We start from the raw sequence: 71,995 nt of genomic DNA on the forward strand, positions 1-71,995 counted from the left end.
TGATTAAAATATGGCACCGATGGTTCGCAGACCATCCAGTTTCAAGGCTGCCATGAAACTGCTGCACCTCAACTGACCACTGGGGACTGGCTCTAAAAGCAAGGTCATTTCCACTGACTCCCATGTTAAAATGTCCACTTTTGCAGCAGAAATAAACATTTATAGCCTGGTTAAATATAATGATTTTGGTCTTCATAGCTAGATTGGGCATCCATGACAACTAGACAGGGTGAATGTTTTTTTTGTCCCACATTCAGTAAAATTAAAAATAGCAGCAAATGTATGTATAATTAGGGTGTTGTCTTTTGATTGGCAGATGGCATAACCAATGGCTCAGCGGAGCCGCAGGCAGCTTGTGGCAACCGGGTTCCTGGTGGTGCCACTAACAGAGCATTTGTACGGAAGAGTATTAGGGCCAGGCAAAAGAAAAAAAAATTGAGAGTGGAAGATTTTTTTTACTGTGCACTTCGAGAAAAAAGTCGAAATTTCGTGAATAAAGTAAAAAATTTTTTTTTATCATCATTTCAACTTTATTCACGAAATTTTGACTTTTCTCAACATTTCGACTTTTTTCTCGACATTTCGACTTTTTTCTCAAAATTTCGACTTTTTTCTCAACATTTCGACTTTTTTTTTCGAAATGTCGACTTTTTTCTCAACATTTCGACTTTTTTCTCGACATTTCGACTTTTCTCTCAACATTTCGACTTTTTTCTCAACATTTCGACTTTATTCACGAAATTTTTACTTTTTTCTCAACATTTTGACTTTTTTCCTCGACATTTCGACTTTTTTCTCGAAATTCTACTTCAACATTAATCTCGACTTTCGACTTTTTTCTCGACATTTCGACTTTTTTCTCGAAGTGCATAATGAAAAAAAAATCTTCCTCCTCTAAAATATTTTTATTTTTCTCCTGCCTGGCCCTAATACTCTTCCGTACATTTGAAATGGGAGGTCTACCAATTAAATAAAGATGATGCAATTTGCTGAGAGTGAAAACTTTGAATGCAAGAGTTATGTTAGGCTACAAATATGTTCTACCTGTGACACGGTAAGAGCTGTGATTTTGATGACAAGCAGGATTAATGCTTTAAAAATGAAAAACTAATTCAGAATGTTGCAGTTTTTTTTTGTTTCTTTTTTAACCACATCTTGCCACAAATGCAGCAGGATTGAAGTGATGAGTGTTTGAGGTGTATTTAAGAAACCCCTTAAAATATTCACCTATTTTCCACGTACACTATTTTCACCAGGCAGTCATAAGGTGGTTGTTATGAACATGGTGTCTTATAAGATCTCACTGTGACTACGTTTACATGCAGTCAAAATTCGGGTTAAGGTCAATATTCCGGTTACTGAAACATTCAGAATAATGTGTTTCCATGTGTGAGCAAACAGGGTTATTCCTGTATACATGGTAATTAATCATTTGGGATATCTGGATCAAACCAGCGACGCACGGAAAACGTCATGACGCAATTCCCGTCATTTCCGCTTCTTCTGCCTGTATCCAAATCCAAAACAAGAACAATAACAGCAGCACGGCGGATAATGAACAGCCCAGTAGAAGTCGCATTCTTCCAGCGGAGCTTGATCTGGTCTGGCGTTCGTACAAATGCTGCTTCGCGCAACTTTTCGCTCACCTTTTTGTAAATCTCGCTAGCCCAGTAGTTTCTACCATCTACAAATGCCAAAATGTGCATATCTTTCATTACATTTATGGATTCTTAATAGGACTAACTGTTAATACCCCTAAAAATATCAGCACAATAACTCCTAGCGCACATGTCGGTGGGGTGGAGTTTGGACAGGATCGTGGGACACCACCAAATCTACACGTCATCAGTTGTGTGCCGTGATTAGTCTCCTCCTGGTCTTGCGTTTCGCCATGTTTATGAGTACTTTATGGACTTAAAAGACCAAGATTCCTTGCGAAAACATGCGCAGAAAACAAATTCCTGTTCCTTTTGATGGGGATATCCGTTGTATACATGACCAAATATTCGGGTTAGAAAAGGAGTAACCCTGGGGTCATATTCAGGTTTTTAAAAACAGGAATATGAGCAAATTCTGGTTATTCAAAGGGGTTATTTATTGGTGTTTACATGGCCGTGCAAAACCGGGTTATTGCTAATATTCCGGTTAGAAAAGGGTTATTGACAGTACTCGAGTTGTAAAAAAAAATCAGGGGGGATGGTGGATTTTATCATATGGGGACAGATAATTTGCGCTGATTACAAATAATATAATGTATTACAAATAATATCACTGACCAAAACACCTGCAGAAATACTGCAGGAATGACATAGCAGCAGTTAAATGCAGCCTTCTGTAAGCTTTAAATATCCACTGGGCTTACATCCAATACATCAAAACACAATAATAAAAAACAGTTTTCTGAACTTATCAATATGACTCTGTCCTTCACAGGATAAGTAAAATGGATCACTGCAAAATCTTAACAAGAATATTTGTCTTATTTCTAGTTAAAATGTCTCATTTTAGTAAAAAAATCTCATTACACTTAAAACAAGACTCATCACTGGAAAAAACAACAATTTTCACCTGTTTCAAGTAGATTTTCACTTAAAAAAGGTAGAAAAATCTGCCAGTGGAACAAGATTTTATTGCTTGTAATGAGAAGATAAATCTTGTCCCATTGGCAGATTTTTCCTATTTACTTCAAGTGAAAATGTACTTGAAACAGGTGAAAATGGTCAAATAAGTTATTTTTCTGCTGTTATTTTTCTGGTGATGACTCTAAATGTTGAAATAGCAGTAAAACCACATTCATTGACGAAATGGCATAAGGGATGGAAAGGGGGGATGGCAGTTTTACAGGGGGGGATGATTTGGACCGTTTTTATTTCAGGGGGGGGTGCCATCCCCCTTCATCCCCCCTCAACTCCAGTACTGCTTATTGACTGCATGTAAACGTAGTCAGACAGTGACACTTTGACTGACAGCAGTAACTAGTGTGTTCAGCCTTGAGTGTGTCTCCCGGGGGGGTCTGGGGGGCCCGGGGGGCCCCGGGTCCAGCCCGTAGCACCAGCCCCAGCAGTAACGAGCTCCGCCCGTGGTTTTCTCTCTGCGAGGAGAAGAAGAAGAAGAGCCGGAAATGACGTCACCTCCTTCTCCCGACGCATTTGGATAAACAAACAAAAGCAACACACTACATTCAGCACAGAGACCTCGGCCAGCACATTTACCCCCGGTTAAAGGCAGATATGAGCGGCAGCCAGGAGTAGCGGGGTCGGGGTTGCTGCAGCTGAGCCGGTATTAGACATGTTTACTCTAGATTTACACACATTAGCGCAGTTTTCCTGAAGGTGAGGTGTCTGAGCCGGGACGCGAGAGAACTTCAGTCTCTATTCAATTTAGCTGGATTAGAGCAGAGCACCATTGACCAGACTAGTGACATATTTGTGACCACTTCACCATGCTCCCGTCCCCTCGTGTGTCTAGTTTATCTCTCCTCCACCACTAACTCTTATTCCTGGTACCGGGATGTTCTGAGGCAGCTCGACGTGTTCCAGGCAGAGAGAGCTGGTAAAGAGTCCTCGGGTTCGGCTGGAGCGTGTCTGGGTCTCCCCCCGCCGTCGCCATGGCCTGGGCTCTCAAGCTGCCCCTCACGGACGAGGTGATCGAGTCCGGACTGGTCCAGGACTTCGACGCCAGCCTGTCCGGCATCGGCCAGGAGCTGGGGGCCGGGGCGTACAGCATGAGGTGAGGGGGCACACATCTGCACACATATCTGACTTTATACTCAGATCTGGGGCTAGGAGTGCATGTTCCAGAACCAGATATCAGCACCACTCAAGGTGACAAAACTTGCTCATAATTTCTTGAAAAGATCCATGTTTATAGCAGATATTCTGGTATGATAACCTTCCTGAGTGGCAGCTGGATCAGAGTTATCAGCTCATGAAGTTAGGCAAGGCAAGGCAAATGTATTTATATAGCACAATTCAACACAGGGTAATTCAAAGTGCTTTACATTGACATTAAAAGCGGCAAGACATAATTAGACAGTAAATAACAAATAGGTAAGAATAAGAAAAGAAGTAAAAGAATAAAAAGCACAATCTGTTAAAAATAAGGGCAGTAGAGTACAGCAGGTAAGTATTTAATTAAGGAGTACGCTTCAGTAAACAGTAATGTTTTTAGTCCTGATTTAAAGGATCTACAGTTGGAGCAGACCTCAGGTCTACAGGAAGTTTGTTCCACCGGTGAGGAGCAGAATAACTGAACGCTGCCTCACCTTGCTTGGTTCTGGTTCTTGGAACCACAACAAACCAGATCCAGATGAAGCTCAGGGGTCTGGGAGCTTCATAGGAACTAACAGATCCAGATGAAGCTCAGGGGTCTGGGAGCTTCATAGGAACTAACAGATCAAGCATGGATTTTGGTCAAAGACCATTCCGGTCTTTGTAGACCAGCAGTAAGATTTTAAACTCTGGAAGCCAGTGTAGTGATTTCATGACCGGTGTAATATGGTCCAGTTTCCTGGTGTTTGTAAGGACTCTGGCGGATCGTTCTGGATCAGCTGCAGCTGCCTGATTGATTTCTGGTTAATTCCTGTAAAGATGCCATTACAATAATTCAACCTACTGAAAATGAATGCATGAATAAGTTTTTCCATATCTTTCCATGTCTGGTACGATAACCCTTCCTGAGTGGCAGCTGGATCATAGTTATCAGCTCATGAAGTTACCCACCCCCTACAGAAAATTACATTTTAGATGTTTGTTTATAAACTAAGCTGGTTCTTTATCTCATTGTTATGTTCTTTATGTCCTGTATTTGTATGATAAAGACCAGTTTGTGACATTAACCCAGTGGCTGTTATAGTTTCATAGGAGCTTAATGATGCTCTTCTTGTTTAAGGCTCACAATGACCTGTAACAATGATATATTATGGGGTATATTAGACATTTCCTGAATCCTTATGGTCCTGTGAGTATTCCAGTTTTTCTATTTGATTCTCTGTTGTTCCTAGATAACACAGGGATAAAAGATAGTATATCATAGATGACACAGGGATAAAAAATAGTATATCATTTAGGCAAAAAATTGTGTAAAAATGTGTGTTGTTTATAGTTTAAAGAGTTACAGTGACCTCTATGTTGGTCAGAAAGATTCACATCTTAGCTTGAATGAACGCTTAAAAGGTTCCATTTAAAATGATAAGAAGACAATATTGTGAAACATTGACAGATTTCCTGTACATGAGTGTAAACCAGGATATGCACCAGCATGTAAAATGTAATTTTCTGAACTTCATGAGCTGATAACTATGATACAGCTGTCACTCAGGAAGGTTACCATACCAAAATATCATCTATAGACATGGATCTTTTCAAAAAGCATAAGTAAGTTTGGTCACCTTGAGTGGTGCTGACCAGTGAAATTTTGGGCTCTGGCCCATGGACTATATAGCAGACCTTTATTGTAAGGATTCTCCACATTGACACCTGCCTTAGGGCAGAGGTGTATAATCCAGGTGCCATAAAGTAAAAATCCTGTCCAGCATTTGTTCCAACCAAATACTAAACCAGCTCCTCTGCAGGTAGATGGTAGGTCCTTAGTGAAAATCCCTGTTCTAAATGTACAGGCTGATCCAGAAACAGCAGGGTTTTCACATTATGGCACCTGGATTAAACACCTCTGCAAAAAACAACCAATTCCCATGTTGCAAACAGCAGAAATAGCTGTAGCATTGTCTTCACATGCTTCTTCAGAGGGTTGAAACAACTGCTGGACAGGATTTTGACTTTACGGCACCTGGATTATACACCTCTGCCTTCAGACTGTATCACCTGCTTCAACTCTGACACCAGCTGAGTTTTGCACTTGATCCATAACTAAGACATTTTTAATAGCTGTTGAACTTCCTCTGTCATCTTTTCTCCTGCTCTCCTGGGGCAGGTTTAAATAATTCAGTCAAAGGGAGCTGTGAACAAATTCGTTTTAACCTTGATTTAAAGGAACTGAGGGTTTCAGCTTTCCTGTTCCTGTTTTCTGGAAGTTTGTTCTAGATCTGTGGAGCATAGAAGCTGAATGCTGCTTCTCCAAGTTTGGTTGTGGTTCTGGTTCAGAGCAGACCTGGACCAGAAGACCTGAGAGGTCTGGATGGTTGATATGGCAGTAACAAGTCCCTGGTGTATTTTGGTCCTAAACCATCCAGGGATTTATAAAGTAACAGAAGTATTTTGTAGTTGATTCTCTGAGACACAGGGAGCCAGTGTTAGGACTTCAGACCTGGAGTGAATTGGTCCACTTTGTTAGTTTTAATGAGAATCAGGCAGCAGCGTTCTGGATCAGCTGCAGCTGTCTGATTAACTTTTCAGCAGGCCTGTGAAGACACTGTTGCAGTAATCAATATGAGTGAAGATAAACGCATGGCTGAGTTTTTTAGACCCGCTGAGACGTTAGTCCTTTGATCCTGCAGATGTTCCTCCGATTAGAGATAGGACTGGTTTTGTAAGGTTGGGTTTTGTGACGAGTGTCAACAGTAGGAGAAATCCCTTCAAACTTTTAATTGGTTCATGGTAGGGCTGGGCGATATATCGAGATTTGAATATATATCGATATATTTTCAAACGCGATATGGTACGAGACAATATCGTTTATATCGATTAAAAAAAAATATATATATATATATTTGATCTATTTATTTTTTTTTTTTATGATTTTGATATAGCTTATTTTGTGACAAATTGATTTGAATGTTTTATTTGAGATTTGCACAAATGTTTTGTTATTTGCACAACTGTCAACCTCAGTGGAAAAGTCTGCCTGTTACTGTCTACATTGTATTAATTGCACAGTGTATTTTAATTTAATTGTTATGCAGGAAAGGGATATTTGTTTTATTTTATTCAAGAAGCATTTTTATTCTATATATGCAGGCAGTTTATTTTTATTTCATTTGTTTTATACATTTTGATATTGAGCAGACCTCTGTTAATAAAGGTACCTGTGTGACATTTGGCACGAGGCTTTGTATTAAAACTGACTGTTTTTTTTAAGGGTTTGCCTCAGAAAAAATGAAGCTAACAGAGAGGCTATGCTATAATGCTTTGGGGGAAACCACCAATTATGGCACAGAAAAAATATCGATATATATCGAGTATCGCCATTCAGCTAGAAAATATCGAGATATGACTTTTGGTCCATATCGCCCAGCCCTAGTTCATGGGTATGTACTGTTCTGTACTTTGAAACATTGGATGCATTGTTTTATTACTAAAGTGCATACAAAGTTAAAAACTACACAGTCTTGGAGGGAAAATTAAATGGAGAACAGACCCTGATCAAAACTCCACTGGAGCATTTGATTGACTCCATAGCAATTTGCTGCACTTCCCTTATTCATTAGCATACATTTCTGCAAACCTTTTTATTTTGATCAAAATTATTTGAAATCTGTCTAATTTCACACTAGAGGACTTTGATTAAAAGCTTCTCCCCTCTCACATCTTAACATCTCAATGTCTGAGTTTTAAGTTGCAGGTGAAAGAGATTTTCTGGGGAGCATCATTTACACAACTCTAACTTGGGCGTTAACACTATTTACATCAAGGAACGACACAATTTGAATGAGACGAGTATAAAACCATGTGATAATATCATGTGATTGATTAGTTATACTCCCAAGATGCAAATAAACCTTGAAATCGTTTGTAGAATTAAGGTCAGGGTAACGTTTTGCTGGTTCACCTACTTGGCTTTGCTGGAGATGTTCATCTTCGTGTTTGTGTCCCTCTCGGGCTCATAAAGTGCTCTGAGAAGTGCCTGTGCAGCACAAATTCCTGCGTTGAGAGGACCAATAACACATTGACTGGATACCTTGGTATTTAGTATTGTTGCCCTCATTATACTCAATGAGCTGCACAGCTGAACGACATCATAACTCTCCATTCAGTCTCAAGTTTTGCCCGGTGAAAGTTGCATAAAAGTTGCATATTAAGAGTGTTTTTTTCCCCCTGGTTTGTATTATTGGAGGGGAAAGAATGAATGTGGGTCAGAGTGAGGTGAGATGTTTTTGGCACCTAACTGACGACGTTTATGTCATGTCTTTGTTCTCCAGCGATGTGCTCGCCCTCCCCATCTTCAAACAGGAGGAGTCCAACCTGCCGTCAGAGACTGAAAACAAGATCCTTCCCTTTCAGTATGTTCTGTGTGCAGCTACCTCGCCCGCCGTTAAACTGCACGATGAAACGCTTACCTACCTCAACCAAGGTCAGTATCACAATCCACGCCACTGTGTGCGGTGCGCTGTGTTCGTACGTTTTGAAAAAACCTGGAAAAGTCATGGTATTTGAAAATGCAATTTTCAAGGTCTGGAAAAGTTTTGGAAACATAAGTTCACCCCAAAAGTTTTGGAAAAGTCATGGAATTTATTTTTCTCACTTAATGATACCATTTAGTAATAACAGCCTATAAGGTAGATTTAAAATTGATCAATAAATATTTCATATCGAAAAAGTCTTTCGCGTTCTCACGCGTGACGTGCCGAGCATTTTGCACATCATGCAAATCTTATCGAGTGACCACATTCTCCAACAGTTATTATTACAGTTATTACAGTTATATTAGAAGATTCATTACTATAAAACATATACTACATATAGTACAACATATTGCTGGTATATCAGTGTTAGTTTAAACAGATTTTTGTATAAAACCATAATTGTCATTAGATCTCCACTGTGGTGACTTTTTACATAGTTTTATTCCTATATTTCATTCATACATTGATGTTTTAGAGGTCATGTATAGTCATGGAAACTTGCTGCCAAGTCATGGAAATTTGTTGGTTAAAATGTGTATGAACCCTGTTTTCAGCTTTTGTAAACTTATCAAGATGGCACACAGTTTAAAGCCACTTAAACAAAATTCAGATGTGTTTTGTGATGTAGAAAAAGGCTAAAGGTTAATTCGTGACTTAAGCAGATAAAAAGTCTGGAGTTAATGCCTATTTAAAGTTTTCATAAATTCAGACCTTGAATTAACATGAGTCCTGAGAAATCCAATTACTTGTCACCAGCGCTTAGTGTGTGTGTGTTCACACCTGTTGTTAAAATGTGAACCCAAATGCATCTTGAATGATTGGAGCTGACCTTCCATGTCATTTTTGCTGTAAACACCAAATGTGTTGTTATTTTTAATTGTCAAGTCCACTTGCTAAAACCGAGGCAAAACAAAGGGGGGAAAAGAAGAGGAATGAGGATCAGATAGGTGGAAGTCTGGACAGAACTAGTGAACTGAACGCTGATGTTCAGAAGGAAGTTCAGTCTCTTCCTCTCCTGCACAAACACCGCTCCCATCCAGCTTCCCTGTCACACCTCACCGTGGTCATGGATCCTGGGGCTGGTCTTCAACCAAATAGGGAAATGCTGGTGCCCCCTTTGCTTCCCCCATTGTGCCTGTCTCTAACGTTAAGGTGAAGAGGACTGGAGAGGCAGCAGGCCCAGATGGGATCAGCCCCAGAGTCCTGAACGCCTGAGCAGAGCAGCTATGTGGGATTTTGCAGCACCTCGTATCTCTAACCTTTAATAACCTGACCCAGGACAAGGTTCTAGTTACATGGAAGACATCCTGTCTTATTCCAGTGCCATGGATATTTCATCCATCTGTCCTTAGACTAAATATCTGTCACCCTGTCATCACACATCATGAAAGTCCTGGAGAGGCTCTTACCATCCTAAATGAGTAAGGAAACAACCACCTTTCAGGACCCACTGCAGTTTTTAGGTTTTGTAACAGGGTTGGAGTTGAAGATGCCATCATACATCTGCTTCAACAAACCTCCGGACAAAGCAGGAATCGCAGGGATCATGTACTTTGAATTATCCAGTGCATTTTTTACTATGCAAGTTTCTTGCATAGTAAGAAACGTTTGTTGCATTCAGTGAATATCTTCTCAGTCTCTGCCCATCTCAGGAGCACGCTTAAAACAAAAAAACTTTCAGAAAAAGATACAGACAATCAGAGAAAGATACAGACACATAAGGACACATCCTTCGAAATTGAAAAAATAAAAACAGATGATAAATGGAGTCGTGAGCGGCTTCAACTCAAACCAGGAAGTTAAAACTGCCGCTGATGTTTTTAAATATGTGTTCAAATCATTTACAGTTCACTTTTCAAAAGCACATCGGATTAAAAACGTCCTCAAAAGTCGTCATTATCCCATTAAGGTGGACGTCTCTTCAATCATCTGGATTATTGATTACCTGATAAACAGACCCTAGTTTCACAACAATCTCACAAACACCTTCAGAGGTGAGGCACCTGTCTGATCAGGTGGTCAGGAGCGCCACAGGGCACTGTGCTCGCACCACTCCTCTTCACGCTGTACACCTGGGAATTCCAGTGCCAGCCCTGTCGTCTATAGAAATCCCCAGATGACTGCAGTAGTGGGGGGTATCAGTGGTGGACAGGAGGCCGAGTACAGAGAACTGCTGCACCACTTTGAGTTATAGTGTGAGAACAATAGGCTCACCTTAAATTTTATTATAATTTTAGATGAGACTATTTTAAGAGGAGCAGGAATAAGTCACACACTACTTTCATAATTTTTAGGTTTCTCATGTTTTAGTTTTCAAAATGTAATAGCACAGATTTGGTTAAGGAATCGTCTTGGTCACTCAATATCTTTCTCTGATTCGCCAGTCTTATCATGTGACTGTGACCAGAATATATAAGACAGACTTAATGAAAAAACAAGTGTAAAAAAACAATGTGGAGATTTTCCTATGCAAAGTCTGCAGCAAAGGCTATTTCCAGCTGAATTTACCCTGCTTTTACTCGTGTATCTGCCAATGGACATAAGATATGTGTTTACAGTGGCGCGTTGTTGACACAGAGTTGAAATACTCATGCAAATATAACCTCTCCCAAATGTCTGCAGTCAGTCCCAGTTATCATAACCTTGATGTTTTTGGAGTGAGAGGAAGCCATAATAGTATAGTCAGAGAAAACCCAAGCAGGCGCAGGGATAACGGGCGAAAGGCCACAAAGGAAGTCTTCAGATGAAACTGAAACAGGGAATCTTGTTGCTGATATTCAGTTAGTAAGAGTTAACCCAACTGATCCTGCACTCACTTTCATTTGCTGATAAAGAACTAAAACTGAAAGCTTTCAGAGAAAGCAAAATTGCACAAAATAACTTAACTAAAAACTAATAACTAAAAATAACTAAATAACTAATAACTAAAAAAAAAAAAATATATATATATATATATATATATATATATATATATATATATATATATATATATATATATATATATATATATATATAGTGGGTATAAAAAGTCTACACACCCCTGTTCAAATGCCAGGTTTTCGTGATGTAAAAAAATGACAGCAAGACAAATAATTTCACAACCTTTTCCACCTTTAATGTGACCTATAACCTGTACATGCAATTGAAAAACAAACTGAAACCTTTAAAGGGGAATGATATAACATAAAAAACGTAAAAGAACGAGGTTGTATAAATATGCACACCCTTAAACTAATACTTTGTTGCAGCAGCTTTGGCTTTTATTACAGCACTCAGTCTTTTTGGGTAGGAGCCTATCAGCGTGGCACATCTTGATGTGGCAATATTTGCCCCCTCGTCTTTGCAAAACCGCTCCAAATCTGACAGATTGCGAGGGCATCTCCTGTGCACAGCCCTCTTCAGATCACCCCACCGATGGTCTGGACTCTGGCTGGTTCATTCCAAAGCCTCAATCTTATTCCGGCGAAGCCATTCTGTGGTTGATTTAGATGTGTGCTTTGGGTCATTGTCTTACCGAAAGATGAAGTTCCTCTTCATCTTCAGCTTTTTGTCAGAAGGCCGAAGGTTTTGTGCCGACACTGACTGGTATTTGGAACTGTCCATAATTCCCTCCACCCTGACTAAGGCCCCAGTTCCAGCTGAAGAAAAACAGCCCCAAAGCATGATGCTGCCACCACCATGCTTCACTGTGGGTACGGTGTTCTTTTGGTGATGAGCAGTGTTATTTTAGCCCCAAATACCTTTTGGAATTATGTCCAAAAGGTTCAACATTGGTTTCATCAGACCATAACACATTTTCCCACATGCGTTTGGGAGATTTCAGATGTCTTTTTGCAAAATTAAGCCGGGTTTTGATGTTTTTCTTTATAAAATAAGGCTTCCGTCCTGCCACCCTACCCCATAGCCCAGACTTATGAAGAAGATGGGAGATGGTTGTCACGTGTACTACACAGCCAGTACTCGCCAGAAATTCATCCAGCTCCTCCAGTGTTGCTGTCGGCCTCTTGGCAGCTTCCATGGCCAGTTTTCTTCTCGTCTTATCAATTTTGGAAGGACGTCCTGTTCTTGGTAATCTCACTGTTGTGCCATATTTTCTCCACTTGATGATGATGACGGTCTTCACTGTGTTCCATGGTATATTTAATTCCTGGGAAGTTCTTTTGTAGCCTTCACCTGACTCATATCTTTGAATAATGAGATCCCTCTGATGCTTTGGAAGCTGTCTGCAGACCATGGCTGGGACTGGAAGATGGGGCTACAAAAATATGATGAAAAGCCTCCTAGAACAGCTGAACTTTATTTGGAGTTGATCAGAAGCACTTTATTTGGTGACACGTGTGTGCTGGCTCCAATTTAACATGAGTTTGAATGTAATTGGTTAAATTTGAACACAAGGGTGTACACACTTATGCAACCACATTATATCAGTTGTTTATTTTTACTTTACCTCCCTGAAAGGTTTCAGTTTGTTTTTCAATTGCATGTATAGTTTATAGGTCACATTAAAGGTGGAAAACGTGGTGAAATTATTTGTCCAGAATTTGTCACGAAAACCTGGCATTTGAACAGAGATGTGTAGATTTTTTATATCCACTATATATATATATATATATATATATATATATATATATATATAGTGGATATAAAATATATATATATAATTTTGGACCTCCTGATTACTTGTAGTTTGTTGCAATATTAGATACTTGGTTTTTATACTCATGGGTTGATAACATGCTCTTATTCCATTGTATCAAAGGTGTGCATGTGATTTAGCAATACTGTAGAGTGTATATACATCATATACATTTGTATATCTGCGCTGCTGTTATGGTATTGAGACTTTTTTTTTTTTGATAAACTTGTGTCATTGCAGGACAATCCTATGAAATTAGAATGCTTGACGATCGGAAGATTGGGGAACTTCCTGAAATCACTGGTAAATTGGTGAAGGTAAATATTTGGTTAGCAAAACGCTTGCACAATTCAGGGGATGCAAAAATGAATAAAATGCCTCCATCTTCATATTGTTTGTAAAACAAAAAAAAAACTGTATCTCTATTGATTTCAGAGTATTATCCGTGTGGTGTTTCATGACCGGCGGCTTCAGTACACGGAGCACCAGCAGCTGGAGGGCTGGCGCTGGAACCGGCCCGGGGATCGCATCCTGGATCTAGGTGACAATGTTGCACCAGCAAGTCGTTTTTACATTAAAGTTCATGACTTGTACCTGAATGATTAATTGGTAAACATGTGGATATCAAAAAGAATGTGGTGTACATTTAAAGCTCTTTTTTTTTTTAATGATTAATTTAATATTGATCTGCTGCAGATATCCCCATGTCAGTGGGCATCATCGACCCCAGGGCAAACCCCACTCAGCTCAACACTGTGGAGTTCCTATGGGATCCGCTGAAGAGAACCTCTGTTTTTATCCAGGTAACATCATTTTTCAACACTTTTTGTTTTTTAAAAAGCATTATAATCTCTGCAAAATTATTTCTGTTCATGAAAGGGAGTGAAATGCTCAAACCCCAACGCCCCCCCCCCCCCCCCAAAAAAAAAACATCAACATTTTGGAGCAGTGTGGTATTATGGAGATGGAGCATTCTGTGGTCACAGTGGAAGGAGGCTGAAATAAGAGCTCTCCATTGGTTTTGTTTCGTATCTCCCTTGGTTACCAGTCAAACCTTTGCCAACTTGCTCAAAAGTAAGATCCTGATTGAAAGTTATGATTGCTGAATGTGATAAAAGTGGATATAAGCACAAAAAAAAAAGTACAATAATAGCAGGAAGACTGGGAAAATGATGGGAGCCTGACACTCAGCATGTCTGTGTGCAGAAAGTATTTTATCATTAGTATTTAAAAGAAAAAACACATCTTCATATAGATTTTAAGCATGATGGGTGGTTTGCAACCACTTAGCAAACATTGGCTTTTTAGCAGCCAACTTAACCCATTGTGTTCTTATGTTTTAACCGCAAAAGGGTTTTAGAAAGTTAGATGTTTTGATTTTGGGAAGGATGGTTTCTTGCTAAAGTCTATGTGGCTTTTAAAGTGGGATTCACCACAGTCTCAATCTAACATTCTTGAAATTTAAATCTAACATGTTATTTGGTCATACTAGGCCTCATTAAAGAAACATGCGCAGAACAAATTTGTGTGTAAAGTGTTTACAGAGTAAAATTGTTGCGTTTTTTTAATTTTCATGAAAATTGTAATAGTTATGTAAATGTTTTTGCATATGAACTAATCCAGTCCAGCCTCAGACCACATTTAGAGTTAGTGTAAATGAGGAGTGCACATATTGGTTGTTATTTTCAGACTTTACAAAGTTCATGTTTTATACAATATGCAGACACCTTGTAAAACATGTTTTATTTAAACATATGAATAAATGTAAAACACACGTTAATCTTGATGAGGAATTTAGCATATTTACGCTTCACATTATGTTCCTGACGATGTCACTGGTTGGATTAAATCAGTTTAATATACTGTCTGGGTTCAAGAGCAGTGGCTGAAGGATCACATGCCAGCAGAAACGGGAATTGCTTCCACTTTACAAAAAAAGTGTAAATAAGTAGAGCTTTTGAAAGTTACTTTTGTCAGCAGATTGATTTATTGGAGCCAGGAAACTTTAAATTGATTCTATATCTAACCATCATGTCTTAAAATGTCTCTTCATCAATACACCACATGGCTGCCACAATACATAGCGATATAATATAATAATACAACAGATTTGCAAAGCTCTGTTGAATGACTGGTTTAATTGAAGTCCTAATTCTTTTTTAGGTTCACTGCATCAGCACAGAGTTCACCATGCGCAAGCACGGAGGAGAGAAGGGCGTCCCTTTCCGCGTCCAGATCGACACGTTTAAAGAGAACGAGAGCGGCGAGTACACGGAGCATCTCCACTCCGCCTCATGCCAAGTCAAAGTCTTCAAGGTCAGAGCAAATGAACGGAGCCAAGAAAGAAAACGTTGCAAATTATGGCGCTTTATTTCATGTAGCTCATTGCTGATATGCCGTTTTGATAGGTGCAGATGCCTTTTTTAATTAAAAAGTTTTAAAAGTGTAAATGTTTTCAGTATATTGCATCATAAAACCTTAAGCTACTGCTCATTTCCTGTTCCCGTAGGTGTGTGTTTTTTAAATGTATTTATTTATTTATTTTATCGCCAGTGTTGTTCATGATCCCCACCTTTGTTTCCTTCCTGTGACCCATTTCAGCCCAAAGGTGCGGACAGAAAACAGAAGACGGACCGGGAGAAGATGGAGAAGAGGGCGCCGCAGGAGAAGGAGAAGTACCAGCCATCCTATGAAACCACAATCCTCACCGAGGTATTTAAGCACAATAGAAAAGCATTTAAAATGTTAAGCTGTGACTTAGATCAAAATAAAAGCACCACATATGAATTTACAGAACCACCAAAGATTAAACTATTACCTCCAAACAGGACATGTAAAAAAGGCAAAACAACTATGCAGTTTGCATAAATAACAAGCTTTATGACAATTGCACTTAAAACTATTAAAATTGTACCTATCCAGGATTGATAAACATTGATATTCTCTTGATAAATCTATTTATTGGTAACATTACCAAAAATATAAAATGTAACATCACCACAATTCCTCACAGATCTGGTTAATTTTCTCAGATTACTTTCTTTCTCCAACCAAGAATCTAAAGCTCCATGGAAATAAATAGTGAAGCTGTGACCAGATGGTGATTAATCAGTTTTTAAAACAGTTAAGTATTGCTTTTCGGGTTAAAATTTTTAATCAGCTTGTCCACAGACATATTTTAGCACCAGGAAAAGACCAAAATAATGCAACAACAGACAGACTGAGATGTAAGGTGCATAAAGAAAGACTGTATGTCTCGTCAGTAGAAATGTATGTGGGGTCTTTAGATCCTCTTGTAACAGAAATGCTGGTGTGTTGCAGTGCTCTCCTTGGCCTGAGGTCACATACGTCAGCAACTCTCCATCTCCTGCCTTCAATAACACACACAATAACTTCCCGGTTGCTGAAGGGTATGAGTGTTTCAGCATTTCTGTCAATACTTCATGAATAATGCTGCTTGTATTTAGTGTACAGTCAGATCTACACAGCTGTGCTTAAATTGTGGGGAAAACAAGTGGTGCTGAGATTTCTTGCTAATGTGGATTTGATCATCTTTTGTATTCTACATTTTCCCATTTTCTAGGAATGGATCCCCAACCCATCAGCCGGAGCCCGTTGTTCCGGTGGCAGATGTAAGTTAGTGATTATTTTGGGGGTTCGGTTCACCGTTTGCCTCTCTCCTGCCTCTCTGAGCTGCTGCTTGTTAAAAACCCAAATGCAGAACTGACATGTGGGCGTTAAACCTCTGCAGACCAGTAGAATCTCCCATAAATGCGGAGTGAAACCTGGCTGAAGGTGCCACTCACCGGGTTTGGGATTTACTAAAAAGAAAAGAGTATGTTGAGAATTAAGTAAAAAATGAGGTCTAGATGATTGGCACTGGGAGCAGCTTATTCAGAACAGGTTTAATAATTCATGCTTTATAGATGTGGCTTTTTGAGCAGCTGGCTACCTGGTTTTTAAAATCCCTCTTAATTAAACAAATTCATGTTCCGTTTGATGGGGATATTCTGTTTGGCGTTTACATGACCAAATATTCAGGTTTTAAAAGGAGTAACCCAGGGGTCATATTGGGGTTTTTAAAAACCGGAATATGAGCAAATTCGGGTTATTCAAAGGGGTTATTGGTGTTTACATGGCCGTGCAAATTCGGGTCATTGCTAATATTCGGGTTTTAAAAGGGTTATTGATGCATGGAAACACAGTCACTGCATATAGTTACTTTAAGAAGTGTTGTGTGTGTGTATATACATATACACATAATGTATATACACACACACACATGTATATAAAATATATGTGTGTGTTTTTTTTTCTTTTGTTTAAGATTCTCAAGTAGATTTATACATACATTTCTATCCAAAGGTTGTTCTGTTAACCATTTAAAGCCTGACATATAAAGTAATACTCATTTTTTTTTGACGGTTTTATTAAGAAAGTTCCTGGTTGGACTCCTGGCAGGAGTCTGTCTGTGTGGAGTTTGCATGTGGTACTCTGGTTGGCTCCCGCTGTCCAAAAACCTGTTTGTTAGATTGTTTGGCAGCTGTAAGTTGCCCGTAGGTGTGTATGTGAGTGTGAACGGTTGTCTGTCTCCGTACCTGCAGGGTTGCTGCAGAAAGGTGACCCCTCTGCAAGAGGGATTTAAACCCAATGGTTGATGATGATTATGTATTGAAATCAAAAACAGTTTCTAAATAATATTTTTTGTGTCATTATGATTACACTGGGCCATTTTATTTATTTATCTTATATTTTATTTTTTATGATGAAGAGGTATCAAATGTAATACATCCAGCATTAAATTACTTCCCCCTTGAGTTAAAAAAGAAAAATTGTATTGAAAGAAATCGGAAATGCTTGTTTATCCATTTATTTATTGTTTTCACGTTCCTTTTAATTTTCAAATGAGCTTTTCAAACTTTACATTTGACAGATATGATGTAGTATGCAAGCCGACTGAAGTATTTGGACATATAACTGTTTTTAAAGCAGACTGATAGTCTACTATGTTGCTGTGTCCTACTACTACTACTACTACTGCTACTACTACTACTACTACTACTACTACTACTGCTATCACTACTGGTACTTCTACTGCTGCTGCTGCTGCTGCTACTACTACTACTACTACTACTACTACTACTACTACTGCTACTACTACTACTACCACTACTACTACTACTACTGCTACTACTACTACTACTACTACTACTATCACTTCTACTACTACTACTATCACTACTATCACTTCTACTACTACTACTACTATCACTACTACTATCACTACTACTATCACCACAACTGCTACTAATGCTGCTACTACTACTACTACTACTACTACTGTCATTCAGCAGATGCTTTTATCCCAAACGACTTACATCTTATAGAACAACACAAGCAATAAATCACATACTGTAGGTGTCCTGTTGATTCATATTGTGCCTTTTATCTTTTTTCCTCTTTTTTCCCCCCTCAGAACTTGTTAGCGACAGCGACGCCGCAGGACGCGCAGCAGTGGCTGCACAGGAACCGCTTCTCCCCCTTCTGTCGCCTCTTCACCAACTTCTCAGGTAAAATACAGCAGCTGCCAGTGCAGCTCTCCTTTATTCACTATCATCCTGTGCCTCGTTAAACTGCTCCATTAAAGCCACTAGACACGGATTTTAATTCTGTTTTAAGATGAGGAAAAATGAAGACGGTGAGCGGGTCTAGAAAAGACATTATTTATCAGATAATAAATCAGATAAAGGGGATATAAGGGGTGTGCACTAACATCACAGAGCTGCTCTCTGCTCCAGGTTTTTTTGGGGTGAGGCGTATACTGGACACTCTATTGCTCACTTGGCCTATTTTTTATTTGTTATTTTCTTGCACCAGGGGCAGACCTGTTGAAGCTAACCAGAGAGGATGTTATTCAGATATGTGGGCCAGCTGATGGTATAAGACTTTTTAATGCACTAAAGGGACGGTGGGTTGCATTCAGTTAAATTCGATTTTTGGAATTTCAAATTCACTTTGTCATCCAAAAAGGATTTTTCTTTTTCTTTTAATTTCCCAGGAATCTTTGTTTGTGACTTGTTTCTCTGGCTGCAGGGTGGTTCGTCCGAGGCTGACCATATACGTTTGCCAGGAATCTCAGCAGTCTCGGGAACAACAACCAAAGCACGAAAATGGAGAGGGTGCTGCCAACACTTTCTTCGGTGAGGACATGTCCACGCAGGTTTTCACAGACGGCTTAAATACATCTCCTAAAAATACACTGCTAATGAATCACAGAGCCAGAAATATCAGGAAGAATATCAAAAGTACTCACAGTAATATAACAATGTAAAAGCAGTCATGCTCATTAGATGAAACAAAATAGGAGATTCTGCATCTATGTATTTTGGGAGGACTCTGCTCGTAAGCAGCAGGTTTTGTGCAACACTGTAGTCACGCACAAAGAAACTTCCATTTTTTTTACTCAGTTTACTTCAGTTTTGCTACCTCTGGTTTTTAAGCTTAGTTTCACAGTTTTAGAGGGGGGGTTATTGGCTGTCATTCAAACAGGATGGTTTGCATGACGGGTATTTTGAAAGCTGGCGTAGCTTATTTACTCCAACACCAAATGCAGATAGATTTTCCCTTTTATGGGAAATGTCAGAAAGCTCTTTGCCTCATTCAGGCTTGAGCTGATCACTCTATTAGTCATTTTTAAAACATTGCTTCACATTTTGTCCTGGTCTTTTATTCATGAGTGTAATTAATATATTATACAATTATTATAATAATATAATTTAATGGCCAAATACATGTAATTTATGTGATTAATTATTTCATCCTGCAGTTTCATTCATTATTTTGTCCAGTAATCTCCACCTACCAGTATCACCTGATGGAGTTTAATAGCTCATCTTAGACACTGGTGATCATGTAAATCCCGTCATCTTTCCTTCAGCATGAGTTTATTAAGGAACCAGCAGAGACTTTTTCAATTCACTCTCCCAGGACTAGAAATATCCCACCAACCTGTCAATCACTTGTTCTCCCCATCTCTCCAGTCCTTTGTAAAGATAAGAAGCTGCTGTTTGTTGCACATAACATCAGTGATGCGCAGGCGGACCGCGCTCCCCTGTGGTGACGAGTCTGACACAAATATGCATGATGATATTCGGGTCGAGCCGGTTAGAGTAATTATAGCACTTTGAAAATGAATATTTAAACACTATTTTATAGTATATAGAAAGAAAATGCTCTAAAAGTCATAAATACTAAGACATCCTTAGCTCATTGACGCCAAGATGAAGCACAAGCGACACAAAGCAGGTGATGGAAAGTTGAAGACTGGGGAATTGAAAACAAAAAGATACACAGATAGAAAAGGTAAAGTCTGGGAAAAATCTGAGGAAAAAGTCAATCAAGATCAAAAATTGTTGGTCTGATGGATCATCAATGTTTGAACGTTTAGGTTAAGACAGACCATGATTATTCCCAGAGCAGGGAAGCGCTTCTCTTATTTTAATATCAAGTGCCAGTAGCAGCAACAGTATGTTTCAGATATATCCAAGAATTGGTAACAGAAAGCCCTTTTTAAGTCTGGGCAATAAGTTATAGCCGTATGATGATGCTGGTGCGAGACGTAATGTCTTGCTTATGCCGGAAAACTCAGACGGACATAGACTATACCTAATGATTTACATTTCTATATCAACGCTTGTGTTTGCTGTTCATATAACCTTAAGGCGATGATAAATCACTGGCCTAGCTTTTATTTATTTTACTTTTGGAAGAAAAAAAACTATGGGTCGCGTCGCAGGTTGCGTATTATATTATGTCTATCAAAATTTGTAGTTCCAGTTGGTGTCGGGCTGAAAACGTCGGGGAATCGCGTTTCGTTAATCTAAACCTAGCCGCGCATCACTGATATTCCTGTAATAATTCTTTCTCTCAGACAGTTTTCTCCAGATCATGCTTGTATCTGTGATAGCACCTGCCATTTTGATTGCTCCTGTTTTCCCCTGCAGTATATCATGCCATCTACCTGGAGGAGCTCACAGCGGTGGAGCTGACGGAGAAGCTCGCCCAGCTCTTCAGCATCTCCCCGCGACAGATCCATCAGATCTTTAAACAGGGTCCCACTGGCATCCATGTGCTGGTTAGTGACGAGGTAAGGTCATCTCTCTTCATATTCATTTACTAAAGCTTTCACTTTGAAATCGTAGTCTCACTGTGACTACATTTACATGCAGTCAAAATTCCGGTTACGGTCAATATTCCGGTTACTGAAACATTCGGAATATTCCGTTTCCATGCGTGATCAAACGGGGTTATCCCTGTATACATGGTAATTAATCATTTGGGATATCTGGATCAAACCAGCGACACATGGAGAACGTCATGACGCAATTTCCGTAATTTCCGCTTCTTCTTCCTGTATCCAAATCCACAACAATAACAGCAGCACGGCAGATAATGAACAGCCCAGTAGAAGTCATTTTGTTTCTCTGTCCTGTAGTTCGCTTTTTTCAGCGTCTTCCAGCGGAGCTTGATCTGGTGTGACGTTCGTACAAATGCTGCTTCGCGCAACTTTTCGCTCAGCTTTTTGTAAATCTCACTATCCCGGTACTTTCTACCGTCTACAAATGTCAAAATCTTCATATCTTTCATTACATTTATGAAGTGATTAGTCTCCTCCTGGTCTTGTGTTTCTCCGTGTTTATAAGAACTTCCTGGACTCAAAAGACCAAGATTCTTTGCGAAAAGAACATGCGCAGAAAACAGATTCATGTTCCTTTTGATGGGGATATCCCGTTACCCTGCGTTCACACTGAAAGCGTCCAAAATCTCCCGACGCCAGCATCTCGCTGTTTGGAGCGTTCACACTGAAAGCTTCATGTACTGTCGACGCCTGCAGTGGGCGGGGCTAAATCTGCAGTGGGCGGGGCTAAATCTACAGTGGGCGGGGCTTGAAGCTGCTCTGCAGAACTGTAGGGAACAGTGGGAACAGCCTACTCATATAGCGTACACATCTTCAGTTTCCTATTTCACCATAGATCCTACTTTGGGACGCCTTCTTTATAGTTTAGCGTTATTTCCGCGTAGATAAGAGTGAGTTTGATGCTCCTTAACAAGTTTGGTCCTGGATCAACATCAACCATCAGAGCCCTTGCTCCCGGTGAACCATAAATCCGCCTAGGCTGATTTATGGTTCCGCGTCACACCAACGCAGAACCGACGGCGTAGGGTACGCGGCGACGCACACCGTACCGCGACCCTACGCCGTCGGCTACGCCGTCGATTTAACGCGGAACCATAATTCAGGCGAAGCTGCAGTCTCTGCGCTGATCCTGACACACCGGGTCGGAGCGGATTTGGTCATGATGTTTAACCTGTGTTTTGTGATTAATAAGCACGGGTTTTAATTATTTTGCATTGGATCAATGTAGCAAATAAAATAGTTCGGGCCATCCAGCTCCTCAACCATCAGTTACGTGTTTCACGTGATCAGTTCAGGTAAAAACGGCAGTCAAATCAGCAAAAATGTCAGTTTGCTGGATGAAATATATTAATTCCTGATAAAATAAGTTTGTTAGTGCACAGCTCTGCTCATGTACGCATGTGAATGAGTGTACATTTGTGTGTACATGAAAATACAATCTGCATTGAGGCTTCTTGCTTCGGGAATCCCGGTGTGTGATTGGACGCTGCCTCGGCGTCGCCGCTGCTCATTTGCATAAAGTTCACATTTTTCAACTTCGAATTAACGCGCTGCTCCGGCCGCTCCCGCTGCTTCTGGACGCGCGTTTTCATAGACAATGAATGGCAGCCGGCTGCCTATGACGCCCGTGACGCTTTCAGTGTGAACGCAGGGTTAGGCGTTTACATGACCAAATATTCGGGTTAGAAAAGGAGTAACCCAGGGGTCATTTTCGGGTTTTTAACCTGAAAACCTGTATATGAGCAAATTCCGGTTATTCAAAAGGGTTATTGGTGTTTACATGGCCGTGCGCAACCGGGTTATTGCTAATATTCCTGTTAGAAAAGTGTTATTGACTGCATAGAAACGTAGTCTGTGGTTTTCTCCTGTGTTAAATATCCCATCTTTTGCCAACAGATGATTCAGAACTTTCAAGATGAAGTATGTTTTGTTTTGGACACTATGAAAGGTATTTAAGTGTATAAACAAAGTCTGATTAATTTTCTACTTCAGTCTTGTTTGATGACGCACGTTAACATCAGCTCCTGCTGCTTCTTTTATTTTCTCTCCAGACGACACGAGTGACGGCTACCACATCATCTTGAAGTGAATACTGGGCTGAAAAATAGCCTTGTTTTGATCTCTTAATTGCACCTGTGGCCGTCAGCCCCTCTTCGTAGTCCTTGCTTTTTTGGAATATATGAAGAAGCCCCGAGAAAAAGCATGTGAGGCAGCTAGGAAGAACATGCGACTGAGGCCCCCGGCCCTCTCCTTACTATACCTTATTGTCTTACTTCAAGGGAGCGACTCTGATACAAGAGTGATGCAACGGTCTCCTCCTTACCCTGCCATTATACACTATTAATGGTTGCAGTTTCTTACGCTGCTTGTGTGTCGAGAAAATGTCACTGGCACTGTGGCTGCTGTTGTTATTTATCAGCTGAGCATCTGGTATGCCAAGCTCCGTGCTGTAGAACCAACCCTTTGTCTCTTCAGAAACCAACAACCAAAAAAAAATCAAAGGAAAAAGAAAAAGACTCGTACTGACAGCAGTTTTACGTTCAGTCTGCAATTCAGCATGATTTCTCTTCTTCGTGTTAGTTTCCCTTACAATTCTAGGCCAGTCATTAAACCCCAGTCAACAAAATAGGTAAAAAAAAGATTAGTCTGAAAAAAAGAACCAGGACAGTAAGGGAAACTGTTCTAAATGTCCTGCATAAAACCTGTTATTCCTTTGAGAAATAAACGTGTTTGTTACTTTTGGGAGAAAAAAAAACAAAAAAGATTTGATCGGAAATTCAAACATTGTTAGAATCTTATCGTTTGTGTAAACGGCTACTGGCATGTGATAATTTTTGTATACGTCTATCTTTAAAGGTGACAAACACCGTCTACGTTATTTCACTGTGGCATCACCAGCAAACTGTCTTCTTGTGTTTACTTCCCCTGTAAGCTTATTTAGCTGGCCGGCATTTGTGTGTTTATTTGCCATTTCCTAATGTTGTTTTTAAGTAGATCATTGTCTGTTTTATGGTGTTTTCATTATGAATCATATTTGACGGTATTTTTTAAATAACCTTTTTAACATACTTTCATTTTATTTTACCATTCTCTCTCTGGATGTTGACAATTCCGAATGTTAATAAATCTAATGGGCTGTTGGGCACGGTAGAGCTGCGCATAAAACGCTCTGCGTGGTTTATCTTGAACCCTATGAACGTTAAATTGATGGCTGGATATTTTCCGTCTTTGCCCGGTATCAGCAGCATTATTAAATTTACTGACCCACTTGCTGACTTGCCATGTTGTTTTCTGTTCCTTTATAGTCATAATGAAATAACAGTATTTTTTTTTTTTTAACAATGTCCTAATGTATCCAAGCTTCTCAAAAGATGGAGTCAAATGCTAGTATAATTTATATCCCAATACTTTCTAGTTCTGTTGCCTTAAAAACTGATATCACTCGTTGGTAATTTCACCCTGTAGATCAGATGAAGCTAATACGCAGGCTTATGTTGAAAATAACCCCTGTAGTATTTTACACATCTGCTCCTGCACAGTCTGAACAAAGAAATGTAAAAAAAGAGGGCCGAACTCCATTTCCCAGCATGCGTCGGTGCAGGGCATGCTTGTGACGTCACGCCTATATATACACGGCTCCAGGAAAGAATTTCTTCCTCCATTGTTACATTGTAACAAACGGGGCCGGGGCTGAAACGGGGGAGGAAACGTCTTCTCGTTAAGATTATCCCGCAACAAAACTGACACCAAACGAAACAACAACCAAGCCGCGTTTTTTTAATAGCGAGAAGACGTCGAAGTGAGCCCAGCCGAGCCAGAAAACCCGCCCCGGTGAGAAATAAAAGGATAAATGAGCAGAAATGTCAGCGGAGCGCTCCGTTCTCTCCATCTGAAGCTGTGGAAACAAGACTGTGACTTCTGCTCCTGCACAGTTGTTAAAGGGAATTAAAACGGCAGCTAAACCCCATGACGCCCTGTTTCTTTCTGTCTCCTGTCTGTTAGGTTGAGAGGAATGCAACATTTCTGTAAAAACCCGTCCGGGTGTCAAGCAGCGCTGGTTTTACTCGTGATCTTTCATTGTGCAGAACAATGACTTTTCTTTTGGCAGAGAAGTAGTCTAAAATACAGCTAGATTTAAACCCCCTTGCATAGTGACAAGTGACATAGTTTAAAGCACTGAAGCAGCTCGATCTGTGGCTGTTAGTCCTCGGTTTTTAAGCTTCTCCTGGGGGTTTTAAAGGTGGATGCTGAGTCCTTGCTGGGAAGGAGGAAGACCCCCGAGCTGCCGGATTGAAGGGTCCCTGTTTCTGCCCCAGGTAAGAGGGTTAGGGTCGCTTATCTGGGCGGTGTGTGTGTGAATGTGTGAGTGTGTGTGTGTGTGTGTGTGTGTGTGTGTGTGTGTGTGTGTGTGTGTGTGTGTGTGTGTGTGTGTGTGTGTGTGTGTGTGTGTGTGTGTGTGTGTGTGTGTGTGTGTGTGTGTGTGTGTGTGTGTGTGTGTGTGTGTGTGTGTGTGTGTGTGTGTGTGTGTGTGTGTGTGTGTGTGTGTGTGTGTGTGTGTGTGTGTGTGTGTGTGTGTGCAGGAGAGAAAAGGAGGAAAAAAAAAAGGGAAGAGGGCGGCCGAGCCTTTGCTTGTCAGACAGATCATGTCCAGCCTGCACACTCAGATCAGTCTGGCCATCATTTGCGCATTTAAGCCACACACACTGACACTTCATCCTCAGTTTGTGACAGAAAAAATGATGCAGGGACTCCCAGAGTCCCGGAGGAGCCGGTCTCATCCTCACAATGGCAGGGCTGCTCCTGTTACACTGCACTTCTGCTCACATCCGGTGCTACACTTGCATCTGTGCAGGGGATTTAACTAGTCTATTCAAGTCTATCCTACCTTAACATCAGCTCTCAACCTTTCTCCCAACAAGAAAGAAGCATTTGTATTTCCTGATGTGTTGCACTGCAGCATCACAGTCCCCCTGCATCCATCAGCATCACCCTGGTAATGAATGAATGAATGAATGAGTAGACTTTCTCTTGAGTAAATACCCAAAAAAGCAGGTTATCAGATCACTGGTGACTGTATTTCTGTCCAGCATTCACTGCTTAAGAGACCAACCTTCAGCTGGGAAGCAGTTGCTTCATCATCTCCCTCTGGGCAACTCAAGGACAAAGCAGTATTTTAGAAATGTTACGTGTTTCCTGACTGATGTCTGAGGTATTTAAACCACGACTACATAACTGCTCCATTTAGGATTGTGGTACAGTGGATGTCACTTGCATCGGCTAAAATAAAAGACCTGTGTGGAAAAGCTACTACTTTATGATAAGTTGAATGTATGCATGCACATGGACAATATGCTTCAGTGATACAAGTGTATTTGAGTCTTTTTGTGAGCCTTTGAACCTAAATAATCCATTAAAACAATGTAATCTAAGACATATAAACTTAGCTTTCATTCATCTTTATTGAGCTACCACTTTTATTGATCTTAGCAGAGTAAGATGTTCAAGGAGAGGTATTAATGTCACCAAGATCATTTGTTTAAAGCCTGTCCACATAAACTATGCTTGCCTAGTTGCCATGGTTACGTCTCTAGACTTTGATCATTTTAAAAATAGGATTTCATCTGAGAAGGGAGGCAGACAGGCAAAATGATGGAGCTGGAATACAGATGAAAGGAGACTGTACTGCACAGATGTCACCTTTTTGTTTCTGCTTGTGGTCCAAAGAAAAGATCTTGCACAGGATATGAATGACCCAGTCGTCATAACAACGGCAAGAACATTTGGTCTTTTCAGTAGCAAACCAATATTCCATCAGTACCGTGAACATTATTTGCCCTTCGGTCATCACATCTCCTCACATTTTACTGCTGCAGTGCGTGTCAGTGTCTGCGTGAGTGTGTGTGGTTTTTGGTTTTCGTTGGCTCGACCTGTGCTGTTGCTCTCTGCCCTCAGACACCAAGTTTCCATGGAGGCAGGTGCGTCTCTAAGCCTCAAACGAAGATATGAAGAGGTGGACAACAGCTCTCCATTCTCTACACCCAAGGACTCAGACGATGACATCTCCAGCAGCGACAGTGCAGACAGCTGCGACAGCCTCAACCCCCCTTCCAGCACCACGTTCACCCGTGAGCAGCAGCAGCAGCAGCACGCCCGCCTCACACCAAACACTTCATTAGCACCAGTCTGGTAACTCATGTGTGTCGCCTGCGTCTCTGTCTCTCCTCATACCAGCCACCTCCATCCTAAGGCAGCACAAGCCGTCGCCGCGGGGGAAACGCGTGCGCTTCGACCTGGTCACGGTGTACTACTTCCCCCGGCGGCAGGGCTTCACCAGCGTGCCCAGCCAGGGGGGCAGCTCGCTGGGCATGGCCCGCCACCACTCCTCCATCCGGCACTACACGCTGGGAGAGTTCGCCCGCGAGCAGGAGACCAGCCACAGGCACACCCTGCGCCAGCACCTGCGCCAGGAGAAGCTCAACGCCCGCAAGATGAAGGTACGCCCAGACACGACTGCAGGGATGTTGAAATATTATACACGACTGTCTCAGAAAATTAGAATATTGTGATGAAGTTCTTTATTTTCTGTAATGCAATTTAAAAAAAAAAAAAAAAAAAAAATGTCATACATTCTGGATTCATTACAAATCAACTGAAATATTGCAAGCCTTTTATTATTTTAATATAGCTGATTATGGTTTACAGTTTAAGATTAAGATTCCCAGAATATTTTAATTTTTTTGAGATTAGTATATTTGAGTTTTCTTAAGCTGTAAGCCATGATCAGCAATATTAAATTAATAAAAGGCTTGCAATATTTCAGTTGATTTGTAATGAATCCAGAATGTATGACATTTTTGCATTACAGAAAATAAAGGACTTCAAATTTTTAGAGACAGTCCTGTATGTTGAATAAGATGTTTGGGGTTTATTTTTTTACTTATTTCTTATTGAACAAAAACAGATCAATACACATTTAAACTCTTTATCCATATTAACAGATACTTACAGAACAGGTGCAAACGTGTACAATGAAATAAAAGACATGAAAAGAAATAAAAAATAATAAACCAAAAATAAAAGACGAGAGAGAAAAATAAAGACAAAAGGTTAACAGGAGGTGTTCATTGCTTTGTTAATGCTTCTGTTACTAGCGACCAGCGGCCACTGAACTGGTTAGTTTTTAGCCTTAATCTTGCTGTAATTTTCTGCATCATATACACATGTCTTATCCTCTCTCTCCAGTGTGTCATGCAGGGGGACTGTGGTTTCAGCCAGTTGACTGTTATAATTTTTTTGCCCACTAAAAGCAGAATTCACAGTAGAGACGCCAGATCTCTCTCCATCATATCATCCTGAATTATACCTAGTATGACTAGGGCTGGCCCCATAGTAAGATCTGCATAAGATGTTTTATCTCAATGTTATATTTAAACGTTTGGTCTATTTTATACATTCTATTGTTTTATTCTCTCAGTTTCTAATATCTTGCTTTTTAGACCTACTATTAGGATTTTATGTTATACTTTTAAAAACTGGCATTAATAAGTTTTATGTTTGTGTATTGTTTTTATGTAAAGCCCTTTGTGTTGCATTTTTATGCATGAAAAGCGCTATACAAATAAAGTTTGATTTGATTTGATTATGAGTCCATGAGTATCGACAGTCGTGTCCTCTAGAAGGACTTTACATCATCGGTTATTTTGATTTATTTTTTCTGACTATTTACAGAAAACTGTAAACACTGTAGTTTGAGATACGTTTGATTCGTTAGCAGTTCAAATGAAGAGTCTTTTCATAGATTTGACTCAGTTTCATTTGATATGTGAGGAATGAAAATGTCCGTGTTTCAAACAGCATGACAGATTAGAGAGACGTCTCAAAGTTAAATGCATATTTTATAGTTGCAGTATTTTTTTTGTCTGATCTTGGTCTTCATTAATCATACCATTGCCCTTCAGATTTATATTTTGACTGCTTGAAGGGGCCTGATCTGCAGGCTGGGAACAACTCGGCTAAAATAACAAAATATAAAAAGCTGCTGCGCCGTGCAACAGCATCAACTCCAAAAATCATATTTATAAAATGTATGCATGAGCATTTATGATCTATTCAGTTAACTCAGTTTTATTTATTTAGCATCTATTACAGTACAAATTGTTTCTCTGCAAGACCCAGAACGTGACCCCTGAGCAAATATTAAAAGAAACAGTGTCAAGTAAAAAGTCCTCTCGCGGGAGAAAAGTAGTAGATATAAAATAGTATGTGTGATATAGATATACAGTGTTCTTCCTTTACATTTGTTAAAAGCAAACCTATCACATATGCAACTGATGCAGCTATGTATGGAAGTATTGAAACATCCACAGCGTTCTTATGGTCCCACCAAAGACTTTCAACAGGACTGAAGTCTGGACCTTTACCGGCCATTGCAACATCCTTGACTCTTATTTTCAGTAATTATGTTGGAGATTTGCTGATGTGCTTGAAACTATTGTCCTTTTGCATGAGCCTGTTTTGGCCACTTGGTGCACGGAGGAGTCCACTTGGTTGACTGCATGACCGTAAGGTGCACAGGGGGTAACCTGTCCACCACAGGGCTGACATCTGATACGAGGCCTTTGTGCTGATATGCTGTGTTTTGTCTTCAACAAATGAAGCGCCGTGCATTTACGGCTGTAAGCCTCCTCTTGTTTAAGAATATTTGTGGTTTCCTCAGATGTAACCTCGCCGACCTTGGAAATGGCTTTATTTTGTAACCTTTACCAAGTTGATGGGCAGCAGCAATTACTTCTCCTACTGTTGCTTGTTGTGATTGATTGCTGCTGATGTCTTTCCTTCTCGGTATTATGTTAAGGAACACTTTAACGCTCCAGCCTAGCAAACTGTAAATCTCTTGCTTTTTTTGTACGTTGTCACACTTGTGAATGATCAGTTAGCAAAGCGTGTTTGATCAGCAGCACCTTAGTGCAACTTCCCATTTGAACTCCTCTGGAAGCACTAAGGCTTTACTTAGCCTTTTAGGCCCTTTTTAATCTATTTTAATCTATTTTATTTGTTTTTGATCAACAAATCATGACACATTATGTCCTGTGTTGTTCATTTGAGATCGTATTACCCGGGTTTACAGCCTTTTAAGGACCAGACCATAGCGTAGAGTAGAGGAGTGTACGTTCATGACTGGACACTCGACTGCACATCAGGCTCATGCATGTGCGTGCGGTTCCTCAACGATTTCATTCATTAGGAAAGGCATATATACACCGTTACAGGCGTTCCCAGGCCAACCGAGAGACATAGTCTCTCCAGCGTGTCCTGGGTGTTCCCCGGGGTCTCCTCCCGGTGGGACATGCCTGGAACACCTCCCTAGGGAGGCGTCCAGGAGGCATCCGGTACAGATGCCCAAGCCACCTCAACTGACTCCTCTAAATGTGAAGGATTAGCGGCTCGACTCCGAGCTCCTCCCGGGTGACCGAACTCCTCACCCTATCTCTAAGGGAGCGTCCAGTCACCATGAGGGGGAAACTCATCTCGGCCGCTTGTATCCGCGATCTTGTCCTTTCGATCACTACCCAAAGTTCATGACCATAGGTGAGGGTAGGTGCGTAGATTGACCGGTAAATCGAGAGCTTCGCCTTTCGACTCAGCTCCCTCTTCACCACGACGGTCCGGTACATCGACCGCATTACTGCGGACGCTGGCCTTGGATTTGGAGGTGCTGATTCTCATCCCTGCCACGTCGCACTCAGCGTCAAACCGCTGAGAAGTGTGATCCCCCTGTAGTTGGAACACACTCTCCGGTCCCCCTTTTTAAACAGAGGGACCACCACCCCGGTTTGCCACTCCAGCGGTACTGTCCCCTTCCTCCATGCAATGTTGCAGAGGCGTGTCAACCAAGACAGCCCTACGACATCCAGAGACTTGAGGTACTCAGGGCGAATCTCATCCACCCCCGGTGCCCGGCCACTGAGGAGCTTACGAACCACCTCAGTGACCTCGGCCCGGGTGATGGATGAGCACGCCCCAGAGTCCCCACTCTCTGCTTCCTCAGTGGAAGGCATGTCAGTCTGGTTGAGGAGATCTTCGAAGTATTCCTTCAACCGTCCAACGATGTCCCCAGTCGAGGTCAACAGCTCCCCACCCGCACCATAAACGGTGTTGGCAGAGTACTACTTCCCCCTTCTGAGGCGCCGAACGGTCCTCCAGAATTTCTTCAAGTCTTCCTCCATGTCCTCACCAAACTCCTCTCAGAACCAAGTTTTTGCCTCCAGGACTGTGCGAGCTGAGGCTTGCTTGGCCTGCCGGTACCTATCTACTGCGTGAGGAGTCTCACAGGCCAACGTGGCCTGGTAGGACTCCTTCTTCAGCTTGGGTAGCAGTTTTGGAGCCATGTTGGTTAATATGTTTTAATCTGTGAGTGAATTGTTGACTGGCAGCACGTGGGACAAAAGGCAAAAGGAAAGCAGGCTGCAGATTGAATAGTAACTTTAACATGGTGATGTTTTGTGGAGAAAATGCCTTGATGGTCTTGCCCTGGGACCTGGCGCTGATGTGCCATGTCACAGAATAAAAATACATTATTGTCAAATCAATTATGCCCTTTTACATAACTCCCAAGTGTATTAGTCTCAGGATTCCACCCTTGGTAATTGTGTTGACTATTGCTCATCAATTGTCGGGATATTCATGATGAGCCTTCGGTCTTAAGCTTGAAATAGTCAGTCACTTTCTTCTCGTCCGTCTCTACACTATCTGTCGTCCACAGTTGACGAGGAACGGCACGGTGGAGTGTGCCCAGGCCGACCTGCTCACGCTGGAGGACGTTTCGGACGAGGACCTCGACGTGGACGCTGTGGAGGTGGACGACTGTTTCTTCCTCCAGCCGCTGCCCACGAAGCGCCGCCGAGCCCTCCTGCGAGCCTCCGGCATCGCTCGCATCGATGCCCGGGAGAAGGCCGAGCTCCGAACCATCCGCCTCTCGCGGGAGGAGTGCGGCTGCGACTGCCGTCTGTACTGTGACCCTCGCCACTGCGGCTGCAGCCAGGCCGGCATTAAGTGCCAGGTGAGACGAGTATTCAACACGAGTCTTCTGTTGGCTGTACATGATACATGATTGATATATCTGATTTATTTAACTCACTTGAGCCAGCATTTATTTGTCCAGTAGTCTTTTTCAATAACGCTTGACTTCCGTTTTGCTTCAGTTTCAGGGTGCTGCTTTTCTTTACGCTAGCTCACTGCCAGACAGCCAGGACTTGAATATAGCAGATCTGTTGTGAAGAACATCTGCAACAGATGTGCTCTTCAAAATGTCTGCTGTGAAAAAGGCCTGTTGGTTTTTATTTTTTTATTATTTCTTCAAACTTTAGACCACAGTTCAGTGAGTGATTATACCACATAACATGACATTATCTTTATTTTTTTTAAAAGGTAAAAGCATACCATTAACTATTTTACCTTACAGATGCAATTAAAATATATCTGCGTTATTTTAAGTTTTCCATGTTAACACTTTAATTAGCCCTCTGGCACATGATAATGGTCATTTATTTTTTTTCCTTGTATTAAAATTCTCTGCTTGTGCTATAGTTTCTAGTGTGGGGACTGAGGAAGTATCTACTTGGTGAGACCAACTTAAAGGACATTAGTTTTGCAGTCATGCAGAAATACTTAAGAGTATATTTCTTTTTTTTGTTTTGAATATTATGTTGAAAGCATTTCAGTGCAGCACCCGGTTCCAGGCAGGACGACCTGTTTTATCCTGATGGCAGATGTACAGGTCTTAAGAGTTGGATTATAGACTGAAATCCACCCGTCTGTCGTTGGTCACTGCAGCCAAACCAGAATTTATACACCAAAGGTCTGAGGAGGTGGATCAGATATTCCATTTATACAACTTATCATGTTTTCAGGCTAAAGTTTATTTATAGACTTTAGATATATACAATATACTACATAATACTATATATACAAACTGTAAGAGCTGTAAAACAGGATATATATATATATATATATATATATATATATATATATATATATATATATATATACATATATATACATACACTCAAACCAATGGGGAAGTGTGTCCAAACTTTTGGTCTGTACTGTATATATACAGGACTGTCTCAGAAAATTAGAATATTGTGAAAAAGTTCTTTATTTTCTGTAATGCAATAAAAAAAATAAATAAATAAAAAAAAATGTCATACATTCTGGATTCATTACCAATCAACTGAAATATTGCAAGCCTTTTATTATTTTAATATTGCTGATTATGGCTTACAGTTTAAGATTAAGATTCCCAGAATATTCAAATTTTTTGAAATAGGATATTTGAGTTTTCTTAAGCTGTAAGCCATGATCAGCAATATTAAAATAATAAAAGGCTTGCAATATTTCAGTTGATTTGTAATTAATCCAGAATGTATGACATTTTTGTTTTTGTAATTGCATTACAGAAAATCGCAATATTCAACATCTCTGACAGTCCTGTGTGTATATATATATATATATATATATATATATATATATATATATATATATATATATATATATATATATTAGTACAAAACAGAGTGAGTTATAATGGATATAAAGAATATCATGCATATCAGTTACTGACCAGTGTTTATCCTGGTCATCTCTTGGTTGTTCTACAGGTCTCTCTTTGACCAGTATCTGTGCAGTTTCCTCTGTTTCCACGATTCCGTTGTTTCTAAGCAGTTTTTATTTTTTAAATACATGAAAGTGAAACCCAAATAACCAGAGGTTTATTCTCCAGGTGGATCGGATGTCGTTCCCCTGTGGCTGCTCGAGGGACGGCTGCGGGAACGGAGCGGGCCGTATCGAGTTCAACCCCCTGCGCGTCAGGACTCACTACCTCCACACCATCATGAAGCTGGACCTGGAGAAGAGGAGGATGCTCATACAGGGCACTGGGGACCCGTACGCTGAGTCTGAGCCGCTGTCCTCCCCCTCCTCCACCTGCCCCACGTCCCCCACCCTCTCCTCGGGCACCGGCCTGGACTCCGAGCTGGAGGAGAGCGAGGTGCAGACGGTGGAGGAGGTGCAGGACTTCCTGGCAGAGCAGGACATACTGGAGAGGGAGAACGAGACGGCGGTGCTGCACCTGCAGAGTGCAGTAGAACAGGAGAGAAGGGAGCGGGAGGAGGCAGAAGGGGAGGCGGTGCAGCAGGAGCTGAGCGCTGCCGGTCTCACCCAGCAGCCTCTCTGCCTCCTACCCAGTGCCTTGAGAGGGGGGTTGACTGAGCAGGCAGACGTGCCGGTTGTGGATCAGGTCCTCCTTCAGGGGCCCTTCCCCACGGGGGCCACGGTCTTGTGCATCTCTGACAACCAGGAGGAGAGCCCCTCCGAGCTCCTCAAAGACTCCACGTCTCTGCTCTACTATCAGCTTAGCCCCATCGAGCCCGGGGCCTTCGAGGCGCTACCCAGGGCGGAGGAAGACGAGCCAGAGGAGCACTCGGTCAAACAACGCGACGCGGGGGAAACTAAAATTATAGAGAGAAAAAAGGAAGAAGCAGAGGAGGTGAAGAATGATAAGCATGAAGGCAACCCCAGTGCGGGCGAGTGTTTGACCAGTGGGATTCTGCAGCAGCAGCAGGAATGTGCAGCAGTCGTGCAGGAGAGGTCCGCCAGCATCCCAGAAGATAAGAACCAAGAGAAGTCCTGCTTGGAGAAAGATCCACTGCCTCCAGAAGTTTAACTTTAGTGTCTCTGCAGATATTTTGCACAATAGCTTCATCTAAGATGAAAAAATTACATATTTCACATACTACTTTCATCAAGAATGAATACAGGTTGCAATCTCCTAATGACTGTCTTTAAATGATGTGCAGATTGAGCTTGAGTATTACAAAACACGAGAGAGAAGAGATGCTGAAAGCACATGCAGAAGTAATATGAATGCAGCGAGGAAAGATTTAAGTAATTGCGTTACGAGTGACGACTGCGGCCTTATTGGAAAAACATAACAACACTTGTATGTTGGAGTCGGTTTGGAGGGCGGCAAGTAGTGCATTGTTAATTTCCAACGCGGCAAACTCAATGTGCATATGCTAACATAAGCCTTTTGTTTGGTGATGTATCAAGGTATTAACACTAAACACACATAGTTTTGCAGAACGCAAGATGCTGGTGTATTTAGATACTTGCTGGCTTATTTTCTATTACAGCAAACACGTGCTGTTGTCAAGCCAAAATCAAGGCCTCTGATAATATCCTCTGCTAAATATAGACCTAATAATCCTGGAAATACTTGTTTTTGTGTACTGTATATGCATTTGCAGTGTGCAAGAGAGCTGCTTTTCTGACCTGTATGCACATTGTGAACTGAGGGCAGCAGGCGTCGTGGCTCCGCTGCACTGAGACGTGAAAGCAAAACTAACACCGAGCAGAAAATTAGCACCGGCCTTAGCTGTTGCTCTCGCTCACCTCCGACTGCTACTATAAGCGCAGTCCTTTTCTCAAAGAAGAAAAAAATAATATCAAAGTTTGCTTAGAGTTGCCATGCTGATGACATTATTTTCTTTGACTAATGTGTCTTTTTGTGAATTAGATGCTGTTGGTTTAAACATTTCAGTCTTTGCAGTCTGTGCTTCTGGTATGAAATTAAATAATAGTTCATACCGCTCATGTTGCTTGGTGTGAGGAAGAACCCATTCTGAAGCAACCCAATTTTCATATGAAAAAAAAAACAAACATATAGCATTAAAATATTTAAAAGAATAGTGCAACATGTTTTGTTGGCAATATTAACTCCAGACAAAATAATGAGATGTTGGGAATTTATGGATCAGATTTACAGCAACCTGATTTTGTTTGTCTTATTTTCTGTGTATGTGTGTGTGTGTGCGTGTAAGGTGGGCTTTTATGTGTGTGTGTGTACTTATTTTACATTTGTTCGTCTGCATTGGAGAGAAAGGTGTGCATGCACATGCATTTGTACTGTATTAGACGGGGTGCGTGGGGGGAATGTTACTGAGGAGTCATTTTTAAACCTGGAAGGTGCTGTTGATTTAAAATTTACAGGTTTATTTCCCTCCCATTGTGAGACATCATTTCGTAGAGATGTATCTCAGCTGATCTCAGAAGTAAAAGTACTAGAGAGTGTGTGAGAGAGAGAGTGAAAACGCAATAGCAACCACACTCCAAATATTAAATGTGCAGATTGTGGAATGAGGTGTGTTGTGATTGACTATGTAAACACAATCGTATACTATTTCTGGTCTCTAAATGTCTTTTAAAAGCTACGTGTGAATAATACTGATCTCCATAAGTGAGCCGACACTTCCTACACAAAATCAGTCCTTTGTTTTGTTGCCTAAAACTCTCTGCTGTTGCGTTTACCAACAGCTCGCCTAACACGGGATGTGCTGCTGTGTATGAGTTGTCTGATATATTTCTTTGCCTTTTTTTATTGTCTTAATATAATCCTGCTTAAGAGTTACAGCAAAGCGGGGGTTTCAAATCTATTTAAATGATGCTTTCATCCGTCACATTTTAAAAAAGCAGTCTCCAGTAGTTATTGTCGAGGCAGCAGATTTATTACGGCTCTTTGTGTTTTGCGTGACTTGCCCTGATATAGTACCACCTTTGAAGTGATGATGATTACAAGCTGCCTGTTGTTGAGCTTCTGTTCTTGGCTTTCTACTAATAGATTTAGGTTTGGGACCACTGCACCACATTAACTCTAGTACTCTCTGTGATCGTGTGTTTCTCTGTGTGAAAGGCGTGTACGATTGTTGAGAAGACTGACCAGTTTCGACTTCATTTAAAAGCTGTGAGAACCACTCTCATGCTAACTGTTGCCTCAAGTGGCCAAAAAGGTTTTTATACTAAAATTTAAAAAAAATAAAGTACTCATTGCAAAAAAAAAAAAAAAAAAGTTTGTTTGTGTGTGTTTGTTTTTAACAATCCTTCATTTAAAGAGCACACAATCAAGTTGTCATTCATGACTTTTACCACCACTGGTTGATGGATGCAATTAACACTTTACATGACAAATAACCACATGAAACCACATGAAAAAAAAATATACAAAGTAAAAGAGGTCTTTTAATATTCTCCAATAACCCTCTAGTATTTTATTGACTGGCATATAAAGGGTTAAGGATGAAAAATACATATTAACTTGCCAGCTGCTTTTTTAGGTAACCCTGTTCTTTTAAGGAAATATGCAATCAGCCAATCAAATGGCAGCAGCTTTATGCATTTACAGAGGTGTCAAAAGTATTCACATTCATTACTCAGGTAGAAGTATAGATACTAGAGTTTAAAAATACTCCTGTAGAAGTTGAAGTATCAACTCAAGTGTTTTACTCAATTAAAAGTATAAAAGTACTGGTTCCAAAACTACTTAAAGTATAAAATTAAAAGTAATGTAAGGGGGGAAAAGCCATTAAGGACAAAAGCCATTGAAAATGAATGCCTCTTAGTATAATGTAAATATATTAAAGAACCATATGTGTACTATTGAGCATTAACATGTGTTTCAGAGAGCAGGAGATATGATGACTAGTTGCCTATAAGTATTGTAATGGTGCAAAAAGTCAAACTTCAGAGGCATGTTATCATTTATCCTAACCTTTATTGGAATGTACATCCAAGTTTAGTTGCAGGAATCTGAGGGAACGGATGTAAGAACAAAACTGGACAAGAACATCTGAAACAACCACAACCAAATTCACTCTATCTGGATGGAGTAATTTAACTGGATAGTTTTTTTTTAAAGGCCGAAATGAAATAGAGTAACGAGGCTGTTTTTAAAATGTAAGGAGTAAAAAGTACAGATAATTGCGTGAAAATGTAAGGAGTAAAAGTAAAAAGTCGTCTGAATTATAATGACTCCAGTGAAGTATAGATAACCAAAATTTCTACTTAAGTAAGGTAACAAAGTATTTGTACTTCGTTACTTGACACCTCTGTGCATTTATACACGTAGAGATGATAAAGAAGACCTCCTTAAGTTTTAGTTGGGCATGGGAATGATGAAGGGACATCATTTGAGTGACCTTCAACATGATGGTTGTTGATCACTTTACATCTACTGGGAGTTTGTTGCACAACCAATTCAAGGGTTGTGCGTCAAAGGACCTTAAGTGTTTTTCTTGACGCACTTTAGGACCTTTGAGAATCGTTTAAACGCCACTGCTTACCTGAGAGTTGTTTCTGTTCATATTCCCCCTCATGATGGCTACATCCAGCAGGATGAACAGCTCAAACCATCTGTAAGCGGTTTCTTGAGCCTCCACAGTCACCAGATCTCCGGCCAACAGAACATCTGCCAACAAATCTGGAGCAACTGTTTGAAGTTAAGGTGTCAATATGAACAAAGATTTCCGAGGAATGTTTCCAGCACCGTGCCACAATGAACTACGGTCTCATCTGGCACTAGCAAGGTGGATTTAATACAGTGGTGTATGTCGAATGTATTCAGGAGACCATAACACATGATCTTAACATTTAAAACCAAAATGCAAACGCCTCCGAGAGGAAATATGTCTTGTGACCAGATACAACAACAGGCTTGAGTTTCCATTATTGAAGAGGAGTGAATACACCCCTGGCCCGGGCATCATCCTCCAACAATGGTAGGGTTATACAAAGATGTTACATTCAAATCAGTCAATATTAAGTCATTGTTTGGTTCTGGCGGCGTACATTTGTTCATCACCATTTCTGAATATATCAATGCCGTTTCTGCAAACGGGGAGTCGTGGTGTTGGCCAGTATTTTCTACAGTCACATGCATTTATGGTGCCATTTATAAATGTCATGCACTCAGTACCTTTTGCAGTCCAGCAGTGCCATTAACATCGCCCACCCACCACCACGCTTCACTCTGCGACTGCTCCTACTGTGCATTAGTTCTAATTAACCAAACAAACCCTGAGTCACATTGGTCTCATCTGGCCGGAGAATGGAAATGGCCTGCATGAATATTGTTCACTAGCTGTGGAACTGTACATTATGTATGCAGCGTCTTTTTAAATGTCTTGACCAGAGACTCTTTGATACCTGGATATGCTGGATACACTCACCTCCAGGTTAGAGGACGACCACTCAACCAGCGTAGCCAGTACTGGAGTTGAGGGGGGATGAGGGGGGATGAGGGGGGATGGCATCCCCCCTGAAATAAAAACGGTCCAAATCATCCCCCCTGTAAAACTGCCATCCCCCCTTTCCATCCCTTATGTCATTTCATCAATGAATGTGGTTTTACTGCTATTTCAACATTTAGAGTCATCACCAGAAAAATAACACCAGAAAAATAACTTATTTGACAATTTTCACCTGTTTCAAGTAAATTTTCACTTGAAATAAATAGGAAAAATCTGCCAATGGGACAAGATTTATCTTCTCATTACAAGCAATAAAATCTTGTTCCACTGGCAGATTTTTCTACTTATTTTAAGTGAAAATCTACTTGAAACAGGTGAAAATTGTTTTTTTTTTTTCCAGTGATGAGTCTTGTTTTAAGTGTCATGAGATTTTTTTACTAAAATGAGACATTTTAACTAGAAATAAGACAAATATTCTTGTTAAGATTTTGAGTTTTTGCAGTGATCCATTTTACTTATCCTGTGAAGGACAGAGTCATATTGATAAGTTCAGAAAAGTGTTTTTTATTGTTGTGTTTTGATGTATTTGATGTAAGCCCAGTGGATATTTAAAGCTTACAGAAGGCTGCATTTAACTGCTGCTATGTCATTCCTGCAGTATTTCTGCAGGTGTTTTGGTCACTGCTATTATTTGTAATATATTATATTATTTGTAATCAGCACAAATTATCTGTCCCCATATGATAAAATCCACCATCCCCCCTGATTTTTTTGTACAACTCGAGTACTGAGCGTTGCCCATGGCCGCCCCCAACACTGCACTCCCAACTTTCATCAGCCTTCTTTTGTGATCTCTAGATGCCATTGGATGTCATTCATTGCCGGTTTTCTATTCATCACACTGCCTTAATTTTCAGAGAACCTCCTTTTTATTGATAATCCCTCTGCTAAGTCTGAGGGACTTGTCTGGGTTTACGGGCGTTAATGAAATGGTGCTTTTACAGACAGGTCATGTGGTTGTTCAGTCACTATCACTGTATAAAATCAATGAAAGAATATGTAAAAACCATGCTAATATGTGTTGTAACACCAAAAAACAGAGAAGAAGAAGAACTTTTGTCCTCATCTTGAAACTGAAGGTCAAGATGTGACGTTTATTTTGCACTATTATCTTTCACCACTAGATGGCAGCATAAAATAATAACTGCGTGTTTTCATTCCCTGCACTTCCAGGTTGTGCAGATGTGAACGGCATGTTAACGCTGCAGTTTAACCTCAGTGATTTCACAAATGCATCCAGGAACAAGTACTGTTTTGTGTTGTTAACTTGGAAAACATTTTTCAGTAAGGTCCTGCACAAGATCACACGCTATGCATGCTTTCCATGTGACAACTTATTGTAAAAACCAAAATATTGTCTCTTTTCCATTTTAAGTAAATATAAGTTGTTTGAATGTGACACGTCTTTGTGTTATCCACCATCTGTATGACAACTGTGAAGTACGCAGGTATAATATTTATACTTTGGGATTCAGCGTCACTCTGGTTTTTGATGTGTTGGCTCTCATCCAGAAAACTCAATTCAGTTCAATTCAGCTTTATTTAGGTCTATATAGCATCAAATCATCACAAATGCAATCTCAGGGCACTTCCACAATAAAGTTCAGCTTGTTCCAAATTAGTCCAATTTAAATAAAGTTAATAAAATATCAAAGATAATTATTCTTGGCTCAGGAAAGCAGCAGACTGCATCAAAAGGTCTCTTTGATACAGGGCCCCGTCCTGAGAAGACAAGAAGACAAGACAAACTCCCTTTTAACGGAGAGAAACCTCTGACAGAACCAGGCTCAGGAAGGGCAGCCATCTGCATCTACCGGTTGGGGGAAATCAAGGGCACCTGTCGGGACGAAGGAATGCAGGTTAATGACAGGTTGGAGTAAAAGAGAGTAGAGTGAGGAGAGGAGCATCCCTGGAGGTCTCCCAGCAGTCCAGCCACATAGCAGCATCACTAAAGGCCAATTCAGGTCACCTCAGCAGAGACTTTATCAACAAAAAAAAGTCACTCACTCACTCAGTCATCTTCTCCCGCTTTATCCGTTCCCGGGTCGCGGGGGCAGCAGCCTCAGCAGGGATGCCCAGACTTCCCTCACCCCAGACACTTCCTCCAGCTCTTCCGAGGGGAGTCCGAGGCGTTCCCAGGCCAGCCGAGAGACATAGTCTCTCCAGTGTGTCCTGGGTCTGCCCCCGGTGGGATATGCCCGGAGGGACATGCCTGGAACTCCTCCCTAGGGAGGCGTCCAGGAGGCATCCGATAAAGATGCCCAAGCCACCTCAGCTGACTCCTCTCAATGTGAAGGAGCAGCGGCTCGACTCCGAGCTCCTCCCGGGTGACCAAACTCCTCACCCTATCTCTAAGGGAGCGTCCAGCCACCCTGCGGAGGAAACTCATCTCGGCCGCTTGTATCCGCGATCTTGTCCTTTCGGTCACTACCCAAAGTTCATGACCATAGGTGAGGGTAGGTGCGTAGATTGACCGGTAAATCTAGAGCTTCGAGAGCTAAAAAAGAAAGTTTTAGGCTTAATCTTAGAGGTAAAGAGGGTGTTTGTTTCTGGCGGCTGGCTCCAGAGGAGAGGGGCCTGATGACTGAGGGCTCTACCTCCCGTCCTACCTTTAGAAACTCTAGTAAACCTGCTGTCTGAGAGCCAGGAGCTCTGCTTGGAAAATATGGAACTAGCTCTTTGAGACAAGATAGAGCTGGTTATAAAGAGCTTCACATGTGAGGAGAATAATTTTAAATTCGATTCTGGATTTTACAGGCAGCCAATGAAAAGAAGCTATAACTGGGGAAATATGATCCCTCCTGCTGGTTCTGGGCAGAACCTTAGCTGCAGCACTTTGGATAAGCTGGAGGTTTTTGTTAGAGAACTTTTATGATAACCCAATAATAAAGAATCACACTAGCCCAGTTTTGAAGTAACAAACACATGGATACGTTTTTCTGAGTCAACTTGAAACTGGATGTTCCTCATTTTAGCCATGTTGGGAAAGTGAAGAAAGGCGGTCGCAGAAACTTCTTTAATATGCGAATTGAAGGACAGACATGGTCAAAAATGTACTCTAAATTTCTTGTTGAGAATTAGGTCGTTTTGCCACTTTAAGAGTGGCAGCCCAGTTGTTCTTAAATCTGATGTCTTTCCCTCTGCCTGCAGACAAACCCGGGTCACCCCACTGCTGAAAAACCCACATTCAACCCTGGCCAGGTTGAAACTACCGGCCGGTCTTACTGCTCCCGTTCATGTCTAAAATCCTCTTCAGTCTTCAGTCAGGTCTCACAGTTCCTTCACGACAACCGCCTGTATTATCCACATCAGTCTGACTTTAGGCCACTCGACTGAAAATGCTCTTCTGTCAGTTATGAGTCACTACGGGTTGCCAGATCTGCTGGTCTATCCTCAGTCCTCACACTGCTGAGTCACTAAGGGTTGCCAGATCTGCTGGTCTATCTTCAGTCCTCATACTGCTTGACTTGTCTGCTGCCTTTGACCAGGTCAACCACCACATCCTCCTCTCATCACTGTCAACACTTGGCATTTCAGGATCTGTCCTCCTGTGGTTCATGTCTTATCTCGCAGGAAGATCCTTCAGAGTATCATGGCAAGGACGAGTGTCCAGATCACATGAGCTGGCAACAGGGGTGCCACAGGAATCTGTGCTTGGCCCTCTTCTTTTTTCACTATACACCACTTCACCAGGTGAAATCATCAGCTCCCATAGGTTCTCCTACCACTGCTATGCCGATGACACCCAGCTCTTCCTTTCCTTCCAACTTGGCGAGACGGCCGTCTCAATGCGAATATCGGCCTGTCTTTCTGATATCTCTGCTTGGATGAAGGACCGTCACCTTCAGCTAAATCTGTCCAAGACTGTGGTTATTGTCTGTCCAGCCAGTCATTCCTTACCTCCTCAGATAAGCATGCAGCTTGCACCACACTTGTTTCCACATCTTCTGCTGGGAATCTTGGTGTCATGTTAGACAGCCAGCTGACCTTTAAGGACTATGTTGCCTCCGTTTCCCGGTCTTGCCGTTTCGCTCTCTACATCATCAGGAAAATCAGACCTTACCTGACAGAACACACGAACACAGCTCTTGGTTCAGGCTCTGGTCATGTCACGCATTGACTACCGTAATTCCTTGTTGGTCGGCCTTCCTGCTGCTCAGTTACCCACTTTTAGGAGCAAGGTAAAGACTCTTTAAGGAGCACTTCTGCATCTAGTAAACTTCTCTGCTCATCAGAATGAGTTAAAAGATTTGTCCAGCTCTTAGCATGACCCTGAGAAGCCTGCATCCCTTATACCCATATAATATTATGGTGCTGACTTTTAAGAGCTAGTTTTGCTGTATAAAGGGACTGTTGCATTGGGTGGGAAGGGAACAACAAAAACAAAACAAAAAAAAAACCCTAGCACTAGCATGGCAGCACCTGTGTCCAACTGGACTCTCAGCAGTCTGACCAGCACTGATCCATGATGGACCTTCTATGGGATTTATTGCGTGTGTTGTTCTTTGAGATGTAAGTTGCTTTGGATAAAAGCTTCTGCTACATGACAGTAGTAGTAGTAGTAGTACTGATAGTAGTAGTAGCAGTAGCAGTAGCAGGAGTAGCAGTAGTAGTAGTAGTAGTAGTAGTAGTAGTAGTAGTAGTAGTAGCAGCAGCAGCAGCAGCAGTATCGGTAGCAGCAGTAGTAGTAGCAGTAGCTCCTGAGGCCAGAACCTCGGGAGCTGCGTTCTGGCCTGTGTCCCCCCCCCAATCCCCGGTCATCCCGTTGCTGCTTCCACCTGCCTACGTGGATGTCTAGTGTCTTGTAGGATGCCTAGTAGTAGTAGTATTAGTAGCAGTAGTAGTAGTAGCAGCAGTAGTAGTAGTAGTAGTAGCAATAGTAGTAATAGTAGCAGTAGTAGTACTAGCAGTAGCGGTAATTGTAGCAGCAGTAGTAGTAGTAGTAGTAGCAGCAGTAGTAGTAGTATGGTAGTAGTAGTAGTAGTAGTAGTAGTATTAGTAGCAGTAGTAGTAGCCTAGTAGTAGTAGTAGGAGTAGTTGTAGTAGTAGTAGTAGTAGTAGTAATAGCAGCAGTAGTATTAGTAGCAGTAGTAGTAGTAGTAGTAGTAGTATTAGTACTAGCAGTAGTAGTAGTAGTAGTAGTAGTAGTAGTAGTGGTCATAGTAGTACTAGTAGTAGTAGCAATAGCAGCGGTAATAGTAGTAGTAGTAGTAGTTGTAGTAGTAGTAATAATAATAGCAGCAGTAGTAGTAGTAGTAATAGTATTAGTAATAGTATTAGTAGCAGTAGTAGTACTAGTAGTAGTAGCAGTAGTTGTACTAGTAGTAGTAGTAGTAGTAGTAGTAGTACTAGTAGTAGTAGCAGTAGTTGTACTAGTAGTAGTAGTAGTAGTAGTAGTAGTAGTACTAGTAGTAGTAGCAGGAGTAATAGTAGTAGTAGTAGCGGTAATAGTAGTAATAGTAGCAGTAGTAATAGTAGTAATAGTAGCGGTAATAGTAGTAGTAGTAATAGTAGCAGTAGTAGTAGTAGTAGTAGTAGTAGTAGTAGTAGTAATAGTAGTAGTAGCAGTAGTAGTAGTAGTAGTAGTAGTAGCAGTAATAGTAGTAATAGTAGCAGTAGTAATAGTAGTAGTAATAGTAGTAATAGTATTAGTAGTAATAGTAGTAGTAGTAGTAGTAGTAATAGTATTAGTAGTAATAGTAGCAGTAGTAGTAGTAATAGTAGTAGCAGTAGTAATAGTAGTAATAGTATTAGTATTAATAGTAGTCACAGCTGCCCTTAAATTTCAAAAGGCAACTGTTTCCATTTGACCATTTGTATTTTAAAGTATCTGCTGATCTACAGCTGAATTCTCCATGTGTATCCCTTTATTCAAACTCTCTCTCTAAAAATTAAAAAAACCTGACTTTTCTCTGCCAGTCACCATGTGTTTGTGTTTGTGTTTGTGCCAAGTTTAGGAATGCGAATGGGCCAAACACAAACACACAGAGAGGCAATTTAGCTCTGGAACCGCTGAAACAATTGTGGCACAGCTCCAAAGCTATCAGTAAACCCTCTGATCTTTCACCTTTCCGGCCTCTGACTGGGCATTGTTTTATATCTCCAACGACCAGAAGTTATCAGCTTAGACTCAAAGCTCCAGGGCTGCTCATGGAGCCAATCAAAAACCTGTGGAAAGATGCTGAGATAACCTTCAAAAACATCACTATCAGTTATCTCGAGGCATGTTGATTTGCTTAATCTGGGTTTTTATTTTATTATCATGACTGGACAGAGCTTCAGAGAGCGGCCGGCCAATCAGGCTGATGTATATAAAACGGAAACTTGCCACAGCACCTCGCTCCAGCCTCCCAGTCTGAAAGTGCGGCCCCAGCGCCTGGAAAGAATGCTCACTCGCTCTCTCCCTGTGACGCCAGCATGACGGCATCACTAGACGTTGACCAAAACCAGTCCCTGTTAAAAAGCACTATTCATAAAACTCCCTCGTGGTATTTTCACTAAAAGTCTGCCCTACTATTCACATGCTGACGAGGAAAGTTCCCTTTCTGTGCTCGGGAGATAGGATCCAAATGAACCTCCTGGGAGCTGGAAAATGGAAACAATGGAGGTAGTGAACATCAGCACAAATCTGTAGCTGTTCAAACTCTCTTTCCATGGATCACAAAAAGTAATAAATAAATCTTCTCATTCCCAGAGGCATGATTTACATGGTGGTTATGACACACAACTCTCGATTTAAGATTTACAGCAATTTGGTAGTTGATTCTTTTTCTTTTTTTTTTTTACTGTCCTCAAACTTTTTTTTTTAGATTCAACCAGAGTTATAAATAGATAGTACAGTTTTTATTTAGTTTGTTTGATTATTTCATTTTAGTTTTAGTTAGTTTAACAAGCACATCTGTAGTTTTAGTTTTGATAAACTGGTTAGTTTTGGTTTCATGTTAGTCTCAGTTTTAATTTTTGAGGTTTTGAGTTACAGATAAACAAAAAATCTAGGATGAAAGAATCCTATTAACTAAAAAAGATGAAGCCGCACACAGAAAATAAGGCATGAAATGAAAATGGAAACAAAATTAATTTTACCTGCATTTCTCTTTCTTTCCAGTTAACTCACCTGCTTGTATTCACCAGTAGTCTGGTTTGGTTTTCACACCTACCCCTCCCAACACAGCCAAAGCTTATTGTCCAGTTTGATGTCAGTATTGTCACGTCTGGGGTAAGGTGTGGACCAAAACGCAGGAGAGCAGGAGGCAGAAGTTCAACGAAAAAAGGGTTTATTTAACAAAAAAACCAAACTAAAAGCGCTGCAGGGCAGGATGCAAAACAAGAACAACGAGGAAAACATGGAGGTAAAAACAGTACGGTCCGACAGGGAGCAAGGGAATGACAAGACCAGATATACTCAGGGGATAACGAGACATGACGAGACACAGGTGCAGACAATCAGGGCAGATGGGACACAGGCGGGGCAAGACAGAAACTGAAAGACTGGGGGGGAAGAGTAAAACCCTGACAAGTACCAGCTTAAAATCTAAGATATAACACAACGGTGTCACTTAGTTTGGGGCAGTGTAGATAGAAACATTTCTCACTGAGTGAGCCAATGACATGTGCAGGGTATTTTATTATCACACGCTCAGATCAGAGTAGAATTATCCAGCCTTCCCCAACTTCCCATCACATTTAATTTGCTGTGCCTTCAAAGCGGATGGCATTTTGTTTTAAGTACAATTTCAAAGAAGTTCATCTTGCAGAATAATGGGGTGAAGCAGAGTCAGGTTTTTGACTCCTACCCTCAAAACCCGGCTTCTATGAACAGAGCAGTAAAGACATGGTTGAGGAGGGAGCTTTTGAAGTGGATCCCTGTAGAGTTTGGACCAAATGATGTAACAAACATTTACTGAAGACCATGGGAAACTGTAAATATTTTATAAAAAGACATGATATGTGTTCTTTAACTTTGCAGAAACAGAGAATTTGGGGTTTGTGATACTATATTGACCAGGCAGCAGGATCCACCTTGTTACCATGGAAACGCTTATACTGATTAAGAGATTAGAATGAGAATGCACAGCACCGGATATCTAGGATTTTCACATTAAAAACTTCCTGGCATCACAGAGAGGGCGTTGATTGTAAACCAGAAGAGAAGTGGTTGTTTGTGGTGGTTTGCTATCAGGTCATCTACACCGATAGAAACATGCACTGACGCACAGATCCTTTGACCTTTTGAGGCAAAGAGACTCACACAATCAGTCAGGACAGAGTTTTGTGCAACAAACCGGTTGATGCATCTGAATAAATATACCTTTTATCACAGAATCACTCCTCCTTCACACTGTTGGAATCAGTGTTTTCTTAAAGTCAGTGTTGAGATAATAACTGCCTTTAATACTGTAGTGACAGAAGAGTTTCATCTCAGAGTTCATATGTAGAAACGTGCAGCTACATGCAATATTCTGAGCAGTTATCCTGATGGATATAGCGTATAAGTTCAGCAGCAGTTTCAAAAGTCTTTAATCAGACCTGTTTCTGACGTCAGTGGGTCAAACAGAACCACAGAAGAACCTGGAACGTTTCACACGGCTCCGGTTTCACAAGAATAAAGAAAACACAGGTTGAATTGATGAACTACAAGTACAAGTTATTTTACAAAACAAAATGAAAAAAGTAAAATAAACATTGCATTTGCCGAAAAGGTGTAGGCTGAAGCCGTAGCTTATAGTGGCAAACCTTTTTCTCTTGTGATCAGCTTAAATCTGAAACATTAGCATTAATCATTAATCAGTGGAAACAAGCGATGCATAAGGAGACAAAAAATGAATAAGACAAAATATAAAATTGACGTTTCACATTCTAGAATTTTTTTGATAATATACTTTATAGTTATAGTGTTTTATATTTATTTACAATATTTTCTTAAACTTGTAAACAGAACTGCAACTTTTTAGGTCGTTGTCACAACTATTCCATATTTCTCTAGCCTTAAATGATGTACATCTCTTTTTAATATTAGTTATTAGTACTGTTATCATCTCAAACATGAGTTTCCCCCTTGGGTCATAGTGGATTTCTTTTATTTGGACCAAATCCTGAATGCAGTTTGGAAGCAGTTTCTGCTGGGCTTTAAAGGCAAATAAAACAGTTTTCTGCTCTACTATATCATGGAGTATTATATTTAATAAAGAGATTATTTGTTGGTTCATAAGAGTCAGATCTATTAATTATCCTTAAAGCTCTTTTCTGTAATAAAAGAATAGGAAGGAAGGAAGCTGTAAATGTAAATGTGTGTACTGGTTCTGTAGCATGATGGTTGCAGCAGTTGCAGCTGTCTGAAACATATCTTTAGTTGTGAGAACTAGGAGTCCTGCAGCAGATGGCCTTGGCCCGAGATAGTGAGATTGTCAATCATGTGAGATTAAACGGGGAGTCAGGAAACAACGAAATAACCTAAAAAACCTCAAGTTCAGCAAGTGTGGCGCAACCTGCCAAATGGAAGTACATTGATTCTCTACAACAGGGGTGTTAAACTCATTTCACATCGTGGGCCACATCCGGCCTCGGTAGATGTCAAGTGGGCTGGACCATTAAAATTTTACCATACATGCTATATTATAGCATGTATGGAAGTCGCACTCAAAATATCATGTCTTTCCTTTGTTTTGGTGTAAAAAAGCGCAAGAACATTAGGAAAATCTTGAAATTCAATGAACATTCCTTTTACAAAACATTTCATGGAACACCTCATATTTACTTAGACAAATGTGCAATTTACTTTTATCATTCACATATATGCATTGCAACTGATCCCACTGATTTGTGCAAAGGCAGAAAACTTTAACAATTAATTGGTATTGAAAAATATAGTAATGCACTTTAAGATTAAATGAGATTTATAAAAAAGCAGATGGCACATTGATACCGCTGTTGTCTTCTACTCTGATCAAAACAGTGCGCCCCCTAGCAGATAATACATGAATTGCATCTTATTAAAAATTTGAATTCCATGTCTTTTATGCATTTTTTCACTTTTAAATTATCCCGCGGGCCTGATCGAACCTCCTTGGGGGCCGGTTCCGGCCCGCGGGCCGTATGTTTGACACCCCTGCTCTACAATATCCAATAAACCGCGTATTCTCCAACGAAGGAATTGTGTGTGTGGTTTTTATAAAAATCAACTGAAGAAACGTAAAAAAAGACATCATAGCATTTATTTATTTTTACAACATCCTCATCACCTTTGTGTTAACGAGGATCTATGCTTATAAATATCTCACTCCAGTATAGAAAAAAGTTATAACATGCAGGAGCACGCTGAAGGCAACAGCAAAAGATTTCCCTGATGTCATCCCCCTCGGAGGTGAGGTGGTACAGCAGGCTGTGGAAAAAAAAAAGGACATGATAGTAAAGCTGAATGGCTCCTGACGGAACCAGAAACACAGCTGTGGACCAGCAGCTGTGGAACTATGGTATGTCCTGTCCTGCCCTGCTCATCCCCGGGGACATTTTCATCATCATAGCTTCCAAAGTTTCCAAACAACAGCATCTCTGAAAGAGCAGTTTTAGTCATGTTTCCTTGTGGTTTTTCTTAAACGTTACATGTTCGTCCTTCCTCTAAATCCTGTAATAAAAACCATCCCATTAGCCAAGCAGCTGGCGGCGTGCCCAGCTTTCTTCAAAGTGGAAATTTAAATGTCTGTTTGCTTACACGGTCTCTTAACAGCAACCAGCGAGTAACGTCATCCGAGTGCTTTCTGTCATATCTGAGGAGGTAAAAGAGGTGACTTCATATCAGAAGCATCTCCAGGAACAAGAATCTGTATCTCTTGCTCGATACTTGTAGCTGCGAGGATTCATTTACATACACGGAAAAGCAGAGGTGTTCAAGTAATGAAGTACAGATACTTTGTTACCTTACTTAAGTAGAAATTTTGGTTATCTATAGTTCACTGGAGTAATTATTTTTCAGATTACTTTTTACTTTTACTTCTTACATTTTCACGCAATTATCTGTACTTTTTACTCCTTACATTTTAAAAACAGCCTCGTTACTCTATTTCATTTCGGCCTTTAAAAAACACTATCCAGTTAAATTGCTCCATCCGGATAGAGTGAATTTGGTTGTGGTTGTTTCAGATGTTCTTGTCCAGTTTTGTTCTTACATCCGTTCCCTCAGATTCCTGCAACTAAACTTGGATGTACATTCCAATAAAGGTTAGGATAAATGATAACATGCCTCTGAAGTTTGACTTTTTGCACCATTACAATACTTATAGGCAACTAGTCATCATATCTCCTGCTCTCTGAAACACATGTTAATGCTCAATAGTACACATATATGGTTCTTTAATATATTTGCATTATACTAAGATGCATTCATTTTCAATGGCTTTTGTCCTTAATGGCTTTTTCCCCCCTTACATTACTTTTACTTTTATACTTTAAGTAGTTTTGGAACCAGTACTTTTATACTTTTAATTGAGTAAAAAACTTGAGTTGATACTTCAACTTCTACAGGAGTATTTTTAAACTCTAGTATCTATACTTCTACCTGAGTAATGAATGTGAATACTGAAGACACCTCTGTAAATGCATAAAGCTGCTGCCATTTGATTGGCTGACTGCATATTTCCTTAAAAGAACAGGGTTACCTAAAAAAGCAGCTGGCAAGTTAATATGTATTTTTCATCCTTAACCCTTTATATGCCAGTCAATAAAATACTCTAGAGGGTTATTGGAGAATATTAAAAGACCTCTTTTACTTTGTATACTTCTACCTGAGTAATGAATGTGAATACTTTTGACACCTCTGCGGAAAAGGAATCCACACAAATCGGTGGTTGCTAATTTATTGTCAATAACAGGGAATGACAGTTAAATGAATGAAAGATTATCACTGCCCTTGGAGATATAATATGTCAGCAATGGTAAGTTGTAAAAATAACGACATGGCATTGAAGGCCACAGTCAACATAACCGCAGTAGATCCATGGTTGGTCCGTTGCTTTGCTCCAAATTGAAATATCTCCACAGTTATTTCAGGGACTGCCTGAAAACAGATAGAGACATTGTCGTTGCACAGACTATGATTCTCCATGACAGTTTCATTGCTTTTCTTATAGTGCCAACAGGCGGTCAAAGTGTCCCCAGAAATATTTTCACTTCTAACTGGCTGGGTTAAGTTACAGTGAAGTCATATACTGCAGCAGCTATGCATCTTCCAGTCTAAATCCTAACAACTGAATTTGCTATGGTTTGATTTAACAAATATGTTGTCTGTCAGTGTGGTTCCAGCTTTTTTCCGGGTCCCTCGACTGCAAGCCGTCCCGCTGCATGTTGCGTGTTTGTGGCACTCGGCCACGGCATCGCAGAGCTGGTGGGAATAGGAGCGATAGGAGCTTTGGTAAATCTGGGAAAGGATGTAGAGTCACTTCCTGCCTGGGTGTCCTATTCCCCCGTGAACAGTTAAGTGAATCATGTAAAAGCCCCTCCTTGTGGCAAATGTCTGACCCCCGTCACGGCAGTTAAGTCATTTAACTCTAATTAAAACCATATTTCCACGTTTTTTTTTCCTCCTCCTCTTTTTGTATAAACCAGCAGCATGAGTCACCCCCGGCCCTGGATGGGCCGCGCTGACATAGTAGCTCCGTTTTCAGTAGCACCCTTGTGTATTGATAATTTTATCAAATGACCTCATTTCCTGTGACAAAGGGGTCACTGGTCTACCTGTGAAAACAATGTTCTGGCCTGCTGCCCCGCTAGATTGGACTTCCTACGCTGTGTGTGCTGAGCTGAGCGCACAGGCAGGCCGTTTGGAGTGTGTGTGTGTGTGTGTGTGTGTGTGTGAGAGACAGAGAGAGAGAGTGTGTGTGTTTAATGAAGGGATGTTAGCGGGCAGAGTGTGTTTTCCATTCGTGGTATAATCTAAAAGGGTGGAGTTTACTCGGGGAACTTTTCATATTGAAGGTTACAGATGCAGTTTGGTCTAGAGCTGATAAGAAATAAATTAAAAAGAGGCCATTCTTGAGCGCTACATTAGGCAGACATCTCAAGCAGTTTTACTCCTCTGCAGGGCTTATACCAATTACTCCATCTCAATCATGATGAATGATTAATGATGCCGTCTGATCTCTTACCAGACAAACTCTCCACAACCCCACCTCTTCCTCAGCCTCCCATCGGTGGGCTGTGACTCAGAGGGAAGGGGTCAAGTTATGTTCAAAAATGGCTGCAACTAGTGGAGAAGACGGGATAACAGCCGATTATGGGCTTAAATTAAAGGCAGTTGGACTTGACAGTGACCCGTACAGTTAGCCCAAGAACCAGTGGTCCATGGACATTAATATTTGGCACAGTTACCCCAAGAACCAGTGGTCCATGGACATTAATATTTGGTACAGTTACCAAGAACCAGTGGTCCATGGACATTAATATTTGGCACAGTTACCTAGGAACCAGTGGTCCATGGACATTAATATTTGGCACAGTTACCAAGAACCAGTGGTCCATGGACATTAATATTTGGCACAGTTACCAAGAACCAGTGGTCCATGGACATTAATATTTGGTACAGTTACCCCAAGAACCAGTGGTCCATGGACATTAATATTTGACCACAAATCCAGTTTCCTGATATTTATATGTACTTAATTTCTACGCCGGGGAAATACACGACACAAAGCTTGAAGGCTTACAAAAGTCTTGACGCTTGGTCCGACTTCAAGGCAGAATTTGTTGTAGAAATTAAAGTAATGAGGACACCGAACTTTATGATTTGACCGTTTAACGTTAGCTACCCAAAAATCCAACATTACCTGATACAAAATGGAAACCACAAATCCACGTTTTGGTGCCTGGAATATAGTTGTTTCTGTGAATTGCAGCGACCCATTTGTCTCTTTACAGCTTATTTTTCGGCTGTCTGTAAAATGATAGTACAGTCGATCGCACAACAGCTCTTTCCCATTTTAGATGTTTTCAAGTGCTCAAACTGAAAGTTGCGCTGTGAAGTCCCATCTGTGACGTCATGGGCATTCCCTCTATACTTCCACTCATGCCTGATAAACGGGGATTGATTAGCTCTGAGCCGAGAGGCCAAAATGCAAGTGTGTTGTCATTAGGAAAGCATCTGAAGTCACTGCGAGAGTGGACTGACCGAAATAGGTCAGTCCACTCTAAATATCTTCTCTAAATATAAGAAGTTGTGTCACATGTGGTGTCCTCTACCTGCTGTGTCACGGGTGTCTCATGGGTGTCCGTGTGTGCTGGGATGTGCAGCTCCTTCTCAAGTTACTGCTCGGGAAACAAGCAGTGTGAGTCCAACAGGTGACGGGCTTGATAGCGACGCTTGTCATAGCACTGCAGGGTTTTTTCGCTCTGGACTACTTTGTAAAATTAATCACACATTAGGGCTGACTTCAAAAGATTATTTATAGCTGGCTGTGGTGGAAAAGAGACCCCCTGTCCCCCAGGGAGAGTGCAAGTGTCGCCTGAACTTTGGGTGGCATCCTTTTGACAAGTAAGTAAAGAAAGGTCATTCAGAGTTTGCCCCTTTAACCACCTGCCCTGCATCTGTGGGCTGATGTCACGTTTTACATGTTGGCAATAAGTAACAGCAGTACTGGAGTTGAGGGGGGATGAGGGGGGGTGGCATCCCCCCCTGAAATAAAAACTGTCAAAATCCTCCCCCCTGTAAAACTGCCATCCCCCCTTTCCATCCCTTATGTCATTTCATCAATGAATGTGGTTTTACTGCTATTTCAACATTTAGAGTCATCAGAAAAATAACACCAGAAAAATAACTTATTTGACAATTTTCACCTGTTTCAAGTAAATTTTCACTTGAAATAAGTAGGAAAATCTGCCAGTGGGACAAGATTTATCTTCTCATTACAAGCAATAAAATCTTGTTCCACATGCAGATTTTTCTACTTATTTTAAGTGAAAATCTACTTGAAACAGGTGAAAATTGTTGTTTTTTCCAGTGATGAGTCTTGTTTTAAGTGTAATGAGATTTTTTTTACTAAAATGAGACATTTTAACTAGAAATAAGACAAATATTCTTGTTAAGATTGTGAGTTTTTGCAGTGATCCATTTTACTTATCTTGTGAAGGACAGAGTCATATTGATAAGTTCAGAAAAGTGTTTTTTATTGTTGTGTTTTGATGTATTTGATGTAAGCCCAGTGGATATTTAAAGCTTACAGAAGGCTGCATTTAACTGCTGCTATGTCATTCCTGCAGTATTTCTGCAGGTGTTTTGGTCACTGCTATTATTTGTAATATATTATATTATTTGTAATCAGCACAAATTATCTGTCCCCATATGATAAAATCCACCACCCCCCCTGATTTTTTTTTTTACAACTCGAGTACTGAGTAACAGTATCAGTTAAACTTCATGAACATCAGGCCAGTCTGTAGATAAGGCAGTGGAATGCCAAAACAGTTTCTGTTTGCTCTTCTTCCTCTCTTAGAGCCCTTTTTTAAACAAATGTTTCAAATAAATCACTGAAAGCAAAACAGGTGCAAAATTCAGACAAATAAGAAATCTATCAAACATGACGGTGTATCTCTGACAGAGCAAGAATATTTAAGATTACACATCAAGAGATATCGTCGCTGGCATGCACCGGCGGGCTGTTTAAACTGGAAAAAGAGAAGATGCAGCCGACTCGAGGGTCACAACACTGCGAGATGTTAATTGGATCTCCTTCTTCTTTCCTTAATGAGCAGACACTCCCAGCTGCTCCCAGGGAAATGATAGTGGTTAAGCACCTTCTTGGGATGGACTGACCGCCCCCCCCTCGCACAGGCAATCATAAGGAAATGTGATTACTGGGAATCTTTATCCGAGTGGGTTTTGGAGAGTTAACTGAGGCGTTCCTGAGAAACATCAGAGGACAGTGCCGGGATCTGGGTACACATTTACTTGACTCCCATGTCAGACGGCATCCTGGGATAAAATATTTCAATAGAAACCCAAAACGCCCTTCCCTGAGATTAAACTCCTGGGAAGCGAGCACGAGGCCTCTGAACAGAGATGAAGAATTCAAACTGCCATAAATTGTCGGCGTAGCGATGTGAAATGGAGAGCAGCAAGAGGGTTAATGAATGCGTCCTGATCCGCCCCACTTCACCCGCCGGAGCAGTTTCCCACAGGCCCCGCGTGCCGGCTCCTCCAGGTTATGACTGGAACACTGACAGCATTGTTGGGAGCTAAAAGACACACAATAAATGCAATTAATGTACTCCTTCCTGACGCATCAAAAGTAATAAGGTTAGACCTTCTCTTGGCGACTTCTCTGGGATGTTTTGGCTGCCGTGTATGTGAGGGGAAACGCTGGATTGGAGCAGACGCTATCTCACATCCCAGTGAGTGATGGAGAAACTCCCTGTTTCCCTTTTCTAAGTCTTCCACCACTAATGTCTCTTCCCACTTTAAAGAACAGGCTTCCACTTCCACCCAGGAACAGAAGACTTCCTCTGAGCTTGTCTGCTCCTAAACTTTGGGACCCTCTCCCACTGGATTTAGGATTCATGACCAGTATTTGACAGGCTGACAGGTTTTTGTACTGTTTTGTTTATATATGTAATTATTATGAGACACTTTGTTATACCTTTCCTTGAAAAATGTCAGTCGTTTTAAATGCACTTACGTACATATGATATGTGGGAACATAATGCCCAAGTTCACACCAAATGTTTCTTAAAAACTGCTGTGTTCAAGGGTTTGTACGTTTAAACGAATATTTGATTTACCTGGGAGCTCATTGACCACGAGATCTCACATGAAACTTAGTTTAGTTTAGTTTATTGGTCCTTTCAATTTCCACAACACAAATAACCCAAAGTACAAGTGTAAATACAAAAAAATATATAATTTTTTGGTATATGTATTTACAATTCTAACTAAAAACCAAGGACCATAAGGTGTAGACTGAAGCCTAAGCTTATGACGCCTATCCTTTTCACAAAAAAAAGTTACCGTATTTTCCGCATTATAAGGCGCACCTAAAAGCCTTTAATTTTCTCAAAAACCGGCAGTGCACCTTATATATGATCATTACGGTAATTTCTGTTACTGTAGTCAGGGGGATTGTGGGTAATGTAGTTGGTGTAGCCAAAGTACGGCGCTAAAAACGTCAGGAATCGTCACAGATGTTCAAGACGACAGCAGCAACGCTGACTCGCATAATGGAGACTTTGATGAGACGGAGAAAAGCTGGTTTTTAGTTTAATAAAGTTTGACATACGGTACTTTTCTTCTTGTTTTTTTTTTTTTTTTGCATTTGCTTTAGGATTTTGTATCATTTCCTGTAGCGCAGCTCCATCAGGTAGATACGAAACTCAACCCCAGCCACTATAGTACGGTATTTTACCAGATATTTAGTGCGCCGTATATATGGAAAACGTTTTAAAATACGTCATTCATTGAAGGTGCGCCTTATAGTGCGGAAAATACGGTAGCTTTTATAAACTAGTGCATTTAGAATTTAGTGAACGAAACAAAATACATAAATAAATCCATACGAGAAGTTGCCCGAGTATAAACAAAATAACTGTACACAAACATACAGCATATTCCACATGTCATTACTAAATATCATTCCATACAGTATATATATATATATATATATATATATATATATATATATATATATATATATATATATATATATATATATATATATATATATATATATATACACACACACACACACACACACACACAAACACACACACACACACACACACACACACACACACACACACACACACACACACACACACACACACACACACACACACACACACACACACACACACACACACACACGCATATATACATACATGCACATACACACACGTCCATAGGTACAAACTAGCTGTTGTCAGAAAGTGTTGTCCAATTTGACTTGCATGAGACAGTGATGTCACTCCTCCATGCTGTCATTTATAGACTCCTCTCCTGGGAAGTAGCTGTAGTTACCAGACGTAACGGCTGCTCTGTGTTTGTACTTTAATTGGCAACAGGTCAGTAATGTGAGCAGCTAAGAGGAGCATCGCTAAGAGATGGAGAAGTGTTCCCACCTGTGACCCAGCTGTCACGGGGAGGAGGTGACCGGCTCACCAGTCCCCCCCAGGACCACACAGAGACCAGCCAACCGAGAAAACACTCACTATTCATTCTATTCACCTTCAGTTCTGATTAGAGCTCAGGAACACCTTTACCTGGGAACAACACTCTCTGCTGGTCCACAATAGAGGAAAAGCTGGAAGCACTGTCCAACTTTGTGTTGGCACTCAGTTCAAAAGGCGGCATGTGTGATGGCAGGGTGGGGCAGCGGGGCATGAGTAATTTGCACATCTGTGAACATCTGTGAACAGTCTGGCTCCATAGTAAAAGAGTCCAGGTGCCTAACCTGGACTCCAGACCCGCGCCCTGATGAACTGCAGAATAACTGGAGCCGTACAGTGTATCAAACAACTTTATAAATGCATTCATTCATTTATATTTAGTTTATCAAAATGAATGAGGGTAAAAATAACAATAGCAGTTCAAAAAGCACAGGAGATGACGTTTGCTCCGTGTGTTTACGGTGACCTCCCCCTAACAAAGGCCGTCCGGCTGAATCACGTGTTTACACGTACACACTCGTGCCCGGGCCCCTGCTCTGTGTTGGGTGTCACCAGATTAGAGGATTCTGCAGTTTCTCTCCCACATCAGCCGGCGACCCTGCAGGGATGTTTTCCTGCATTCAGGCCCCTTCATTAGACTCCTGCAGAGTGTGCCCAGTCACCCGGGGAGGGGAGGTCACGGCTCCAGCTGGCCCCGCAACACCAGCTGGCAGGTGGATCAACGTGCTCTTTGTTGAATCACCTGAAGCTCTGAAGCTCTGGGTTCTACCCGCCAGTCCTTTCCCGGCTGATTACGGGGTAAAATAAATGAGTCAGAGATGGACCTTGTTGGGCTTCCACAGCTGGTCCCCATTCTTTCTTTCTTTCTTTCTTTCTTTCTTTCTTTCTTTCTTTCTTTCTTTCTTTCTTTCTTTCTTTCTTTCTTTCTTTCTTTCTTTCTTTCTTTCTTTCTTTCCACCCCTCCTAGAGCAGGGTGTGCCTCTCAGCATGCGTCCTTTTGCACGTGGAGGAGTGCAAAATAGGCACAAAATGAGGAAGTCCGAGGAAAGTTTTCCACGTGCAGAGAAAGAAAATCAGAATGAGGAAACTTTGTGGTCAATAAAACGTCTATAGAGATTCATAGTTGGTTACAACATTTCTTTGCATGATGCTGAAATAACTGATTGGCCATCTCAGCTGTAGACTGGAAGGAGGGCCCCCCCTTATGATCCAGGTCCTGGTCCAGGTTTCTTCCTCCTAAAGGGGAGTTTTTCTTGCCACTGTTTATGTAATAATTGCTCGGGGGTTTATGTTCTGGGTCTCTGGAAAGCGTGTAGAGAAAACATCTGTTGTATTAGACACTATACAAATAAAATTGAATTGAATTGAATTGAATTGAAAGGAGGAGAAGAGCTGCTCTGAATCCCTCAGGTAACAAAATCCATCTGCTTGTCATTTCTAAAGCTCAATAATGAACAGGTTATCTTATTGATAAATGTATGAAAACAAAGTGTGAGATGTGCATCCATCCACCATCCATCCACCATCCATCCATCCATCCACCATCCATCCATCCACCATCCATCCATCCATCCATCCATCCATCCATCCATCCATCCATCCATCCATCCATCCATCCACCATCCATCCATCCACCATCCATCCATCCATCCATCCATCCATCCATCCATCCATCCATCCATCCATCCATCCATCCATCCATCCACCATCCATCCATCCATCCATCCATCCATCCACCATCCATCCATCCATCCATCCATCCATCCATCCACCATCCATCCATCCATCCATCCATCCATCCATCCACCATCCATCCATCCATCCATCCATCCACCATCCATCCATCCATCCATCCATCCATCCATCCATCCATCCATCCATCCATCCATCCATCCATCCACCATCCATCCATCCATCCATCCACCATCCATCCATCCATCCATCCATCCATCCATCCACCATCCATCCATCCATCCATCCATCCATCCATCCATCCATCCATCCATCCACCCATCCATCCATCCATCCATTCACCCACCCATCCATCCATCCATCCATTCACCCACCCATCCATCCACCGTCCGTCCGTCCATCCGTCCGTCCGTCCGTCCGTCCGTCCATCCATCCATCCATCCATCCATCAATCCACCATCTGTCCGTCCATCCATCCATCCATCCACCATCTGTCCGTCCATCCATCCATCCATCCACCATCTGTCCGTCCATCCATCCATCCATCCACCCTCCGTCCGTCCGTCCATCCATCCATCCATCCATCCATCCATCCATCCATCCATCCATCCACCCACCCATCCATCCATCCATCCATCCATCCATCCATCCATCCATCCATCCATCCATCCATCCATCCATCCATCCATCCATCCATCCATCCATCCATCCATCCATCCATCCACCCACCCATCCATCCATCCATCCATCCATCCATCCATCCATCCATCCATCCATCCATCCATCCATCCATCCATCCATCCATCCATCCATCCACCCATCCATCCATCCATCCACCCATCCATCCAGGGGTACTCTGCTCTAATATGTACCTCAAATTTTTCAACCATTGCCACAAGTAAATGTTGGTCTTTGTCTAGTTTAGGATAAAGTGATCCTTGATACATATGTTTCTGTATGTAAAACCTCCAAAGGTGTATCTTGTCTGTCTTATTTCTTTCCTCCTCTTAGCTTTTGTAGCTTTGACAATCTGTTTAAAAAAAAACCCAACGGATGGATTTCGGTTCTGCATGGATCTGGGTGGGTTAAATGTCCACTCGGCATGTGGTCACAGAAGAATGACAACAACACAATGACATAATGTTTCTTGTTGCTACAACACAGTCCACATAAACATAAACCTGATTATCTAGTCAGTTTAAATATAATATGATGTCCTTTTTGGCTGTTCTCTGGGGTCTGCTGGATGAATAAACCCCTTGTTTTCCCATGAGTTGAAATGTTTGATTGTTTTTTGTTTTTGTGATTCAGCATCTGACATCACATGTAAGACAGAAAATAGCCTTAAGAGTGTAACAATTCGACTTACTTGTCAAAACATGAACATCCACCAGTTCCAAGTGTCTTTGCTTCAAAAATATCACATCAATTACAATCAATGAGGGACAGACTTGTGTCTCACGAATCATAGACACTAATGTGCAGATGTACTTTTAAAGAGAATCTTAATCTTCTTTTCCCCATGATGACTCTCAAGTGTATCATCAGAATTAATATTTGATTTCTCTCAGGTGTATGTGTGATCTATGCTCAAAAGACGAGCATAACTTGAGCCAGAAACCTGAGAGCACCTCACGAATCCACAGGACTGGTAGTTACACCAATCATTGACAGTAAAGACACAAGTTGTTGGTATCGCACCATTCAGTCTCCAAACTCAACAGACGTCTCTCAAACTCCAGACACTGGAAGTGAGCAGCAGTGAAGTCACGGACTGAAGATGCAGACATACTTTTATATGTCTGTACTTCAACATTTCCACATCTGTAAGGCTGTCTTTGTGACGTATTTAACAGTGGCTGCAGTTGTTTGCTCCTCTGAATGTACAATCATTTATGTGGTAAAGATCCCCGACGAAATCAAACTGCCCTCACATCTGTGGTAACATGATGAAAAAATAACATTCCAGATCTCAGAGGTGGATCACAATCCGTGCTTGTTCTCAGTGAGCTACTGATACAACCTCTCTGGAGTTTCTCCGTCTTGTTGGGCGAGGCCGTTTGATGTCTGTTAGTCACCGCAGATGTCAATGAATCCGATCTATTTTTTGAGCCGTATGAAGGTGCACGTGTTTGTCCTAAAATTCCTTCACATATCTTCTAATCATAAAGTATCTTCAGAGAGATGGACACACCTGGTGCGCTGGAGGTCAGATGGACCAGAGACACCTGTGGAATCAGCCCCCACCACTCGCTGCCACGTTGTGGATCCTACAAACACCTGGATATGGTCCGAGCACCGAGTTCACTCGGTTTGCCTCAAAATATTTGCCTTTGACTGTCTGTCTGAGGTTTTGTCAAACTGACAGGTGTTGATGGATGAAAAAAAAAAAAAATCCCATCTGCAGATTTTCATCAGTCTGGTAAAAAACAAAACAAAAAAAAACCCTTTGTATCAAAATTTCCCAACTTTTATGATTCAAAAATCTTGTTTGTATTGAAAGACTGCAGCCACTTCACTCCATTCTTTTCTGAGCATGTCATGTTTTAGCTGGGGGAGGTTACGGTTCAACACTTATGAGTCTCCATAGCCATGTCATCAACACACAAGACTGTGAGGGGGACTGGGCCTGCGTTGACCCCACCCAGCTGCTCTCTGCTGTCCTTCTGCACAACCTCCCTCTCCACTTCACAATAACATCATCAACACGGCCTGAACCCCGACTTAGATACGTGGAAGTAATTTGAGCGGCTGCCGCGGGAGCACACAGCGTAGGTGGGCCTACGTTAACCTGCGCCTGTTCTGGGGGACGTCCACTGGCCGTTCTAGGGTTTTTCTGAAACTGGGGCCATTATGGGGCCAAATGTAACCTTCAGGGTCCAACAGTATTACCACCATTTTCATCCAGAAATAGCACTGCTTGACTGAGTAATTCCCCGCATCTTTCTTTTCATGCTCTCTGTCTCAATACCCGACAAACCCATCCATCCATCCATCCATCGTCCGCCGCTTATCCGTTCCCGGGTCGCGGGGGCAGCAGCCTCAGCAGGGATGCCCAGACTTCCTTCACCCCAGACACTTCCTCCAGCTCCTCCGAGGGGAGTCCGAGGCGTTCCCAGGCCAGCCGAGAGACATAGTCTCTCCAGCGTGTCCTGGGTCTTCCCCGGGGTCTCCTCCCAGTGGGACATGCCTGGAACACCTCCCTAGGGAGGAGGGACATGCCTGGAACACCTCCCTAGGGAGGCGTCCAGGAGGATCCGGCTCGACTCCGAGCTCCTCCCGGGTGACCGAACTCCTCACCCTATCTCTAAGGGAGTCCAGTCACCATGAGGAGGAAACTCATCTTGGCCGCCCGACAAACACGACAGTTTATGATTAACATAGAATATGAATCTCTTAATCTTTGAACAATCAGCTCAAAGTGCTATCCTACAAACCAAATTGCAACTTAATTGTTATGGATGTCTTTCTTTGAACCCAAGCGCACGACACCAGAGAGGGTTAAACTTAGCCAAAAACACGGCGTAGTTTAATTGTAAACCAAAAAAACTCCACAGAGAGATGTACAAAAAAAACCTCCTTACTCAAAAAGGAACAAAAATGCTCCTCACGGGGAACTAAAAAATCACCAGGGCACACAGCAACAAGCAAACAACTAAACAAACAAACAAACAAAACGAGCTCGAACGCCTCAAGCTACTGGCAGCCCCGCCCTTTAACTTCTTCCATAGATGAACTGGAGCGCTCACCGACTCCGCGCTCCAGCGACCGAGCCCTAACACTAATGTAGCTAAAAGTGCGGTTGGTAATTTCATAAGCCAACCGTTTTAATGTTGGCTAGTTACAGTTTAGTTTAATACAAACCTTAACTTTACTGTACAAAATCAGCAAGAGCATTTCACTCACCAAAGCACGATGTTGCCGTGTAGTTTGAAGTTCAATGTGGTCACCGCTGACCGGCAGAATTTAACATCATCCTCTTTCTTTGGAAGCAGAATGAAAACGCAATCCTTACGTTACGTTCAGCCCGCCACTAATATTTTAAAAGAAAGTGAATCCTACCTAACCCCAACCTACAGTGCACCGAGCTGTTTCTTCTTCTATTCAGTTGAGGCGCACTGCCACCACGAGTTTGGGGGTGGAACTGCAGCAATGATCATCAAATTCTCAGCTTGCCCGTTGATTGACAGAACAGGGAAAGTTCAGGGGCCTATCAGATTACAGAGGGGCCTCTGCTCCCATGCACCCCACCCCTGAATCCGCTCCTGGGGCCGCCAGGACGCAACAGTTTCAGTGGAAAGAGTGACCTAATTGACTAAATGTTAGGGCATTTGAACTATTGTTAAATTGACTGTTAAGTCTTTTTTTATGAGTTCTTCAGAATAAGGGAAGTACGATAAACAGTTGCTCAAGTTTCCCTGTAAAAGCAGTATCCATGGCATTTTTGCATGTTTCTTTCCTAGTTTCATCATTTTTAAGTCTCTGAGCTCAGCAGGAAGAGGTTTCCAACAGTTCAAAAATGTCCATGTTGGGTTGGTTGGTGAGTCTGGATGATCTGTAGAGGTGATTGAGCTGCAGGCCCCAGTGATGGAGTAACACCCTGTCCAGCGTGGACTTAGCTTATATTAACTCTGTGACAGATAGGATCGTCCCCAGGACCCCAATGGGCCTGAACAGGGTGGAACAGCTGTGTTATGTTCCTGAAAATCATTTGTTTAGATCCACCAAAACCACTTCATCCTCCTAAATTCTAATTTTGTTCTCGGAAGGATTTATTTTACTTTTTTAACCCTCACATATCACAGCTCTTGAACAACATTTCTCTTAACCACCTATCACACCAGTGCTCTTGTGTTTTTCTGTCCTTCCTAACAGGCCGACATCATTATTGTTCACATGGGGTATTACAAAGGACACAAAGTATTTTCTAGCCAGGGTTATTCAACTCCTCTGTGGCTGCGTTTCACTCAGATCCTGATGAGTTGACGTGGATCCGTCTAAAATAGCCGGCCACACCCATGACGACATCTCTACAGGGACTCCAGCCGCTTATTACTCATGGAAACATACATGTTAATACGCACCAGTTTTAGTGGAGAGTCAAATGTTCCAGGTTGTTCATGTCCCCTGGTTTGCAGGGGTGGGACAGTGGGGGGTAACTGTGGGTTGCTCTGCAGTCTCTGCAGCACGCTGTATGTGCGTGAGTCAAAATGAGAGAGAGGCAGACTGAGGGATGGGGGCTGTCTTGTAAAACGGGAATTTTCTGCGTTAAGAGCTCCTGTACCTAGACAGAATGCACAAAGAGGTCGGTGCCAATTCACTAATAGAAACCAGACACATTTCACATGAGGAGTGAGGCTTGTACTGCTCGGCTCCAGAGGGAAACTCTGAAGGAGTGACGAAGGAAAGGAGGAGGTGGGAAGGAGGCAAAAAAAAGTAAGACATAGAGAACTGTGTAGATAAAAAAAGTCTTTCAACCGTCATTTGGCCCTCAGAGGCACACACTAAATCCCCCATTTGCATCTGAGATTTCTCCATCCACTCACAAGATCAGTACTGCTGACTGACAGAAAAGACACAACACTTGTGTGAGATTTTCCTTTGAAAACCGAGTCTGCTGAACATTTGACATCTTATTGATTTGGCCTATAAAGCCTCATTGTCACACGCAGGGATCAATAACCACCCAGGTTCAACTTTGAACTCACTGAGAGAAGAGCCAGCAGCCAGTTCTGAGTTAAACATACACCAAGATATTGTGAAAAGCTGAGTTATGCCTGAAATGAGACTGGAGGGGGGGGAGAACTGAAGAAGTTGTGTAATTTGGGACACTGGGACATAAGTTTGGATGATTCATCATCCAAATTTTGAGAAAAAACGCCTCTCCTCTCCTCTCGTCTCCTCTCGTCTCCTTTCCTTCCCTCTCACATGTTCATTCTTCCTCTCGTCTACCTGGAAGAGCTCCACGCTAGTCATGTGTAAACATTCAGCCAGCTAAGAACAGAGGCTCCATTTCAGTCTTTTGCGACTAGCTTGCACTCAGTGTCAGGTCATAAGTGGAGACAGGGAGTACCAGTGAGTGCTGAACATGCTGATAGAGAGCGTGGAACAGCACAGCCTTATTTAGAATTGCATTAGAAAGGACTGAGTCACAAGACCGGGCTGCTACGTCTCTCACAGAAGTCGCTAGAAAGAATGAATCAGAATTTCAGCACAACTTTTTTGCTGTAAGTGTTTATGCTCCAGAGGCCTCGCATTGCCATGAAAGGCCATTTGCACGTTGGTGGGAGATGTTTAGTCTCTGACTTGATCGAGATGAATCAGCATCAGCATCTTCAACAACCGTCTGGAATTGTAAGAGTCATCCTTCGACTCATTTTTCATTATCATCTTAAATATGAACTCGATGAAATTTAAAGGGAAAGTTAGTTTTTTTACAACCTGGACCTTATTTCTGGCATTTTTTATGGTCGTATACTCACCCAGGCAAGTTTGGTCTCATTTGGAGTCCTTCGGAAGATATTAGGGGTTTTTTTGCGAGCCGCTTCTCCATATAACGGTAGTGAACGGGGCACAGCAGGACACAGACGATGCAGAGTCTTAATAACACATTTAGACGCTGCGCACTCTGTCCTCCGTTCAGTGAGCTCTTCAGCCGTATACTCTGGCTCAAAACGGTAAGGACGTCCATCATATTCAAAGTCGTCGTCCAAGACCTCAGAATTTGACAAATATTCAGACATGTTTCAAATAACTAACAGTAAACTAACAGTAGCGAACTCCAGCTGTACACGGAGCTGTGTCTGGGACGCGCGCACAGAGATGACGTCATGAGTTCAGAGGTCTTGTTTACAAACTGATTTATTTGTTACACACACAGCCCCGGATGTAGACAACAGGTCCTGGAAGCAGATCTAGTGATTCATAAAAGAAATGAACGAGTTTTGCGGCAATAATGTGTTATTTAGACGCTGCATCGTCTGTGTCCCGCGGTGCCCCGTTCACTACCGTTATATGGAGAAGCGGCTCGCAAAAAACTCCTAATATCTTCCGAAGGATTCCAAATGACACCAAACTTGCCTGGGTGAGTATACGACCATAGAAAATGCCAGAAATAAGGTCCAGGTTGTAAAAAAACGAACTTTCCCTTTAAGTCAATTAGTTGAAGCTCATCGAAAACATCCCATTTGTTATCTGTTACGAGGCCAGTTTCATGATTTCCTCATCTAGCTAAATTCCGGTTTCAGTTTGACAGATTCTATGCTAGCGCAAGAAAGTGACTCACAACAGCCGGAAGACGAGCTTCCCTGTAAACAGGACACTTAACAAACAATAGCAACGTGCAATGAATAAAATAAAGTTATTTGTCAAGGATCAGACAGGTCTCCACTCAGACCGCCTTCCAAACAAGCATTCGTGCTTCAGCACGAGTCAACCCAACGTAGGTCTATTGCCCCAAGGGTTAACAATAGTTGCCCCGTTGTTTTAGTCCCCAACATCCAATAATAGACCTAGGGTTGTTTTAACTACAGAATCCTCTTTTGATATTCATCCAAGAAATTAACTAACTTATTATGAACAATAACCAACCATTGCTTTCCTGAGATCACCCTCCGTCGCCTCACAGCAAAAAGGTTTGGGGTTCAAATCCATGTATCTGGTGAAAGGGCAGCCTGGCATCTCTCCACTGCCCAAAAACATGCATATCAGCATTTTTGTAGACTTTCAAATTGTTTTTAGGCGTGACCGGTGCACGGTTGTTTGTCTCGGTGTGCAACTTGTTAAGCATCCACGGTGTACCAAGATACTCATGAACTCAGATGACCCAGGAAACCCGGCTTTGCCCTCTCAAGAAAACAGAAAATGAAGTGGTGATGATCTCCCTGTCACAATGACAATAAAATGGATAAATTAAACGTATTTCTTTACACTCGAGCAGAGGTGTCAAGTAACAAAGTACAAATACTTTGTTACCTTACTTAAGTAGAAATTTTGGTTATCTATACTTCACTGGAGTAATTATTTTTAAGACAACTTTTTTACTTTTACTCCTTACATTTTCACACAATTATCTGTACTTTTTACTCCTTACATTTTAAAAACAGCCTCGTTTCTCTATTTCATTTCGGCCTTTAAAAAACAACTATCCAGTTAAATTGCTCCATCCGGATAGAGTGAATTTGGTTGTGGTTGTTTCAGATGTTCTTGTCCAGTTTTGTTCTTACATCCGTTCCCTCAGATTCCTACAACTAAACTTGGATGTACATTCCAATAAAGGTTAGGATAAATGATAACATGCCTCTGAAGTTTGACTTTTTGCACCATTACAATACTTATAGGCAACTAGTCATCATATCTCCTGCTCTCTGAAACACATGTTAATGCTCAATAGTACACATATATGGTTCTTTAATATATTTGCATTATACTAAGATGCATTCATTTTCAATGGCTTTTGTCCTTAATGGCTTTTTGCCCCCTTACATTACTTTTACTTTTATACTTTAAGTAGTTTTGAAACCAGTAGTTTTATACTTTTACTTGAGTAAAAAACTTGAAGAAGACTATTATAGAGTATTTTTAAACTCTAGTATCTATACTTCTACCTGAGTAATGAATGTGAATACTGTAGACACCTCTGCACTCGAGTTAGTAGACTAAAGGTTCATGCATACGTTTATCGCGGTTATCGATTCTTTTCCTTTTAACTTTTAGCCACAATAATTAATAGAATACAGTTATAAAGCCGTGTTTATTTTACTGGAACTCAAAGCAGACACTGGATGAGTAAAAAGAAAAGCAGTTCCATCTAGCAGGGGGCCTGATCCAGCATCACCAAGCACTGGCAACGGTTGTCTCATGAGATGTAATTAGCCCACACTGACAGAGCAGCATTACTGGACGGTGGGGGGAATCTGGCAAAGACCCACGCACACAAGAGAAGAACTCCACACAGAGAGACCAGGCAGGATGGGAACCATGTGCTTCTCCTATCTGACAGTTGAAGGTTTCTCACCAACTACCCTCCATCTGAACGGTTTTATGAGAAGTTTACTGCTTGGCAGGATGATGTTTTCCTGTTGTTTTCTACCTGGGTGTTCCATTACAGAAAATGTGCTGCGAGTAAAATACAAGTTGAACCTTTGCAGTTAAACGTGTAGATTTTGTCATTTTTGCCACCAGGGAAGACATGGCTTCTGCTGCAGCGGTGTGTGTGTGTGTGTGTGTGTGTGTGTGTGTAGGTGGTCTGTGTTGGATTACTCCACCAGGGACTGTCTGCCCTGTGTGGGCAGGACACTGCATAATGCAATTGCTATAATTTCATCTGGATTGTGTAAATGTTATATTAAAACAAAATAGAGGCTCTTATCATCGTTTAAATTTTCTTTTCTTTTTCTTACTGTGTATTCATCATTCACTCCAGCATGTAAAAAACACGTGATGCTTTTGACCTTGTGAACTGAAGTTTTTTTTGTTGTTTTTTTTCTCAAAGAAAGGGGAATAAAGACATTCTTCAACACAAATGCAGGAAGGCTGGGATTGTTGGACTGGAGCACTTGGCGTTGGACACACAGGTCTCAATAATTCAGGAGTTCCCTACGTTTGCCAAGAGCTTTAAATCAAGGTGACTTCTATACACAGAATGGTATGGGGCTTCGCTCTGCGTTCTGGACATCGGTATGGTTAAACCTTTACTAAGAAAAAACAAAATACTAAATGGAGACACTAGTTTTAGCCACAGGTCATGCTGTTTGAATAATGGAGCGGTCACAGACGCTGTGGCAGGGGGAGTATCAAGACTTGGTGATGATTTTCCATGGATGTGTCCTAGAACTGGATCCAGCAGCAATAAAAATACCTCCAGTTTTTATTTCCAACATTAAAAGCACACTTTTATTTGAATATGTCACAGGATGATCCGATACTTACACCATCCACATATATGTTTAAAGGCTCATCATGTCTTTGAGTGAACGAGAACAGTTTTAATGGGCATTTATCATTACAGTCTGTAATCTCCAAAGTGCCTGCAGTCCAAGTTCTTCCCCATTAGACTGTTTTCAAGTGTGAACGCTCCAGTTTGTTTAGGATGGAACACAAATCAGGAAATTAGGCAGAGGACATGTACTGTGTCAAATCCCTCTCAACATGAACCCAATGGAGAAAGAGAAAGACATTAAAGGGAAAGTTCCAAGGATCATCTCTGTGATCATCTCTGTGCGCGCATCCCAGACACAGCTCTGTGTACAGCTGGAGTTCGCTACTGTTAGTTTACTGTTAGTTATTTGAAACATGTCTGAATATTTGTCAAATTCTGAGGTTGTGGACGACGACTTTGAATATGATGGACGTCCTTACCGTTTTGAGCCAGAGTATACGTTAGCAAAGTCTAGCTGTACCTGTCCGGGATGTGCGCACAGAGATGACGTCATGCAGGTCAGAGGTCTTGTTTACAAACTGATTTATTTCTTACACACACAGCCCCGGATGTAGACAACAGGTCCTGGAAGATGCCCAGAAGCAGATTTAGTGATTCATAAAAGATATGAACGAGTTTCGAGGCAATCATGTGTTATTTAGACGCTGCATCGTCTGTGTCCCCATTCGCTACCATTATATGGAGAAGCGGCTCGCACAAAACTCCTAATATCTTCCGAGGACTCCAAATGACACCAAACTTTTCTGGGTGAGTATACGACCATAAAAAATGACAGAAATAAGGTCCAGGTTGTAAAAAACGGAACTTTCCCTTTAACAGTCTTTTTGCAGCACTCAATAAGCGTGATTTAAGGTTCTGCGTTAAACCAACGCAGAGCCTACGCCGTTGCCGTGACACCGTCGTGAACCCTTCGGACTTCTCGTCACTCCTTTCGCCGCGGTGCAGTACCCCCCCAGAGCACTAGGGGGTTGTGATCTTTTCCGGAGAAAAGAAAAGGCGATTCATGTTCAAAAACCCTCCAATGTGGCTGAATTACAACAATGTTATTGTTATCGTCTCTTGTTGATTCTTTGTTTAGCTTCCGGTTATTCCGGTCACAGTGAACAATGGGGACCGAGAGAGAACCGGAACCGGAAATGCGTTGCTACCGAGCAAACCTATCACAGCCCTTTCGTCTGCGTTGGGTCTGCGTCGCCTCGACGCGTAGTTACAATCTTTTGGGAGGTGCATGTCAGGCTACGGCGTAGGCTACGGAGAGACTCTGGCGTAGCCGCGTACCCTACGGCGTAGGCTCTGCGTTGATTTAGCGCAGAACTGTATACAAATGACTGCTGTAGCACTTTTGAAAACTGTCATATACTGAAGTTTGCAGATGACACTGTTATAGTGAGCCTGCTGAATGGTACTGAGACTTCACATGGTCCTGTGTTTGAATACTTTTTGAAATGGTGTGAGGAATCTTTTTTATCTTTGAATATCTTAAAGACAAAGGATATGTGTATCGATTTCAGACGCGTGCAGCTATCTCCTGTAAGTAAAGTGATTGAGGGTGAAGAAGTTGAAATTGTTGAGTCCTATAAATATTTAGGCACTATTATTGACAACAAACTGTCATTTGGAAATAATTCTGACTCGATATATAAGAAAAGCCAACAGCGCCTTTTTTGTCTTCGAAAACTTTCTAAATTCCAGGTGGATTCTTCCCCGATGACTATGTTTTATCGTTCTTTCATCGAATCTGTTATCACTTTTTCTTTCATTTGTTGGTTTCAATCCTTGAAGGTCAAAGACAGAAATCTGCTCAATAAGGTTGTCAGTCTAAGCAGTAAAATCATTGGGTCGACTCAACCAACTTTACAAGAACTTTATAACAAACAGCTGATCAAGAACTCCATGTTGTCTGATTCTCACATCCCTTAATAAACACTTTCAGTTTCTACCATCAGTTACTGCTTAGACTCCGTTTTGCAAAGACAAACAGATTCAAACACTCCTTTGTTCCTCCGTTATTGTTCTTTTAAATGCCGGAAGGAAAAGGTAGTGGGTGAAAAAGCCTTCCCTCTTAAGCTTAGGTCTATATTATGATGTGTAAACTATTGTAACTTATTATGTATATTTTATGTATATTTACCATTGTGTGCTTCTCCGGCGCGAAATTAATTGCCCCCTTGGGGACAAATAAAGTAATCTATTTATTGATTGATTGAACCATAATTCAGCCTTTATGCTGTGACTGCACTGAGATGCACCCTCACTAACCAAAAGAAAGAGTGTGAACTATTCCACGCCACTTCCACCAGACCACCAGGGGATATAACCTTGCAGTGGCTTGTACATTATCAGGCTGACAGAGGAGCCTTTGCATGTTAGTTCACACCAGCTGATACTTCAAATGCACTGATCATCTGACTTCTATATAAGGCTGCATGAGTGTCACGACACCTTGGTGGTCTGGAGAGCATTAACATCAACCCTGACTTATAAGGAGGGAGGGACAGATTGAGAGTTGGAGGATAGGTGTAACTTTTAACCAGGCACTCTGACTCACCGCCCCGAACATTGTTTTGGAATATTTACCGCATGTAGGTGACACATCTGAAATATGGTACATTCTTTTCAGACGTCCACATTGTTTACTTGCTGTGTTGCTCAACAGCAGCACAGTCTGGACAGGAAACGTCACACAATACACCAGGAAGCAGTCTCACTTGAGAGATAGAGCACGCACGCTCTAATCATGCCCAAAGCTTGACTAACAATTAGTCCACCACTTGGTCCAATCTTCAATTCTTAACGGTTTTTCTCATTTCTAATGTTTGAAACATAATTTAAACTTCCTTTTGTCATTTCTGCACTGCAATAAGTACAGGAAAACCTTTAGTGGGTAAATAGTTACAAGAGAAAGCTTTGTCTTTACACAACAGGAACTGTGGAGGATTGTTGTTCACGG

The 71,995-nt window shown here is 41.4% G+C and overlaps 2 protein-coding genes across 3 annotated transcripts; both read left to right on the forward strand.

Annotated features, from left to right (window-relative positions):
* Positions 1–3,153: 3,153 nt before the first annotated feature.
* Positions 3,154–24,422, forward strand: tfcp2 (transcription factor CP2). Its single transcript, XM_061735340.1, has 15 exons — positions 3,154–3,729; positions 8,096–8,247; positions 13,176–13,252; positions 13,371–13,476; positions 13,632–13,738; positions 15,099–15,251; positions 15,537–15,647; positions 16,257–16,345; positions 16,519–16,567; positions 18,412–18,505; positions 18,813–18,903; positions 19,029–19,135; positions 20,939–21,081; positions 23,029–23,080; positions 23,184–24,422. The coding sequence occupies exons 1-15, from the start codon at positions 3,608–3,610 to the stop codon at positions 23,219–23,221; spliced, it is 1,491 nt and encodes a 496-aa protein (XP_061591324.1). The 5' UTR covers positions 3,154–3,607; the 3' UTR covers positions 23,222–24,422.
* Positions 24,423–24,569: 147 nt separating this feature from the next.
* On the forward strand, positions 24,570–37,013 carry csrnp2 (cysteine-serine-rich nuclear protein 2). Of its 2 annotated transcripts, none has more exons than XM_061735338.1 (6): positions 24,570–24,963; positions 25,135–25,448; positions 27,085–27,257; positions 27,364–27,626; positions 31,895–32,191; positions 33,914–37,013. In XM_061735338.1, exons 3-6 carry the CDS (start codon positions 27,098–27,100, stop codon positions 34,853–34,855), a joined length of 1,662 nt encoding a protein of 553 aa, XP_061591322.1. In that variant the 5' UTR covers positions 24,570–24,963; positions 25,135–25,448; positions 27,085–27,097; the 3' UTR covers positions 34,856–37,013. The 2 variants fall into 2 exon arrangements, with proteins under 2 accessions (XP_061591322.1, XP_061591323.1); XM_061735339.1 differs by having other exon boundaries at positions 25,373–25,448.
* The last annotated feature ends 34,982 nt before the right edge of the window (positions 37,014–71,995 follow it).

Source organism: Cololabis saira, chromosome 12 (assembly GCF_033807715.1).
Source record: "Cololabis saira isolate AMF1-May2022 chromosome 12, fColSai1.1, whole genome shotgun sequence".
Taxonomy (NCBI): Eukaryota; Metazoa; Chordata; class Actinopteri; order Beloniformes; family Belonidae; genus Cololabis; species Cololabis saira.

Excerpts from the sequence above, each read along its gene's own strand:
- tfcp2 (XM_061735340.1), top strand. The coding sequence starts at position 3,608 with ATGGCCTGGGCTCTCAAGCTGCCCCTCACGGACGAGGTGATCGAGTCC. Across the intron at positions 13,739-15,098 it reads GAACCTCTGTTTTTATCCAG|GTTCACTGCATCAGCACAGA; the intron begins GTAACATCATTT and ends ATTCTTTTTTAG. Across the intron at positions 18,904-19,028 it reads TTTAATGCACTAAAGGGACG|GGTGGTTCGTCCGAGGCTGA; the intron begins GTGGGTTGCATT and ends CTCTGGCTGCAG.
- csrnp2 (XM_061735338.1), top strand. The coding sequence starts at position 27,098 with ATGGAGGCAGGTGCGTCTCTAAGCCTCAAACGAAGATATGAAGAGGTG. Across the intron at positions 27,258-27,363 it reads TTCCAGCACCACGTTCACCC|CCACCTCCATCCTAAGGCAG; the intron begins GTGAGCAGCAGC and ends TCCTCATACCAG. Across the intron at positions 32,192-33,913 it reads AGGCCGGCATTAAGTGCCAG|GTGGATCGGATGTCGTTCCC; the intron begins GTGAGACGAGTA and ends TTTATTCTCCAG.